The 67,775-nt window shown below is 43.5% G+C and overlaps 1 protein-coding gene across 6 annotated transcripts; it reads left to right on the top strand.

The window, feature by feature from the left end:
- Positions 1-13,547: 13,547 nt before the first annotated feature.
- On the top strand, positions 13,548-66,247 carry LOC120061264 (rho guanine nucleotide exchange factor 25-like). Of its 6 annotated transcripts, XM_039010955.1 has the most exons (16): positions 13,548-13,952; positions 41,703-42,022; positions 42,292-42,396; positions 51,916-52,043; positions 52,435-52,501; positions 52,765-52,868; positions 53,945-54,014; positions 57,227-57,316; positions 57,537-57,629; positions 58,207-58,257; positions 58,496-58,573; positions 58,962-59,153; positions 59,362-59,542; positions 61,444-61,649; positions 62,784-62,891; positions 64,919-66,247. In XM_039010955.1, exons 1-16 carry the CDS (start codon positions 13,859-13,861, stop codon positions 65,033-65,035), a joined length of 2,004 nt encoding a protein of 667 aa, XP_038866883.1. In that variant the 5' UTR covers positions 13,548-13,858; the 3' UTR covers positions 65,036-66,247. The 6 variants fall into 6 exon arrangements, with proteins under 6 accessions (XP_038866883.1, XP_038866892.1, XP_038866899.1 ...); XM_039010964.1 differs by lacking the exon at positions 58,496-58,573; XM_039010971.1 differs by lacking the exon at positions 62,784-62,891.
- Positions 66,248-67,775: the final 1,528 nt, after the last annotated feature.

The following is a 67,775-nucleotide window of genomic DNA, read 5'->3' as shown; positions in this document are numbered from 1 at the left end:
ACTCAATGACAGCAAACAGTCAACAACTTCTTGTGGTCTGTTCAATTATCGTTAACTAGAGAATGTACATTTCTAGGAGGCCATATCATTATAAATAACACATCATCTACAAATTAGGCATTCAAAACTGTCTCTAGTAGAAACTGTTTCTACTCGAAAATCTTTAAAAACCCATCCCTGAGGAATTCACTTACCTACAAAATCTAACAGGTTTCTTCACACTCTGCTTCTTTTGAGAAGATAATGTTCAAAACGCTCAAAACATTTATTCTCTGTAGTTTCTGTCTTAAGGTATCCAGGTGTATATATATGGTACGCCACCAAACAACTGTGTGAAGTTACAGCAGCCACTTCCTCGTCCACCTCTTCTCCTGTGTCCTTACAGTGAGTGACAGGTGCATCCAGGTTTCCCACACATGCCCGTCTACGCCGGTGGATTTCCCTTGACCATCCCACAGTTTGCCTGATGACATGAGGATCAGAGGAGGAGTCTTAACATAGACATCATGTGTCTCGAGTCAGCCACATGCTCTCTCACCTCATCCTAATTACTGAGGATTTCAGGAGGGGATTATTGACTCTGGCCATTTCCATCTCTCTACAAACCACAAATGCATTGAGACCTATGTGTTAAAACTAACTGACTGTCCCTTTTATATTGTCCTCTCTGAGCTACTGTAACACAGTGTTAGCAAATTATGTAGTGTACTCACAAGTGTCATGTAAGGTTTTCCCCAATTGTTTACATTCAGTTAATCCGTTCCCTTATTGGACATCATTTTTGAAGGAGTCAGGTATGACTGTGGTGCCAAAGTTCCCCTCAAACCAACACACTTCCCCCGTGTGTTGTTCTCCTGACCATTGAGAAATATTTATCTTACAGTCATACTTACCTCACCATCCCATGGCTCCCTAGTTTGGACACTGTTCTGATGTATCATTCATAGTTTGTGAAGCTTAAAAACGACACAAATGTGTTTACAAAGGAGTGTGTAAAAGTTGCAGTCAGAACAGACTGACCAGTCCAGTGGAGTTGAAGACAGAACTGTAAGCGAAGCCAGGAAGGAGAAGGTAAATATGAATATCAAAGTCTGATCAACAGCCTTTCCCACGATGCCTCAGTCATAATATTTTTTGGTCTGTTCTTTATTTTCTCTGACGTCCCACATGTCTGGCAGATTGACTCGCTCCACCTTCTCGTTCCATCCAACTACACATGGTCCTGTCTGGTCAGAGTTTACTGTGGGACACAGCCTTGTTACCAAACACACTGCAGTTTGTCAAACCCCACCAATGGGATGGTCTTGACTGGGATAAGGCTTGACTAAAGTACTAGAATAGGGACACATGGCATGGATACAAAATGTGAAGTAGCCCAATTTTAGTATTTTTATTTTAATCAACCAAATACAGTTGGCCTGTATATTTTTTGTAATTCTTATCTCTTACTTTTTGTTGTTGTTGGTATTATCTTAAAACTGCATTGTTGGTTAAGGGCTTGTAAGTAAGAATTTCACTGTAAGGTCTACACCTGTTGTATTCGGGGCATGTGACAAATATATATAATTTGATTTGATTTGATATATTACATGTGTAAAATATTTCAATTTATGGCACTCTATGGCACATCCACCTAACACTTTTCCCATGATCGTTCATTTCCACCAGGATCTTCAGGTCTGTCGGTTTGATTTTGCAGACAAGTGGAACAGCTTAGAGTTACCACAGAGTGGCGCTACTGCTGAGCTAAAAACAATACAGCACTCTGGTTCCTTTACAGCAGAGTTTCCCAAACAGTTAGAAACAGCAGCTAATTCTCTCTCTGTCTAGTTGTGTACTGTAAAGCAGGGTTTCCCAAACTCGGTCCTGGTGCCCCCACTGGGTGCACATTTTGGTTTTTGCCATAGCGTTTGAATCAGCACTACACAGCTGATTCAAATAATCAAAGCTTGATGATGAGTTGGTTATTTGAATCAGCTGTGTCTGTGGTACTCAGTGACGTGTTGTGTTGGATTTGCCCCTATTGATACACCCTCCAAAGCTTAATTAATAACTTCGCCATGCTCAAAGGGATATTCAGTGTCAGTTTTTTTATTTTTACACATCTACCAATCGGTGCACTTCTTTGCGAGGCATTGAAAAACCTCTGTGCTCCTTGTTGTTGAATCTGTGCTTGAAATTCACTAGTCGATTTAGGGACCTTACAGATAATTATATGTGTGGGGTATAGATATGGGGTAGTCAATCAAAAATCATGTTAACCACTATTATTGAACACGGAATGCAACTTAGTCCAACTTATGTGATTTGTTAAACACATTTTTTACTACTGAACTTATTTAGGCTTTCCATAACAAAGGGGTTTTATTGTTATTTACTCAAGACATTTCAGCTTTAAATGTTTTATTATTTTCTAAAATGTTCTACAAACAAAATTCCACTTTGACATTATGGGGTATTTTGTAAGGATCGGTGACACAACATCTCAATCAAATACATTTTTACTTCAAGCTGTAACACAACAAAATGTGCAAAAAGTAAAGGATAGTGAATACTTTCTGAAGGCACTGTATGTTCTGTCAGAGGTAAACTGGCTCAGGCAGACAAAACAGCCAAATACTCCATGTAAACATCAATCACTTCTCAATTGCGATACGGTTCTAGAAACATAAAGCCCTTTACTTTCATATCACATATAAATAATTTCACGAATGCAAAATACACACTTACTGTACACCAGTGGCGGTCGGTGTCATTTAAGATGAGGGAGGATGATTATTTTTTTATGAGTGTGGTCTTATTTCTATTGCAGCCTATTGGATGACTGTCATTCATATTCCATTCACCCAGCTCAATGTAACATCGATAGGTTTGGGCTACTACGTGATACTAACATTTCCCCTGTACCCATCATGAGGTTGCTACAACCTACCCTATGAATGAAAGTTGACAATGTGGAGAATTTTAAGGAGTCAAGGTGACAGACAGTGACACACACATTCAATATCTCCTTGCACACTCTTGCCTGCATCTAGCTGATCTAGGGAGTAATCATTAGTCCAACAGTTGCAAAAGTGAATTTCTATTCCCCCTTTCGTTCCGTTTGCTTCCGTTTATGAAACTTTTTTCAACAGAATCGGCAGAATTGGTCATTTTTGATTTATTTCACCATTTTTTAACCAGGTAATATGCCAATATGAAGGATAAAGGTCCTTCTGCTTCCAAAACCATACCTCAAGCAATGCATGTTAATGTTCAGATTGAGCGTCGGGGCTCTTAACAAGACTCCCCCGTACAGAAGACGCCTTCGTCCAATGACTCTTGTGTGTAATGTAATGGAACTGAGAGTCATGATCAAGGGCTCCTGGCAGACGTGATAGGCTACATTGATTGATGGACAATGTCAAATTGGCTAGCTAGCTAATAACAGATCACGTCAATACAGATAACAAGCTAACTTTCAGGGGATAAACTAGATGGCTGTATTTGTTTGCCATCTATAGTTGTGATGACAGTAGTCCGACTAACAACTTTACCAGGACGAGGACTTGCCGATGTCAAGCTCTTTCCAAAAGCATAATCTCTAATGAAGCAAGCTAAATGACACGTTGTTTGCTTAGCTACATGCCAAATGAATGAGGTACCCTCACGTATCTGAAAATACATGATCAATTGCTGCTTACTGATCATGAAAAGCATGCAGTTACTTGCTGATAATAGAGCTAAATGTGGAGTAATCTGAAATGTCTGTGTAGTTCTGACTATGGTCTTCAAGAGGTGATGATATTAAAAACAAATAGTTATAACATTTATTTAACGATCCATTGAAAACTGCACGTAGTTGTCAATGATTTTAGCAGAGCTGAGGGTCTCCTTCAACCCCAGCAGACAAATCGAACGCTCTGCACCGTATTGTGAAGTTTTCTTGATAATGACCTATTTATACAGGCAGGCCTTTTTAATCCAGGTCCTTCTACCAGACAGAGCTGAGTAGTTGAGCATGACAAACAACTCTCACAAACAACAACCAGTATGCGTCATTGAAATGTGAGTAGGGGTGCCCGGAGAAGACACGTTTTCCATGGAGGGAGGAAGAGTCACAAGATGGTGGGTACGGTGAAGAACGCTGAGTTTGAGCCTCGTCCCGATGGTTATAAAGATTTTTTTTTTGCCCAGTGGGAGTGAGATTTTAGGAGAGAATGGATCCTTGCCTTCTGGCTGATCCATATGTGGTGTCAGGTTGGGTGGAGAAGAGGTTGGGTAATGTTGGGTCGGTGAAAGTGACTCGAAGAGGAATCGTGTTGATTTTGAGCATTTCTGCCATACAGAGGAGGGTGTGCTCCGCACCACGTGACTGGGGCCAAGAACTGTGATTTGCTTTCCTCTCCGGATCAGGGCGCCATTGAAAGGAGTGATAGCTGGAGTGGCGTTAAGTGTTAAGGAGGGTCAACTGAAGTTGAAGATTCACAGTGTCTGTGACGCCTGCCGTTTGATAAGACGCTGACCTGGTGGAGAGCGTTGTAAAACAGAGAAGACACTGTCTGTACCTCTGAGTGTTGATGTAGAGTTTTTACCAGATAAAGTCAAGTTAGGATGTGTCAGTTATCCCGTGAGAGCTTTTGTCCCCAATCCATTATGGTATTTTAGGTGTCAAGCAGCAGTGTGTAGAAGGGTGATTCCTAGATGTGAGAAGTGTGCAGGAGGACATGAGACAAAGGAATGTGTAGTATCTTTAGAAAAAGATGTGTGTGTAAACTGTAGAGGTAACCATGGTGCTGGAGATCAGAGGTGGGTGAGATAAAGGCAGGTTGTGGTTGCCAGGATCAGAGTAGTGTAAAAGGTGTCGTATGCTAGGCAGTGAAGAGAGTAGTAAAGGAGGATGGGTCCAGGGAGTGGGATCCTAAGAGGATCCCTGTGAGTAGGCCGAGGCCAATAGAGAGTGATAGGAATAACATCTGCTTCAGTAAGGTTGTTTTTTTTGGCCATCATGGCCATGGTTGTCAACTGTACCGCAGGAATGGAATGTAAATCACAGAGGATAGATGTAGTGGTGGCAGTTGTAGAGAAGTACTTGGGTGTTCGAGATTTACTGCAGAAGAGTTACAAGGTGTTTTAAACGATAGTGTCCCGTCCTCCCAGGCTGCTGGCCTGGTGGAGGATGCGATAGGGCCAAAGTAGTGGAAGAGTGTTGAGGTTTTAATGGGAGTAGGGTTATTTGGTTGGGCAATTTTTTCACAATGTGTAATGAATTCATACTACAGAATAGGCTGATACACAGCCAGTACAGTAGGTGGCGGCATGCACCTTCTAAGTCAAAGTATACATATTTTAAAATTCCTTATATTAAGCAAACCAGACAGCACAATTGACTTGTTTTTATTTATTTACAGATAGCCAGGGGCACACTCCAACACTCAGACATACTTTACAAATGAAGCATTTGTGTTTAGTGAGTCTACCAGGTCAGAAGCAGTAGGAATGACCAGGGATGTTGTCACGTTCTGACCCTAGTTATTGTGTTAATCCTTTGTTTTGTTGGTCAGGACGTGAGCTGGGTGGGCATTCTATGTTATGTGTTTCTATGTTTAGGTTCATTGTCTATTAGCCTGATATGGTTCTCAATCAGGGACAGGTGTTTTACGTTTCCTCTGATTGAGAACCATATTAAGGTAGGTTGTTCACACTGTTTGTTTGTGGGTGATTGTCTTCCGTGTCTGTGTATGTCACACCACACGGGACTGTTTCGTTTTCGTTCGTGTATGTAGTCTGTTCCTGTTCGTGCGTTCTTCGTGTTTATGTAAGTTCACATGTTCAGGTCTGTCTACGTTGTTTTGTAATTTTCCAAGTGTTTTTTCGTGTTCGTCTTCGTCTGTAAATAAATCAGTATGTCTTCACAACCCGCTGCATTTTGGTCTGATCCCTACTCCTCCTCTTCAGACGAAGAGGAGGAGAGAAGCCGTTACAGATGTTCTCTTGATAAGGGTGTGATTTGGACCATTTTCCTGTCCTGCTAAGCATTCAAAATGTAACGAGTACTTTTGGGTGTCAGGGAAAATGTATGTAGTAAAAATTACATTATTTTCTTTAGGAATGTATTGAAGTAAAAGTAAAAGTAGTCAAAAATACAAATTCTGAAGTAAAGTACAGATACTCCAAAAAACTACTTAATAGTACTTTCAAGTATTTTTACCTAAGTACTTTTCACCACTGGCCTTTGATATGCTTACTATGTCTGCTTTATGGCTATGCTTGCCCCTTTTGTTAGCTTTATTTTGTTTGCTTGCCACGCTATAGACGGGTTAGCTGAAAACATCACGAAAACGATGCATGTGCTTCAATGGGCCGAAGGCCATGCGTTGTGATTCTGGATGGACAGATAGCTAAAGAACAATGACAAGAAACTGCCATGTGGGAATTGTAAGTGGCTTGTTTCAGCTAGTTTTATCTTGTTTTTGTTACCATGTCTTGCTTTGAGGTGTTTTGACTGATGTATGCTAATATGGCTAAAATTCTCTAGTTAGCGAACCAACAACCGGAACAATGTATTTGAGACAACAAGTGCTCATTGTGCAACTATAGCTTCAGCCTACCTGCCGCATGCTGTTGCACCCCCTTTCTGGCCATTCATTGTTAACTGCTGCTATATGCATTCTTTACCAATTGATATGCTTATGGCATTTGCATATTGTCAGCCCATTAATTATGTACAGTGCCTTCAGAAAGTATTCATAGCCCTTGACTTATTCCACATTGTTTACAGCCTGCATTCAAAATGATTTTTCTCACCCATCTACACACAATACCCCATAAAGACAAAGTGAAAACTTGTTTTTTATTTTTTATTTTTGCTAATGTATTGAAAATGAAACACAGAAATATCTAATTTACATAAGTATTCACACCCATGAGTCAATACTTTATAAACTGAACAAAAATATAAACACAACATGTAAAGTGTTGGTCCCATGTTTCATGAGCTGAAATAAAAGATCCTAGAAATGTTCCATACGCACAAAAAGCTTATTTCTCTCAAATGTTTTGCACAAATTTGTTTACATCCATGTTAGTGAGCATTTTTCCTTTGGCAAGATAATCCATCCACCTGACAAGAGTGGCATATCAAGAAGCTGATTAAACAGTATGATCATTACACAGGTGCACCTTATGCTGGGGACAATAAAAGGCCACTCTAAAATGTGTAGTTTTTACACACAAGACAATGCCACAGATGTTTCAAGTTTTGAGGGAGCGTGCGAATTGCATGCTCACGGCAGGAATGTCCACCAGAGCTGTTGCCAGAAAATGTAATGTTCATTTTCGACCATAAGCCACCTCCAACGCCGCTTTAGAGAATTTGGCAGTACGTCCTACCGGCCTCACAGTTGCAGACCACATATATGGCATCGTGTGGGTGAGTGGTTTGCTGATGTCAACGTTGTGAACAGTGCTCCATGGTATTGGTGGGGTTATGGTATGGGCATACATAAGCTACGGACAACGAACACAATTGCATTTTATCGATGGCAATTTGAATGCACAGAGATACCGTGATGAGATCCTGAGGCCCATTGTTGTGCCATTTATCCGCCACCATCACCTCGTTTCAGTATGATAAAGCACGGCCCCATGTCGCAAGGGAAATTGCTGGAAGCTGAAAATGTCCCCAGTTCTTCCATGGCCTGCATACTTCCATGGCCATGTCACCCACTGAGCATGTTTGGGATGCTCTGGATCAATGTGTACGACAGCGTGTTGCAGTTCCCGCCTATATCCAGCAACTTCGCACGGTCATTGAAGAGGAGTGGGACAACATTCCACATTCCACAATCAATAGCCTGATCAACTCTATGCGAAGGAGATGTGTTGCGCTGCCTGAGGAAAATGGTGGTCACACCAGATACTGACTGGATTTCTGATCCACACCTTACTTTTTTTAAAGGTATCTGTGACCAACAGATATATCTGTATTTCCAGTCATGTGAAATCTATAGATTACGGCCTAATTAATTTATCATTGACTGATTTCCTTATAAATCAAATCAAACTTTATTTTCCACATGTGCTGAATGTAGACTTTACCGTGAAATACTTACTTACAAGCCCTTAACCAACAGTGCAGTTCAAGAAGAAGAAAATATTTACCAAGTAGACTAAAATAAAAAGTAATAATAAAAAGTAACAAAATAATAATAACGATGCTATATACAGGAGGCACCGGTACCGAGTCAGTGTGCAGGGGTACAGGCTAGTTGAGGTAATCTGTACATGTAGGTGGGGGCGAAGTGACTATGCATAGGTAACAAACAAACAGCGAGTAGCAGCAGTGTACAAGGGGGGGGGGGTCAATGTAAATTGTCCGGTGGCGATTTTTAAGAATTGTTCAGCAGTCTAATGGATTGGGGGTAGAAGCTGTTGAGGTGCCTTTTGGTCCTAGACTTGGCGCTCCGGTACCACTTGCCGTGCGGTAGCAGGGAAAACAGTCTATAGCTTGGGTGACTGGAGCGTCTGACAATTTTATGGGCTTTCCTCTGACACCGTCTATTATATAGGTCCTGGATGGCAGGAAGCTTGGCCCCAGTGATGTACTGGGCCGTTCGCACCACCCTCTGTAGAGCCTTATGGTCAGATGCCGAGCAGTTGCCATACTAGGAAGTGATGCAACCGGTCAGGATGCTCTCGATGGTGCAGCTGTAGAATATTTTGAGGATCTGGGGGCCCATGCCAAATCTTTTCAGTCTTCTGAGGAGGAAAAGGTTTTGCCGTGCCCTGTTCACGACTGTCTTGGTATGTTTGGACCATGATAGTTTGTTGGTGATGTGGACACCAAGGAACGTGAAACTCTCGACCCGCACCACTACAGCCCCGTCTATGTTCATGGGGGCCTGTTCGGTCCTCCTTTTCCTGTAGTCCACGATCAGCTCCTTTGTCTTGCTCACGTTGATGGAGAGGTTGTTGTCCTGGCATCACACTGCCAGTTCTCTGACCTCCTCCCTATTGGCCGTCTCATCGTTGTCGGTGATCAGGCCTACCACTGTTGTGTCGTCAGCAAACTCAATGATGGTGTTGGAGTCGTGTTTGGCCACGCAGTCATGGGTGAACAGGGAATACAGGAGGGGACTAAGTACACACCCCTGTGGGGCCCCAGTGTTAAGGATCAGCGTGGCAGATGTGTTGTGGCCTACTCTTACCACCTGGGGGCGGCCTATCAGGAAGTCCAGGATCCAGTTGCAGAGGGAGGTGTTTAGTCCCAGAGTCCGTAGCTTAGTGATGAGCTTCGTGTGCACTATGGTGTTGAACGCTGAGCTGTAGTTGATGAACAGCATTCTCACATAGGTGTTCCTTTTGTCCAGGTGAGAAAGGGCAGTGTGGAGTGCGATTGAGATTGCGTCATGTGTAGATCTGTTTGGGCGGTATGCAAATTGGAGTGGATCTAGGGTGTCCGGGAGGATGCTGTTGATGTGAGCCATGACCTGCCTTTTAAAGCACTTCATGGCTACCGACGTGAGTGCCACGGGGCGGTAGTCATTTAGGAAGGTTACCTTCGCTTCCTTGGGCACAGGGACTATGGTGGTCTGCTATATGAACTGTAACTCAGTAAAATATTTTTAATTGTTGCATGTTGCGTTCATATTTCTGTTCAGTATAAATCGTTTTCATACTCATCAAAACATTCAGTGACAACCCGTACCCTGTGGATGGGGTCATTGTCATCCTATGGTAGGCAAAATAACGGCCTGCCCACCCTTTTTATACATGACCCTAAGCATGTTGGGCCCATTGTTTAATTAACTCAGGAACCACACCTGTGAGGAAGCACTTGCTTTCAAAGTGTTTCCATTATTTTGGCAGGTAGTTGTATCTTCTTCCATGGAAGCTTCAGTACGGTAGCATTACTGTAGGCTTAAGAGCCGTATCATAGCACTGCAAGGCAATAGGTAAACATCTATGCAGAATTACTGGTCAAAGTAGAAATATAGAGCGCTACATGCAACTTTTCAGGACTGGATGGCTCCATATACTTAACAAAAGATCCAGCCCCTGGCTGACATGCCCTCTGAGATAAACAGGTTAACATTACATAGTTCCAGACAACATTGTGCTGCTGCCCTGACAGTGTATTTTCACAAAGACATTCCACAGATGAGATGAGACCACTTATTCTAGGGCTGAGATATAAACTGGCTTGTGGCTTAAACGATTCTAAAAGCTTCCTTGGTTAAATGTAATCTTTCCAGGCACAATTAACACAAATCACCAGATCCAGCTTGAGTCTGATTTAATTTTGTCTAATTTAATTTTGTTGCGTGCATTATCCAGTCTGTTGGCTTAATGCATTCAGTAGGCTTGACTCTGTCCTGAATCTCTCTTGGATTGAAGACTTCTGAGACCAATGAGGACTGACTACTGCCAGGTGAGGAGAAGTGGAGAGCAGAGAGGGGATTCAGATGGACACAGAGACCTAGTGAGATCCTGAGACTGGGAGGCCGGGTAAATAAGGAAGTGGGGATTGAGGATGGTAAGGGGGTGTGCTGTCAAATCTAGTAGCCCTCTATCAAGGGTCAGTTTGATCTGTCAATCAGAATCAAATCAACCATCAACTCTAGTGGGTCACACAAAAGTATTTCAGGTGGACTGCATGGATCCAAATGGATTATATGGTGCAGTGATTTGCTTCACCACTAAGTGGCAGCATCAGACCCAGTCTCTGTGCCATGGGTTGAGTCCCTCGGCTCCTTGCTGCAGACAGGGCAGGTAAACACATAGAGGGGTGCCTGCCTGTCTGCAGCTGGAGGGCTCCAGGCCAGAGGTCCCTCTGTGGAAAGGGTTCTACCTGGAACCAAAAGGGTTATACCTGAACTTAAAGGGGTCATTCAAAGGGTTCTCTTATGGGGATAGCCAAATAATAATTGTTGGTTCTAGAAAGCACCTTTTTCTCTAAGAGTGTAGGGAGAGAAATCAAGACACTTTTCCTTTGCCAGGAGTTGGATGTGGTTTCAGGAGAGTGCAGGAAATAAGAAGTGGGACAGGGGCTGGGGTTGGGTCAGGGGGCAGACGTTTATACCGTTTCAAATGGGAAGAAAAGGCTAATATGGCAGTGTTTAGATTTCAGAAGCATGGTTATTGGAAAAAGGTCAAAGCTTTTCAGGTCACTTGGTTTGTCATTTAGGCAGGGCTTTTAAAGGGGCTTAAGTAGATTGCCACGGGACCAAGCGCATTGCGATATTTTTATAGCCGTAATCTCCTGGGGGGGATTGTGATTGTCCACCCATGAACGAGACAGTCAAAAGAGAGAGGAAGTGAGATAGAAAGAGGATGGATATATACTGAGCAAAAATATAAAAACAAAATGTAATGTGTTGGTCTCATGTTGGGGCGGCAGGTAACCTAGTGGTTAGAGTGTTGGACTAGTAACTGAAAGTTTGCAAGATCAAATCCCTGAGCTGACAAGGTAAAAATCTGTCGTTCTCCCCCTGAACATGGCAGTTATCCCACTGTTCCTAGGCCATCATTGAAAATAAGAATTTGATCTTAACTGACTTGCCTAGTTAAATAAAGGTAAAATAAAAAAATAAAAATGTTTCATGAGCTGAAATAAAAGATCCCAAAAATGTCCCACATGCACAAAAATATTATTTCCCTCACATTTTTTGCACAAATTTATTAACATTCCTGTTAGGGAGCATTTCTCCTTTGCCAAGATAATCCATTCACCTGACAGGTGTGGCATATCAAGAAGCTGATTAAACAGCATGATTATTACACAGGTGCACCTTGTGCTGGGGACAATAAAAGGCCACTCTAAAATATGCAGTTTTGTCACACAACACAATGCCACAGATGTCTCATGTTTTGAGGGAGCATGCAATTGGCATGCTGGCTGCATGAATGTCCACCAGAGCTGTTGCCAGAGAAGCTTGCCTCAAAACTGCAGACCACATGTAACCATACCAGCCCAGGACCTCCACATCCGGCTTCTTCACCTGCGGGATCGTCTGAGACCAGCCACCCAGACAGCTGATGAAACGGTGGGTTTGCACAACCAATTAATTTCTGCACAAATTGTCAAAAACCGTCTCAGTGAAGCTCCGCTGCGTGCTTGTCATCCTCACCAGGGACTTGAACTGACACATAATTGCTCTGTAAATACAAAACATGTATCTAAAAGGCATGATAGAATAGTGGAAAATGAGTGAGAGAACTAGATACAAAATGGACTGAAAAGAAATGAGAGTAGAAAATGGATTGCAAGAGATGAGAGATGTGAAAGAGATGAGAGAGAGTGATGTGAGTGGTACAGTGTGAGTGAATGGGCTGGTTGGTATGTAGTGCAGTCAGTTATGGTTGTTGGTGGTAATCAGGCTGAGCATCCCAAATGGCACCCTATTCCATCCGTATAGAACATTTCATTTGACCAGTGCTCTATGGGCCCTGGTTAAACATAGTGTTCTATAAAGGGAGTAGGGTGCATTTGGGACAAGCCCAGACTGAGCGTTGGCAAGGTTGGCACAGGCTGGGCAATCAGCATTATTTCTGCTCCACTTTAATGTAACCATGTTACCCCATACATTGCGATCTTCTGTCCTCTCTCTTTCACTTTTTCCCTCCCTATCTTCTCTTATTTTATCTGTTAAACTGTTTCATGGGTTCTATGTTGAGGACTTCTTTGAGGCCTGACTTGGTCTGATCCTATGTTGCTGTTCTCAGATTTAGTCAGTACCATGTTTCCCACTTGTCATTGTCCTTTCTTAGGACCTCAGAAAAAAAGCGCAATTTTTTTTTCACTGAAAGCCCAAGTCGTTCCCATCATTTTTTTAGTTGCCCTCCCACTCAAGTCAAGTATGTGTCTGTGTTAGTGTGTCTGTGAGTGTGTGAACTATGTGGTTATCTTTGTTTGTGTGTATTAGGTTTGTGCATGCCTGTGTTAAACTTGTGTGTGTGTGTGCGCCTGTGTGTGTGTGCTGCTGAATGCTGTTGATATGCACACGTGTTTACATTCAAGCGTCTGTAAATAAATGAGCCTCCTCAAAGATGTCGCCCTGGACTAGACATTTTATATACACCCAGTTATAAATATTGAACTGTATCATTCCTTATACTCTAATCAAACATTTAGGCAAAGATATATGCACTTACTTGGAAACCTTAACAACACTACCAGGAATAAACGAGAACAGAAAGTATACAGTAAACAGGTATACCATGAGGCCAATTAACAATGAGTATTATAAACAACATACACTTTCCACAAATGGAGGACATAGGAAGAGAAAGAGTGAGGCAGGGCTGCCAAGGTAATGTCTGGGTGAGAGAAGCAGACACTGGGTAAATGAGAATTAAACTTGTATGGTATGGTGAGGGAGAATGGGAAGGATAAAAAAGAGAGGAAAAAACAAGGGGAGGAGGGAACTACATGCTGGAATAGCCAGCGAGCAGAGCTGTAGACTCCACCTTCTTTTCCTCTCTCCATCCCATCTCCTCTTCCTGCCTCCCTCTCTCCTTATATTTGTCTCTTTCTCTCTCTCTCTCTCTCTCTTTCACTCTCTCTCTCACACATACAGAATGTTAGCCCACTATCAAACCACAGAGAGAGCTCAGTGAGTCGTGGAAAGCATATTGTTTCTCTACGTCTCTCTCCCTCCCTCTTTCACTTTTCCACATCTTGTCTTTGGATATCCTCCTCCTGCTTTGGGACTTAACAGAGAGTGGAGCAAGCTTTCTTTCCTATTGTCAGATTTTTTTTATACTGATCTCTTCTGGGGATTACCACAGGAATGCATTTGTGTATTTGTGGGTGAGTGTGTGTGTCCTGTGCCATGCCCGCCCCTGGACTTTTCGGGACAAGCGGTAGTGAATCAGCATGAAGGGGGGTCACCATCAGCGGGGGTGCGGATGTCAACACCTCTTCCGAAAAGTGCTGGCCATGTGTGGCTGCTGCTTTGCCCGTGTCCGAGGTTGGTACATCTCTACGTTATGTCCATCATTTTAACCTAGCTACTTCTCTTCACTTTACTGGTCTCAGATGAGATGGGAGTTTAGTTTGCTTTCCCAGTTATACGTCAGGTGGTCTATGCAGTCGTGAAGTCTGTGTTTTTCCCTCCGAGATGGATGGCAGGAGATAAAAGTGATAAAAGTAGAGTGTTCTTCAGCTGGTCTGAGATCAGATGATGCAAGAGAATCAGCAGAGCTCAATCATTTGTTGGTTGATATTCAATCTGTTTTCAGGACAGGTAACACTAGTAAAGGGGCACCATTAAGTGTCGCTTACTCTTCTCCACTGTCCCATGCTGTTGTTCTGTGATCAGATATTGAGACAGAGATGGTGTGTGTCACTTTTACTAATGCACTGCTACTGATTTCGGACCTCTTATAGCCTCAACTTTACTAACCAACTCTGAGCATAACCTCCCTCCTGAACCTAATGGAATCTGAATACCGCTCTTCTTGACTTCACTTTCTTTTTGAGGGCAGTTCTCTCAAATATCAGTCTGTCTGTCCTTACTCTTAGCTCGTCATTCCTTTGTACTCTTCTCTCCTGCTCTCTCTACGGGAAGAGACAGTAGAGGAGAATTGATAGTGATGTTTTGCTTTTTGCTCAGACTCCAACTCCTCCAAAGGAAATTAAATTAAACACATTTGGGTCCTGGTTGTGTTTGCTCTACTCTGGTGTTTGCAGTGCTAGTCGCATGCTGTGAGCTGTGCAGTGTGTGAAAATATATCATTTTAGACATAGTGTTAGAGAGAATATCAGTTAGGTTATATATAAAGTTAGCTATTGGGTTTAAGTTTATTGGCTTCAAGTTCCTTGGTGTCCACATCACCCACAAACTATCATGGTCCAAACACACCAAGACAGTCGTGAAGGGTGCACAACAACGCCTATTCCCCCTCAGGAGACTGAAAAGTTTTGGCATGGGTCCCCAGATCCTCAAAAAGTTCTACAGCTGCACCATCGAGAGCATCCTGACTGGTTGCATCCCCGCCTGGTATGGCAACTGCTCGGCATCCGACCGCAAGGCGCTACAGAGGGTAGTGCGTATGGCCCAGTACTTTACTGGGGCCAAGCTTCCTGCCAACCAGGACCTCTATACCAGGCGGTGTTAGAGGAAGGCCCTAAAAATGGTCAAAGACTCCAGCCACCCTAGTCATAGACTGTTCTTTCTGCTACCGCACGGCAAGCGATACCGGAGCGCCAAGTCTAGGTCCAAAAGGCTCCTTAACAGCTTCTACCCCCAAGCCATAAGACTGCTGAATAGTTCATCAAATGTCTACCCTGACTATTTGCATTGACCCCCCCATTGACCCCCCCCCCCCTTTTTGTAGGGTTTACATATACACTGTGGGTTCTATTTTAACAAACCTAACACAATAGTAAATCTTAGCACTAGCGATAGAGCTATAGGATCCGAGGGTGTGTCAGAAATATTTTAGTTATTTTCACAGTGGGGATTATTGGTGTGGTGGTGTGAAAGGTCTGGGCTTTGTTTAATAAACAAGTTGTAAGTAGAGAACGACCAATAATCGGCCGAGATAATATACCGGGCCGATTTTGGCCATTTCGAGTCTATCAGCCATTCTCTATAGATTTTGCCTATAGTCCATCTACATAGCAAGGCTGCTGTTATGCCAGCCACCACTCATCGCCTGAGCCACAAACACTGCAGAATGCCGAGGAATGTCTAGCTGGGAGAATAAGCAGCAGCAAGCGATCTCATTCTCCAACAGAAAAGTGCAGTATTCAGAAATTGAACTCCTTTTACAAATATTAGTTTAGTTAATTCACTAATAATAAGGCTTGTGTACGTGCCCGGACATGCATGCAATAAGCAAACTAGCTAAGCAGATAGCTATGTGACCTGTTAGGAAAGAGTAGGATAACTAATCCTTTCATCTGTGGTGTTAGCTATCTAGCTACTATGCTAGTTAGCTGGCTAGATAAACATGGTGCTAATTTATCAGATAGGAGCTACTAGCCAACGTTAGCTGGCTATCATTTTGAACATGCACCATTTTCGGCAACGAGCCATTTCTGACTTAGGGTGTAACGTTAGCTATTTACTGGTGTGCTGATCTGACCAGACGCAATTGTATCTGTAAATTGACAGTTGAATTAGATGATTGTTATAATAGGGAAAGGGTTTTAAAATGCCTAAATAAAGGTTGCCAATATGTTTCGCCACGTAGGAATCTTCCTACATGTTTATGGACCAAGAAAGCTGTAGATCAGCGCGCCTGTGTGCGTTTTCACTTCTCAAACTATGGGCAGATATGAGTCATTCATACAGAACGTGCATCGTTGTTTCATTTTTTCCCCCTACCCTCTCTCTCCTTGTTAGATATTATGCACATTCGTGGCTTGGAAGCAAATGCAATCGCCATTGAGCTAGTTCTCATAGTAGCAGTAAACGGCACCAAATGATATGAGCGATGGAGCGAGATGTGAGAGCGGAGTTACAACCTTGCTCTATACAATCGTAGCAGTAGGATCAAGTTACAATCTGCCTATTTTTTGACAGATAGCTGAACTAGCCAATTGAGTTGTTTCAAATGTTGTCCTGGCAGCTGAGTTGTTTAGAGATGCTATGTGCGTTAGTGCGTTGTAGCCTACAGTAGTTTGTTAAATAGCCGACAGAAACTAAATGTAGGCCTATCCCATATATTTTTTAAATATGTTTACTGTCCACGTTTTTCTAAGTAATTTCTTGGCTTCAATATGGAAATATATTGTTAAACATAGCATTCACACTGATATAGGCCTACTGCAAAATGCATTACGTCTGAGCCATGGACAAGCCAAACGTTGTCAATAAGCAAGACGGTGAACAATTCTAATCAAATTCTTATAAAACGAAACAACTTGTTTTAAATAGGCTATGTTTAAATACAGTTACAGGCAACATAATTGCTCCCCGTGATCATATAATATTAAGACAAGGTATATGGAGGGTTTTAGCCACATCCAAACTTTTCACAGGAGCTGGAAAAAGATCCAATATAAAGAGAAAGGGGGGATGTTCACTCACTGCTCAAAAATATCGCTATAGTCTACAATTGCCGTTGATATGGCTAGCAGTGACTTTGCCACGTGAAAAGTAAACAAAGTAAAGTCAAATGGCCTACAAGTGGATTCAGCACCGTTGACAAATTCCCGCGATTTAACAGTTAGGTCCAACAGAGGAAAGTGAAAGATGCATTTAAAAAAAACAAAATTATAAATAAAATCAATAAGCAGTCTTTTAAGTAAATAACTAGATGTAACTAAACAGACTACCTACAGTCACTGACACCATTCCAACCGTGGTGCAAGGGTTGGAAAATGTACAAGTCGAAATTGCAAATCGTTTGACACTAGCGCTGCCTTAAAACCAGTCGAAAATAGAGCCCTGTGACTCTGATCAGGGATGGAGCGTTTACATAGATGCTGTGACTCTGCCTGGTGTTGTAGGGTCTAAACAGACACACAGAGTCAGCGATACGTCGCATCTGGAACTCTGCAGTGTCTCGGAATGTGCTGCTCTCGGATCATTGGATCATGGAAACGCTTGAGTCACAGAGTCACTCTGCCTACATTCCTTCACCCCAAAAAAAGTACCCCCCCCCCCCCCCCACACACACACACACACACACACATACACACACACTCTGAGCAGCTATACTTTCCTTCTTAAAAAAAAAAAAAATTATGTCCTGTTTCCAAGAATAGAAACAGGATTTATGGGGCGCTGTGGTGAAGAAATGTTATGTTCATTATTTTCTGACTGTCCACAGAAGCCCAGAGCTGATGACTGGTGGATAGAAAAATGCTTATGTGCTCTAACTTTGGGGCTACAGGTTCTGTGGTGTGGCAACCGTCCAGTTCTGAGGCACACATTAGTATGCTGTGGACTTTACTAGAGTTTAAATAGAACATAGACCTTTGACCGGTGTGATACTCTCCTCTTTTTGACTAGCGGTCCTCTCATTTCATCAAAGCTCTGCCTTTGGCACCATATAGCAGTGCTGTGATCCTGCCCTGGCAAAGGAGCCGTACAGGAGAGCTCTCCTCTCCATGAGTTAAAGATGTCACAGAGCTCCCTCCCTGCCAAAGCAGACACATTCATTTCTAATACAGTAACCAGGCAAATGTTATTACTCTTGTAACCAAGGCTGTGTGTGTGTGTGTGTACATGTTTAAGTGTGTTTATTCAGTGTAGAGATAATCTCTCTCTCTCTGCCAGCGCTGTTTTGATTCATTTCCTAATTTACCACTGGCTAAATATAAAGGTACTCAGGCTCGAGGCAGATCTGCTGCCTGGCTGACTGAGGATTACATCCGTCTAGTCCTCGATCCTTCCTGCACACATCCTCAAATAAAAACCAACACACATACACACACATGCATACATGCATGCACACAGATTGCCGCTCTAACAACCTATTAGGGGAGCGCATGTTAACCTTTTAACATGTCAGTATAGAGATGACCTGCAGTGCATTCGGAAAGTATTCAGACACCTTCACCTTTTCCACATTTTGTTACATTACAGCGTTATTATCCCCCCTTTCCCTTTCCCTTTTTCTAAAATGGATTAAATACACATTTTACTCATCAATTTACACACAATACCCCATAATGACAATGTAAAAACAGTTTTTTTTAGAAACATTTAGAAATGTTTGCAAATGTATAAAATAAATATATATATTTACATAAGAATTCAAACCCTTTCCTATGAGATTTGAAATTGAGCTCAGGTGCATCCTGTTTCCATTGGACATCCTTGAAATGTTTCGACAACTTGATTGGAGTCCACCTGTGGTAAATTCAATTGATTGGACGTGATTTGGAAAGGCACACACCTGTCTATATAAGGTCCCACAGTTGACAGTGCATGTCAGAGAAAAAAACAAGCTAAGGAATTGTCCATAGAGTTCCGAGACAGGAATATGTCAAGGCACAGATCTGAGGAAGGGTCCCAAAAAATGTTGGCAGCATTGAAGGTCCCCAAGAACACAGTAGCCTCCATCATTTTTAAATGGAAGAAGTTTGGAACCACCAAGACCCTTCCTAGAGCTGGCCGCCCGGCCAAACTGAGCAACCGGGGGAAAAGGGCCTTGGTCAAGGAGGTGACCAAGAACCTGATGGTCACTTTGACAGAGCTCCAGAGTTCCTGTGTGGAGATGGTAGAACCTTCCGGAAGGACAACCATCTCTGCAGCACCCCACCAATCAGGCCTTTATGGTAGAGTGGCCAGACGGAAGCCACTCCTCAGTAAAAGGCACATGACAGCCCGCTTGGAGTTTGCGAAAAGGCACCTCAAGACTCTCAGACCATGAGAAACAAGATTCTCTGGTCTGATGAAACCAAGATTGAACTCTTTGGCCTGAATGCCAAGTGTCACATCTGGAGGAAACCTGGCACCATCCCTACGGTGAAGCATGGTGGTGGCAGCGTCATGCTGTGGGATGTTTTTCAGCGGCAGGGACTGTGAGACTAGTCAGTATTGAGGGAAAGATGAACGGAGCGAAGTACAGAGAGATCCTTGATGAAAACCTGCGCCAGAGGGCTCAGGACCTCAGACTGGGGCGAAGTTCACCTTTCAACAGGACAACAACACTAAGCACACAGCCAAGACAACGCAGGAGTGGTTTCGGGACAAGTCTCTGAATGTCCTTGAGTGACCTAGCTAGAGCCCGGACTTGAACCCGGTCGAACATCTCTGGAGAGACCTGAAAATACCTGTGCAGCAATGCTCCCATCCAAGCTACAGTAACAGAGTTTGAGAGAATCTGCAGAGAAGAGTGGGAGAAACACCTAAAATACAGGTGTGCCAAGCTTGTAGCGTCATACCCAAGAAGGCTTGAGGGTGTAATCGCTGCCAAAGGTGCTTCAACAAAGTACTGAGTAAAGGGGCTGAATACCTACGTAAATGTGATGTTTCAGTGTTATTTTTTTTAATACATTTGCAAAAGTGTCTAAAAACCTGTTTTTGCTTTGTCTTTATGGGGTATAGCGTGTAGAGTGATGAGGGGGAAAAAACTATTTTATCTATTTTAGAATAAGGCTGTAACGTAACAAAATGTGGATAAAGTCAAGGGGTCTGAATACTTTCCGAATTAACTGTATATGTATACTTTATCAACAGCCACATTTTTTTTTTTACACGTAATCATTGTAGTGTGTGTGACCAATTATATTTCTAGGGAGTCAGTAAGACCTTTAAACATGTTAACATTCACAAGGCTGCGGGGCCAGACAGATTACAAGGACGTGTGCTCCGGGCATGTGCTGACCAACTGGCAGGTGTCTTCACTGACATTTTCAACATGTCCTTGATTGAGTCTGTAATACCAACATGTTTCAAGCAGACCACCATAGTCCCTGTGCCCAAGAACACAAAGGCAACCTGCCTAAATGACTACAGACCTGTAGGACTCACGTCCGTATCCATGAAGTGCTTTGAAAGGTTGGTAATGGCTCACATCAACACCATTATTCCAGAAACCCTAGACCCACTCCAATTAGCATAACGCCTAAACAGATCCACAGATGATGCAATCTCTATTGTACTCCACACTGCCCTTTCCCACCTGGACAAAAGGAACACTTATGTGAGAATGCTATTCATTGACTATAGCTCAGCGTTCAACACCATAGTACCCTCAAAGCTCATCACTAAGCTAAGGATCCTGGGACTAAACACCTCCCTCTGCAACTGGATCCTGGACTTCCTGAAGGGCCGCCCCCAGGTGGTGAGGGTAGGTAGCAACACATCTGCCATGCTGATTCTCAACACTGGAGCTCCCCAGCGGTGCGTTCTCTGTCCCGTCCTGTACTCCCTGTTCACCCACGACTTCATGGCCAGGCACGACTCCAACACCATCATTAAGTTTGCAGACGACACAACAGTGGTAGGCCTGATCCCCGACAACGACGAGACAGCCTATAGGGAGGAGGTCAGAGACCTGGCCGGGTGGTGCCAGAATAACAACCTATCCCTCAACGTAACCAAGACTAAGGAGATGATTGTGGACTACAGGAAAAGGACGACCGAGCACGCCCCCATTCTCATCGATGGGGCTGTAGTGGAGCAGGTTGAGAGCATCAAGTTCCTTGGTGTCCACATCAACAACAAGCTAGAAGGGTCCAAACACACCAAGACAGTCGTGAAGAGGGCACGACAAAGCCTATTCCCCCTCAGGAAACTAAAAAGATTTGGCATGGGTCCTGAGATCCTCAAAAGGTTCTACAGCTGCAACATCGAGAGCATCCTGACTGGTTGCATCACTGTCTGGTACGGCAATTGCTCGGCCTCCGACCGCAAGGCACTACAGAGGGGAGTGCGTATGGCCCAGTACATCACTGGGTCCACATCGACGGGACAGTAGTGGAGAGGGTGGAAAGTTTTAAGTTCCTCGGCGTACACATCACGGACAAACTGAATTGGTCCACCCACACAGACAGCGTGGTGAAGGCGGCGCAGCAGTGCCTTTTCAACCTCAGGAGGCTGAAGATATTCTGCTTGTCACCAAAAACACTCACAAACTTTTACAGATGCACAATCGACCGCATCCTGTCAGGCTGTATCACTGCCTGGTACGGCAACTGCTCCGCCCATAACCGTAAGGCTCTCCAGAGGGTAGTGAGGTCTGCACAACGCATCACAAACTACCTGCCCTCCAGGACACCTACACCACCCGATGTCACAGGAAGGCCAAAAAGATCATCAAGGACAACAACCACCCGAGCCACTGCCTGTTCACCCCGCTATCATCCAGAAGGCGAGGTCAGTACAGGTGCATCAAAGCGGGGACCAAGAGACTGAAAAACAGCTTCTATCTCAAGGCCATCAGACTGTTAAACAGCCATCACTAACATTGAGTGGCTGCTGCCAACATACTGACTCAACTCCAGCCACTTTAATAATGGAAAAATTGATGTAATAATAATAATGCCACTTTATATAATGTTTACATACCCTACATTACTCATCTCATATGTATATACTGTACTCTATACCATCTGCATCTTGCCTATGACGTTCGGCCATCACCCATTCATATATTTTTATGTACATATTCTTATTCATTCCTTTACACTTCTGTGTATAAGGTAGTTGTTGTGAAATTGTTAGATTACTTGTTAGATATTACTGCATGGTCGGAACTAGAATCACAAGCATTTCGCTACACTCGCATTAACATCTGCTAACCATGTGTATGTGACAAATAAACGTTTATTTTATTTGGGTCTAAGCTGCCTGCCATCCAGGACCTCTACACCAGGCGGTGTCAGTGGAAGGCCCTAAAAATTGTCAAAGACTGTTCTCTACTACCGCATGGCAAGTGGTACCGGAGTGCCACGTCTAGGACAAAAAGGCTTCTGAACAGTTTTTACCCAAAAGCCATAAGATGCCTGAACAGGTAATCAAATGGCTACCCGGACTATTTGCATTGTGTGCCCCCCCCAACCCCTCTTTTTACGCTGCTGCTACTCTCTGTTTATCATATATGCATAGTCACTTTAACTATACATTCATGTACATACTACCTCAATTGGGCCGACCAACCAGTGCTCCCGCACATTGGCTAACCGGGCTATCTGCATTGTGTCCCACCCACCACCCGCCAACCCCTATTTTACGCTACTGCTACTCTCTGTTCATCATATATGCATAGTCACTTTAACCATATCTATATGTACATACTACCTCAATCAGCCTGACTAACCGGTGTCTGTATGTAGCCTCGCTACTTTCATAGCCTCGCTACTGTATATAGCCTGTCTTTTTACTGTTGTTTTATTTCTTTACTTACCTATTGTTCACCTAATACCTTTTTTTGCACTATTGGTTAGAGCCTGTAAGTAAGCATTTCACTGTATGGTCTACACCTGTTGTATTCGGCGCACATGACAAGTAAACTTTGATTCGATTTTTCCGAGCCACCGTGAGTCTGCACCTGCATTGCTTGCTGTTTGGGGTTTTAGGCTGGGTTTCTACACCTGCATTGCTTGCTGTTTGGGGTTTTAGGCTGAGTTTCTACACCTGCATTGCTTGCTGTTTGGGGTTTTAGGCTGGGTTTCTACACCTGCATTGCTTGCTGTTTGGTGTTTTAGGCTGGGTTTCTACACCTGCATTGCTTGCTGTTTGGGGTTTTAGGCTGGGTTTCTACACCTGCATTGCTTGCTGTTTGGGGTTTTAGGCTGAGTTTCTACACCTGCATTGCTTGCTGTTTGGGGTTTTAGGCTGGGTTTCTACACCTGCATTGCTTGCTGTTTGGGGTTTTAGGCTGGGTTTCTACACCTGCATTGCTTGCTGTTTGGGGTTTTAGGCTGGGTTTCTACACCTGCATTGCTTGCTGTTTGGGGTTTTAGGCAGGGTTTCTACACCTGCATTGCTTGCTGTTTGGGGTTTTAGGCTGGGTTTCTACACCTGCATTGCTTGCTGTTTGGGGTTTTAGGCTGGGTTTCTACACCTGCATTGCTTGCTGTTTGGGGTTTTAGGCTGGGTTTCTACACCTGCATTGCTTGCTGTTTGGGGTTTTAGGCAGGGTTTCTACACCTGCATTGCTTGCTGTTTGGTGTTTTAGGCTGGGTTTCTACACCTGCATTGCTTGCTGTTTGGGGTTTTAGGCTGGGTTTCTGCACCTGCATTGCTTGCTGTTTGGGGTTTTAGGCTGGGTTTCTGCACCTGCATTGCTTGCTGTTTGGGGTTTTAGGCTGAGTTTCTGTACAGCACTTTGTGATCTCAGCTGATGTAAGAAGGGCTTTATAAATGAATTTGATTTGATATTAAATTATTCTCACACTGGGCCAAATGAGTAGGCATACAATAGTACATTTGGTCCAGTGTCAGTTAGCGTCAATGTAGAGGGCGATATGTCTTTGCTCTCATCATAAGGCCGTCTCTCTTGTTTTATGAGCCATCAAAAGCATTAGGCTAGCCATGTGGAGAGATAGATCCAGAGTAATGGAAGCCACATGATGAGAACACAGACTGACGGCAGACAGACAGTGAATAATCTCTTTCACAGTACAGGCTAGATTGTGGTGGTGATAGGTCATAAAATAAGTGGGATGCGTCCCAAATGGCACCCTATCCCCTATATAGTGCATTACTTTTGACCAGGGCCCATAGGAATAGGGTGCCTTTAGGGACACGGACACAGTTGTATTCATCAAAGTGCAGGGAGGTGCCATATGAACAAGTGCTCTGTGCCGTAGTGCAGTAAAGAACATCAGGCTGTTATAATCTGACTTCTGACTGGGACGATCCACTTCTGCACCACCAAGATAACACTGATCTATTAGAGAGCTTAATGCCCAGTGTGTGTGTGGGGGGGACGGGAGCGGGGGAGACGGGACGATTAAAGAGCAGCTCTGTCCATGCTGCAGAGACAGAGACACTGCAAATAGAAGGTGTGTGTAAATACACACACAGACAGACATTTGGACAGGGAAGGGACGTCTAGTGCCTTCGGAAAGTATTCAGACGCCTTGACTTTAAACAAAAAATATATATGTTACAGCCTTAATATAAAATGGATTAAATAAATAAAATCCTCAGCAATCAACACACAATAACCCATAATGACAAAGCGAAACAGGTTTTTAGAAATTTTAGCAAATGCATAAAAAAAAAAAAAACTGGAATACCTTATTTACAAGGTGCAGCAACACACCCCATCCAACCTGACAGAGCTTAAGAGGATCTGAAGAGAAGAATGGGAGAAACTCCCCAAATACAGGTGTGCCAAGCTTGTAGCGTCATACCCAAGAAGACTCGAGGCTGTAATCGCTTTCCAAGGTGCTTCAACAAAGTACTGAGTAAAGGGTCTGAATACTTTTGTAAATATATATTTTAGGTATTTATATTTGATACATTTGGTAAAATGTCTAAAAACCTGTTTTTACTTTGACATTATGGGGTGTTGTGTGTAGATTGATGAGGGGAAAAACCTATTTAATACATTTTAGAATAAGGCTGTAAGGTAGCAAAATGTGGAAAAAGTCAAGGGATCTGAATACTTCCCGAAGGCACTGTAAACTTATGTGCACACTATAGAGGGATAACTCTAGCAAGCATTGTGTCGTGAGGGAGTCGTAATATACTAATTGAATAGTTAATGTAGGAGGACAGCATAGTCTCTAGGCCATGATGGAGATCCCAGTGTATTCAACCACCATTCCTCTTGGTGAGCTCCTATTTCTCTCTACTGTAATTATCATAAAGCCTGTCAGACAGTGAGAAAATGCTTGTGTTAATGTGACAGTGATAATTAACGCTGCCTGCCTGGCGTTTTAAAATAACCCTGTCTGAGTGAGGTCACCATCACCACGGTATTAAAGTGTGTATACTCAGAGAGAGAGAGAGAGAGAGGGAGAGGGGATGGGTCTCCTTATCCGCCACCCTCCTAGCTCTCTCTCTGTCCCGTGGTAAGCCTGGTTCTGATTTGATGTGTGTGTTATTGAAATGGCTGAGTGTTAGGGTCCGATTTGTCTCTTCTTGGAGCTTTCTGTCCCTCTTTCCACCCTTTCCACTCTCTCTCTCCTCTGTCTTTCCATCCTCCACTCTTAGGACACTCTCCTCGTACTTGTAGTTTTCTATTCCTCTGTGTCTTCCTGTTGATCCTTGACCTCTATTCCCTTCCCAACCCCCTGGTGTTTGTTAGTCATCTCAAGACTCTCTCCCCCCTCCCCACTCTCTCTCTCGCTCTCTCTCGCTTCCTTCTCTCTGTCTCTCCCTCACTCTCTCATCCTCTCTCTCTTTATCCCCCCACCCTTCTCCCAGTTCATCTAAGGAAATGTAATGTGACTGTCTGTGTGTTGATGTGAACATTGTTCAGCAGCTGTTGTCTGTCAGTGACCTCAGTGTCAGAGATGCAATCATTTGTGTGCATAAATAGGGGGGGAATGCCCAGTGATGTCACTGCATTTTCTCTCTTTGTCATCAGCTTATAAGGCAAAATCAAGTCCCCTCCTTTCATCATGGAAAAATCTGTAGGGGAGACCAGTGTTGCTTGTCACACGTCTTACTGTCATGTGTAGTTCTCAGCACCAGTATATCTTACAAGACTCTTTTCAACGTTAATAGAAAGAAAGGTATTGGGTTGAAATGGGGACCGTTTTTATTCTCATATAGTATTCCAACATGGAGTTATAAGCCATCAAACACACTCTGTCCACTGTTGACAACCAGCCCCATTGCGGGGTTGGTTGTCGCAAAGTACGGGGTTGGTTGTCACAATGTTTGCTAGTAGCTTATTCCTTTTATAACAGGAAATGAAACAATATAATATACAGAGTCTTAGAAAGCCTTTTGATGGAACGATATTCCTAACAAAATTCAGCATTTAATGCCTTGAGAAAGACATATGGCAGTTTGAATAAATGTGTGTGTATGCGTGTGGGTGTGAGACAGAACAAATGAGAGAGAGGCAACAAACCCAGATGGCACAGATTTCTCTGCCCAACGGATGTATACATGATGCATCGGGAAGATGCAGTTTAGACATTGTTTGCTAATTGTCAAGACGTCTCACAGATGTATTTTGAATATCTACATTCTATATTCTACATCGTTTATACGTCGGCCAGGTATCAACATCAACCAGACGTCTCTTCACAATTCCAAAGTCCAGAACAGACTTTGGGAGACGCACATTACTACATAGAGCCATGGCTACATGGAACTCTATTCCACATCAGGTAACTGATGCAAGCAGTAGAATCAGATTTATAAAACGGATAAAAATACAGCGAGGACTGTGAAGAGACACACACACAGGCACAGACACATGCTCGCACATACACATGATAAGACATGCACTCTACATACACATGGATTTTGAATTGTAGATATGTGGTAGTAGAGTAGTGGCCTGAAGGCACATACAGTTGAAGTCGGAAGTTTACATACACCTTAGCCAAATACATTTAAACTCAGTTTTTCACAATTCCTGACATTTAATCCTAGTAAAACTCCCGGTCTTAGGTCAGTTAGGATCACCACTTTATTTTAAGAATGTGAAATGTCAGCATAATAGTAGAGAGAATGATTTATTTGAGCTTTTATTTCGTTCATCACATTCCCAGTGTGTCAGAAGTTTACATATACTCAATTAGTATTTAGTAACATTGCCTTTAAATGGTTTAACTTGGGTCAAACGTTTCAGGTAGCCTTCCACAAGCTTCCCACAATAAGTTGGGTGAATTTTGGCCCATTCCTCCTGACAGAGCTGGTGTAACTGAGTCAGGTTTGTAGGCCTCCTTGCTCGCACACGCTTTTTCAGTTCTGCCCACAAATTTTCTATAGGATTGAGGTCAGGGCTTTGTGGTGGCCACTCCAATACCTTGACTTTGTTGTCCTTAAGCCATTTTGCCACAACTTTGGAAGCATGCTTGGGGTCATTGTCCATTTGGAAGACCCATTTGCGACCAAGCTTTAACTTCCTGACTGATGTCTTGAGATGTTGCTTCAATATATCCACATAATTTTCCTACCTCATGATGCCATCTATTTTGTGAAGTGCACCAGTCCCTCCTGCTGCAAAGCACCCCCACAACATGATGCTGTCACCCCCGTGCTTCACGATTGGGATGGTGTTCTTCGGCTTGCAAGCACCCCCTTTTTCCTCCAAACATAACGATGGTCATTATGGCCAAACAGTTCTATTTTTGTTTCATCAGACCAGAGGACATTTCTCAAAAAAGTACGAGCTTTAAAATGGCGGTTTTGGAGCAGTGGCTTCTTCCTTGCAGAGCATCCTTTCAGGTTATGTCGAAATATGACTCATTTTACTGTGGATATAGATTATTTTGTGCCTGTTTCCTCCAGCATCTTCACAAGGTCCTTTGCTGTTGTTCTGGGATTGATTTGCACTTTTCGCACCAAAGTCGTTCATCTTTAGGAGACAGAACGCGTCTCCTTCCTGAGCGGTATGACGGCTGCGTGGTACCATGGTGTTTATATTTGCATACTACTGTTTCTACAGATGAACGAGGTACCTTCAGGCATTTGAAAATTGCTCCCAAGGATGAACCAGACCTGTGGAGGTTTACCATTTACCAGGTCTTGGCTGATTTCTTTTGATTTTCCCATGATGTCAAGCAAAGAGGCACTGAGTTTGAAGGTACAGTAGGCCTTGAAATACATCCACAGGTACACCTCCAATTGACTCAAATTATGTCAATTAGCCTATCAGAAGCTTCTAAAGCTATGACATAATTTTCTGGAATTTTCCAAGCTGTTTAAAGGCACAGTCAACTTAGTGTATGTAAACTTCTGACCCACTGGAATTGTGATACAGTGGATTATAAGGGAAATAATCTGTCTGTAAACAATTGTTGGAAAAATAATTTGTGTCATGCACAAAGTAGATGTCCTAACCGACTTGCCAAAACAATAGTTTGTAAAAAAGAAATTTGTGAAGTGGTTGAAAAGCGAGTTTTAATGATTCCAACCTAAGTGTATGTAAACTTCCGACTTCAACTGTATATCCTGTTTCCACTGATCATCCTTGAGATGTTTCTACAACTTGAGTGGAGTCCACCTGTGGTAAATTCAATTGATTGGACATGATTTGTAAAGGCACACCCCTGTCTATATGAGGTCCCACAGTTGACAGTGCATGTCAGAGCAAAAACCAAGCCATAAGGTCGAAGGAATTGTCCGTAGAGCTCCGAGACAGGATTGTGTGAAGGTACAAATCTGGAGAAGGTTACCCAAAAATCTCTGCAGCATTGAAGGTCCCCAAGAACAGAGTGGCCTCCATCATTGAAAGTGGAAAACGTTTGGAACCACTAAGACTCTTCCTAGAGCTGGTCAGGGACATGAGCAAGAACCCAATGGTCGCTCTGACAGAGCTCTAGAGTTCCTCTGTGGAGATGGGGGAACCTTCCAGAAAGACAACCATCTCTGTAGCACTCCACCAATCAGGCCTTTATGGTAGAGTAGCCGGACGGAAGCCACTCCTAGGTAAAAGGCACATGACAGCCTGCTTGGAGTGTGCCAAAAGGCACCTAAAGACTCTCAGACAATGAGAAACAAGATTCTCTGGTCTGATGAAACCAAGATTGAGCTCTTTGGCCTGAATGCCAAGCGTCACATATGGAGGAGACCTGGCACCATACCTACGGTAAAGCATGGTGGTGGCAGAATCATGCTATGGGGATTTCTTTCAGCGGCAGAGACTGGTAGACTAGTCAGGATCGGGGGAAAGATGAACGGAGCAAAGTACAATAGAGATCCTTGATGAAAACCTGCGCCAGAGTGCTCAGGACCTCAGACTGGGGCGAAGTTCACCTTTCAACAGGACAACAACCCTAAGCACACAGCCAAGACAATGCAGGAGTGGCTTCGCGACAAGTCTCTGAATGTTCCTGAGTGGCACAGCCAGAGCTCGGACTTAAACCTGAGCTAACATTTCTGGAGAGATCTGAAAATAGCTATGCAGCAACGCTCCCCATCCAACCTGACAGAGCTTGAGAGTATCTGCAGAGAAGAGTGGGAGAAACTGCCCAAATACAGGTGTGCCGAGCTATTAGCGTCATACCCAAGAAGACTCGAGGCTGTAATCGCTGCCAAAGGTGCTTCAACAAAGTACTGAGTAAAGGGTCTGAATACTTATGTAAATATAATATTTACGTTTTTCAAAATGTCTAAAAACCTGTTTTTGCTTTGTCATTATGGGCTATTGTGTGTAGATTGATGAGGGAAAATAAACAATTTAATCAATTTCAGAATAAGGCTGTAGCATAACAACATTTTGAAAAAGTCAAGGGGTCTGAATACTTTCCGAAGGCACTGTGTATGTTTTTACTATCTCATGAAAAACACAAATTCCACTCATGTCTGTCACGACTTCCTCCGAAGTCGGCTCCTCTCCTTTTCGGGCGGCGTTCGGCGATCGACGTCACCGGCTTTCTAGCCATTGCCGCTCCATTTTTCATATATCCATTTGTCTCTCATTTTTGGAACTATAATAAAAGTAAAAGTAAAATAATAAAAGTGTGCCTGTTTATTATACTCTGCTCTCCTGCACCTGACTTCGCCTCCAATACACCTATTGACAATGCCATTATTTTGTCATGCTGACAGGAACTGAGCAGGTGGATGAGTTCCTTCAAATAATTCACACATTTTAATCTTAAATTTATTAAACATAACCCTCTAGATTGGGAGTAATAAGCACTTTGAAAAACAACCCATTTGACAACCAACCCCAGTCTCTCCTATTAACAGTTTAATAGGTCACAATTGAAAGAAATTCTTGGCAATTCAACTGAATGCTGGTGATATTTTTATGCAGTACTTGTACTTATCCAGGCCACTGACTTTTACTCTAACTTGCTCAAGCAACCCAATTTCTCACTCATTTTGTTAATCACACACACAATATTTTATTTCTCTCCTCTCCTCCCCATTCTCTCATCCCTCTTTTCACTTGGCTCAATAATTAGTGATCTGTTTATAAACACAAAGTGAGAAAGACTGAATATGTTATTGAAATGTTTTGCAAAACATGCTTGGAAACACACAGAGCCCTCCCAGTGAATTTAGTATTCCTCCGACTCCTAAACTACTGCAGCACATAAACTCAGACTTATTACCCATTACGTGTGTGTGTGTGTGTGCGTGTGTGTGTGCGTGTATGAGCTCATCACTTCCGGTAAATGTACAAATAAACCTGATACAGAGTAATTAAAAAGGAAATGATGGTGATAAAGTGTGGTTGTGCTGGCACTCCCTCACTGTTCTCATCAGTGTGAAAGCCTCTGCTGTGAGTTAGATGGAACCAGGGGACTTCTCCTGGTTCAGCTGCTCTTGATGAATTGTCAAGATGAAGCAATACTCAGTATGTTGTGTTCACTGCTTTACCACATTCTGACACACTTTCCTAACACACACCAAATAATGCCCTCTGTTTATGATCAGGGCCTGGACTTTTTCATTTTCTTTATATCACGATAGGATATAAAGGATATGACCCAGATACAGGCACATGAGGGCTTCTTGGGTATGACGCTACTAGCTCGGCACACCTGTATTTGGGGAGTTTCTCCCATTCTTCTCTGCAGATCCTCTCAAGCTCTGTCAGGTTGGATGGGGAGCGTTGCTGCACAGCTTTTTTCAGGTTTCTCCATAGATGTTCGATCAGGTTCGGGCTCTGGCTGGGCCACTCTTGGACATTCAGAGACTTGTCCTGAAGCCACTCCTGCGTTGTCTTGGCTGTGTGCTTAGGGTCATTGTCCTGAGCGCTCTGGAGCAGGTTTTCATCAAGGATCTCTGTACTTTCTCAGTTCATCTTCCCTCGATCCTGACTAGTCTCCCGGTCCCTGCCGCTGAAAAACATCCCCACAGAATGATGCTGCCACAACCATGCTTCACTGTAGATATGGTGCCAGGTGACGCTTGACATTCAGGCCAAAGGGTTCAATCTTGGTTTCATCAGACCAGAGAATCTTGTTTCTCATGGTCTGAGAGTCTTTAGGTGCCTTTTGGAAAACTCCAAGCAGGCTGTCATGTGCCTTTTAATGAGGAGTTCTTGGTCACCTTAGCTTGGCCTGGCGGCCAGCTCCATGAAGAGTCTTGGTGGTTGCAAACTTCTTCCATTTAAAAATGATGGAGGCCACTGTGTTCTTGGGAACCTTCAATGCTACATAATTGTTTTGGTACCCTTCCCCAGATCTGTGCCTTGACACAATGCTGTCTCAGAGCTCTACGGACAATTATTTTGACCTCATGTCTTGGTTTTTGCTCTGACATGCACTGTCAACTGTGGGATCTTATGTAGACAGGTGTGTGCCTTTACAAATCATGTCCAATCAATTGAATTTACCACAGGTGGACTCCAATCAAGTTGTAGAAACATCTCAAGGATGATCAATGGAAACAAGATGCACCTGAGCTCAATTTCGAATCGCATAGCAAAGGGTCTGAATACTTATGTAAATAAGGCATTTCTGTTTAAAATGTTTAATACATTTGCAAACATTTCTAAAAACCTGTTTTTGCTTTGTTGTTATGGGGTATTATGTGTAGATTGCTGAGGATAAAAATATACTTTTTTGGGGGAAAAAGGCTGTAACGTTTCAAAATGTGGAAAAAGTCAAGGGGTCTGAAAACTTCCTGAAGGCACTGTATAATACTAAAGAGCAATATTTTGATGCGTTGCACTAGAGTTGGCAGTGGCACTTCATGTGTAAGATGAACGTATTGGATAGGTGTGCCAAGGGGAATTTAAGACTCCTCTGTCTACACCTGGAGTATTGTACTAAACATTCTGACACACACAAACACACACACCCTCCACTGACCGGAAACATCATTTTCATGACATTCCGGTTGTGATCCGGATGGCGTCCCAGCTGTTGCTCTGTTTGAAAAAGGCTGATTACGTAAAGTAAGCATTTCAAACAAACACCATGAACCCGGTCACTCGCTTCACTCAGGCTTCGCACGTCACCACCAGCTCTAAGCACCGCTAAAGGTCACCGCTTCTGAGAAAGCCGCTTCTCAAATGAGACACTTACCAGAGCGTACCTAGCGTATTGTAATACTGTAATATTAATAAGATGGTGCCGTACTGGATGGCCGCTGTTTTGCGAGCTCCGACCCAACTTATCTAATTTGGTGTTTCCTTTACTTTACTTTCACAAAATGTTTCCCCTATCATTTCTTGTAACCGATTATAACTTTTTAACATCAGATCGGCAGTTACTTACCCCAATTCCGACTTCAACTTCGACTTCGACTCATCTGCCCTGGGCTCTTTCTGTAATTACAACCCAAATTTCTGGGTATCAAGAGGAAACGCCTGCGTTAGAGGCAAGAGAGGGGGAGTCCTGGCGAGATTAAGGCAAAGGGAAAACCGACCACCTCTTCCTTCTAGTCTATTGGCCAATGTACAGTCACTTGATCATAATATGGATGACCTCTGAACTCAGATTTGCTACCAATGGGACTCGATTAACTGCAATATTCTCTGCTTTTATGAAACATGTCTTTCGGACAAGATACTCCCCATGGCTATCCAACTCAATGGATTCTCTATTCGCCGAGCGGACAGGACAGTAGAGTAAGGGAAATCGAGAAGGGGAGGGGTTTGCCTCCTCATCAACAACTAATGGTGTGCTGAATCGAGCGCAGTGGTAGTCTCGACTCATTGTTCACCTGTCTTGGAATATCTGATGGTCAAAAGCCGAAACCTTCTACCTCCCGAGGGAGTTTTCAGTTGTTATCGTGTCTGTTGTATACATTCCACCTCAGGACAAGATATATAACAAGCTGGCACTTAACAAACTGTACGAGGCTATAAACAAGCAGGAAAACTTACAACCGGAGGCTGCCTTTCTTGTCACCGGCAATTTGAATTCTGCATCATTAAGACATGTGATGCCCAACTTCCATCAGCACGTCTCTTTCACCACTATTGGCAATAAAGTCCTAGACCACTGTTGCTCTACCCACAAGCAAGCATACAAGATCCTCCCTCATCCGCCATTCAGCAAATAAGATCATGAGTCCATACTCCTGCTTCCTGTTAACAAGCAGAAGCAGTACCCGTGACTCACTCTGTTGATAAATGGTCATCATAATCAGAGATTATGCTACAGGACTGCTTTGCTAGGGGAGATTATGTTCTGAGACTCCACCGATAACATAGACGAGCTAACCACCTCCGTCACCGGCTTCATAAGGAAATGCATCGCTGATATTGTCCCCACAGTGAAGGTTCTCTGCTTCCCCAATCAAAAGCCCTGCATTAACACAAAAATTGGCACTAAACTAAAGGACAGGGCTACCACACACAAGACTATCTCAGACAACCCTGAAGCTACGGCCGAGGACAGGAACAAGTACAAGTAGTACACAGCAGAGTAATAAAATGAGCAAAATAACAATATAGGAATAAGGTAGAATCACACACCACACGCTCTGATGCCCGCTGCATGTGGCAAGGGCTACAGTCTATTACGGATTGCAGAGGAAGACACATTCATGATCTGCCCAACGATGTCTCTATTCCAGACGAACTCAATGCATTTTATACATGCTTTGACAATAACAACACGTACCGTGCTTGCGGGCCACACCAACCCAGAGGACTGGGCGATCTCTCTCTCCGAGGCCGACGTGAGTAAGGTCTTTAATCAGGTCAACATTCGCAAGGCCTCGGGCCAGACGATATTCCAGGGAGCGTTCTCAGAGCATGCACAGATCAGCTGGCAGGCATATTCACAGAAATGTTCAACCTCTCTTTGTCCCAGTCTGACTACCATCATTCCTGTTCCTAAGAACTCTAAAGCTTCATGCCACAATGACTAACACTCACATCTGTAATCAGCTTTAAAAGGAAGGTTATGGTACACATCACCATCATCATCCGGGACACCCTAGACCAAGTCCAATTTGCATACCGCCCCAACAGATCCGTAGATGATGCAATCTCAATTGCACTCCACACTGACCTCACCCACCTAGATAAGAGGAATACCTATGTGAAAATGCTGTTCACTGACTACAGCTCAGCGTTCAACACTATTGTCCCCTCCAAGATCAGCACCAAGCTTAGGACCCTGTGACTGGACCCCTCCCTCTGCAACTGGATCCTGGACTTACTGTCGGGCCGTCCCCAGATGGTGATGGTAGGCAACATCACCTCCGCTACGCTGACCCTCAACACGGCGGCTCCACAGGGGTGTGTGCTTAGTCCCTTCCTGTACTCCCTGTTTACCCACGACTGCATGGCCACGCACAACTCCAACACCATCGTCAAGTTTGTTGATGACACAACGGTGTAGGCCTGATCACCGGTGACGATGAGACAACCTACAGGGAGGAGGTCAGTGACCTGGCAGTGTGGTGCCTGGACAACAACATCTCTCTCAACGTCAGTAAGACCAAGGAGCTGATTGTGGACTACAGGAAATGGAGGGGCTAGCACGCCCCCATCCACATTGATGGGGCTGCAGTGGAGCGGGTCGAGAGCTTCAAGGTCTTCAGTGTCTCTATGGACACTCCCAGGACTCTACACACTCACACACACTGACACTCCAACACACTCATAACATGCACACACAATTATACTGACTCTCCACATATGCACAAACAATCATCATTTCCGCTGCTGCTTCAGTACTGTTGAACATATATCCTGATGCGTAGTCACCTTACACGTGTACAGTTGAAGTCGGAAGTTTACATACACTTAGGTTGGAATCATTAAAACTCGCTTTTCAACCACTCCACAAATTTCTTGTTAACAAACTGTAGTTTTGGCAAGTCGGTTAGGACATCTACTTTGTGCATGACACAAATTATTTTTCCAACAATTGTTTACAGACAGATTATTTCACTTATAATTCCCTGTATCACAATTCCAGTGGGTCAGAAGTTAACATACACTAAATTGACTGGGCCTTTAAACAGCTTGGAAAATTCCAGAAAAAGATGTCATAGCTTTAGAAGCTTTTGATATGCTAATTGACATAATTTGAGTCAATTGGAGGTGTACCTGTGGATGTATTTTAAGGCCTACCTTCAAACTCAGTGCCTCTTTGCTTGACATCATGGGAAAATCAAAATAAATCAGCCAAGACTTCAGAAAAAAAATTGTAGACCTCTACAAGTCTGGTTCATCCTTGGGAGCAATTTCCAAACGTCTGAAGGTACCACGTACCACGTAGAGATGAACGTACTTTGGTGCGAAAAGTGCAAATCAATCCCAGAACAACAGCAAAGGACCTTGTGAAGATGCTGGAGGAAACAGGTACAAAAGTATCTATATCCACAGTAAAACGAGTCCTATATCGACATAACCCGAAAGGCCGCTCAGCAAGGAAGAAGCCACTGCCCCCAAACCGCCATATTAAAGCCAGACTACGGTTTGCAACTGCACATGTGGACAAAGATCGTACTTTTTGGAGAAATATCCTCTGGTCCGATGAAACAAAAATAGAACTGTTTGGCCATAATGACCATCATTATGTTTGGAGGAAAAAGGGGGGGCTTGCAAGCCGAAGAACACCATGACAGCCGTATATATTCTTTAAGACACCACATATATAATATTAAAGAGCAATCATTTGATGCATTGCGCTGGAGTTGGCAGTGGCATTCTTCATATGAATGTATAGATGAACTTATTGGATAGGTGTGTCAAGGTGGATTTAAGAACCCTCTGTTGTCACCTGGAGTAGGGTACTAAAACATTCTGCCATTCAAAACACACACACACACACACACACACACACACACACACACACACACACACACACACACACACACACACACACACACACACACACACACACACAAACACCCTCTCCACTGAAAGGAAAAAGGCTGATTACGTAAAGTAAGCATCTCAAACAAACACCATGATCCCAGTTGCTCGCTTCACTCAGGATTCGCACGTCACCACCAGCTCTAACCACCGCTAAAAGCCACCGCTTCTGAGAAAGCCGCTTCTCAAATGAGACACTTACCAGAGTGTACCTAGCGTACTGTACCTACAGTATCTAACATTACTGTAAAGACGTTCCTGCTCTTAGTGGACTCATGTGACCAAATGGGAAATGGAATAAACAGCATCATATCTCAATTCCATTATGACCTTAGGAGGCCAGATGGCTGTTTGTTCAGAGTGCTGGGGAGACGTGCCCCTTGCTCAGGGTGGTGTGTGTGTTCATGCGCTTAACGTACAGTGTGTCATGGAGTCACCTGGAGAGGTGGGGAGTGGAAGGGAGGGAGGATGATTTCCAGTTTGCTTAGCTCTCTGGTAGCTGGGGTGTGTGTTGTTTTTCTTAACCAGTGGGTCTGTTTTCCTCTCTTTCTCTCTTTCTCTTTCTCTTTCTCTTTCTCTTTCTCTTTCTCTTTCTCTCTCTCTTTCTCTCTCTCTTTCTCTTTCTCTCTCTCTCTCTCTTTCTCTCTCTCTTTCTCTCTCTCTTTCTCTTTCTCTCTCTCTTTCTCTCTCTCTTTCTCTCTTTCTCTTTCTCTTTCTCTTTCTCTTTCTCTTTCTCTCGGTGGTTCTGTGATTCAGGGGGGACCGGACAGGTTTCAGTGGTTCAGAGTGTTCCATCCACTGGCACTTCTCTGCTCCTGTCACAGCTTTCCCTCTCACTCGCCTCTCTCCACTGAGCCTCCCATGTGGATATGACATATGGGCCACATTCTTGCATTTACCACCAATTTTCCTATTCACTGACACTCTGTGTCATCACTGGTCTCGCATACTATTTGGCGACTCAAAGGTTCAGTGTGGGGCTAGGACAGATCAAACTGAATTAATATAATTTCCCACTCCTCCCCTCTTTAATCCCTCCTCCCATCCATCAGCCCATTATAGAAATTAGTTTGTGTTGTCCACAGCAGCACGGCAGGAAGTGCTAGATGATACATTACTATAATTACAATGGCCCATCTGAGTTCTGGGTTTAAAATGAATGGCTGCACTTTCCTGGGAAATGTGTCGTTATTTAACGGATTGATCTTCGGTCCATCTTACTTGACCTGTAAAAGCATGACGTGTAAAGCAGCAACTGTTTAATATAAAGAGGGGGAAAGTTGATGTAGGTGCAACCAATTTTAACAGACATACATTTATGTAGATAAATAAACTCAAAACCCACATTCAGCAGAACAGTACGGCCATTTTCCACCAAAGAGAACAGGGCCCAAAAAATTGCCACGTTATTAATGGTGTTACCGGCAGCATGGTCTCCTAAAAAAGGGCTGCGTCAGACATTTAGTGTAGAGCTCTGAGTCTCAGCTTTTCTCTGGGCCCCTGAGGCCCTGTTATTATGATTACAGCTTACATCAATATGCTGACAGGACATAGTTAGATTCTGGGAGGTAGCCAAAGTGACAGCAAAGAGCCACAAAGAGCTTAAGCCTTCGCTAAGATCAGCAGAACAGAATCAAACGTTATTGTTGGGACTGCCTAACCAGAGCAGTGTGTGTGAGATCATACTGTTTTCCCTAGTCTAGAGGCTTAGTGAGATGAATTCATTCTGTGGCGTGAGTGTGTGACAACACTTCTATTAGCCCACTAATGCTAGGCTAGGAGGACAGGATATTATGGGTAGGACCGAGTGTGTGATTATGGCTGGCTTTGGCTGTCGTGATTTACGGTACATCAGCTTCTTTTTCATCACTACAGAACAGACAGACAGTGTCTCGGTCAGACTGCTCTTACTGACTGTGTGTTTTCTCAAGGCCTCATTCGTCTTCCAAGAGAACCAGACTCTTTCATCTTGTCTTCTTCTGTCCTCTCAAACTATTTTACGGTGTGCTCATCGCGCCATCTCCTGCCTCTGAATTCCTCTCACTCTTTCTCTTTTTCCCCCGACATCATACCCCTTCCTTTCCTCATTTTCACTGTCATTGCAATGTCTCACTGGAATCCAAATATACATTGGGGTCAGCCAGTATACAACATTCAGTAAACATCAACTCCTCACCCCACTGAGAGAGAGGACGAGGTGGGCTGGGCTCATTGCAGCATGGTAACCATACTCTCTTTGAGGACATATACAGTATGTCTTAACATAAACCATCTCCAGTATGTTTACCCCTTTCTCCCTGTGGACTCATTCCACAATAGGGTTGAATATTTTCCCAGTATTTTGCAAATGTTCCATCCCGAGAATAAATCACTTTTCTCCCGGGTAACCCAGTATTTCCCGCCAAAACCAGAAGTGTCATTCAAAAGCATTATAAAGCATAGAAATAGGCCTGTCTGGATTTAATTTAAGATTTGTTCGAAAATTCTAACCTAATGCTACCTGAGCCTGAGGAGCCATACATGAAATACATTTTATGAGCCCTACATTAAAGACATGTAATGATCCCAAGCCCAAAAAAGCCCAAATGACTGTGCCGTTATCCAATACATATATGATATAGGCTACTGCACATTAAACACAACATAAAAGCCCATAGATGTAGCGAGCTATATGCTCTTTTGGGGAAATAAATGAAACTAGCTGCAGAAGGCTAAGATTTTTGAGTGTGGACTGTGGTACTGTATTGTATTACACTGCATTATATGGACTGGAATTATGCACATCATTCAACCCATGATAAAGCAGGGAGAGAACATGTGATTCTGGTGCAGCACATGTGGCCTGCAAAGTTACAAGTATAGGCTAGCGAATTTGATTTACATTTTGAAATATAATAGGGTGTATTTGTATAATTAGTAGGCTGACGTACTGTATATATATATACCTTTCATAATATTTCCTCTAATGTTATTAACTTACCTTCTCTTTCTCTCTCTCTATTGTTGCTTCATTCCTTCCTCGCTTTCAACAGTTAAATTAAATATGTTTCATTGTCCTTATCTTCATCATTCCAATGACATTGTCACGACTTCCGCCGAAGTCGGCCCTTCTCCTTGTTCGGGTGGTGTTCGGCGGTCGACGTCACCGGCTTTCTAGTCACCACCTGATCCATTTTTCAGTTTCGTTTTGTTTTGTCTGTATTACACACACCTGGTTTCAATTCCCCTATCATGTTCCCTATTGTAACCCTCTGGCATTCATTTCTGTTCTGTCCGTGATTGTTTGTTTCGTTAGTGGTTGTTGTTAGTACTTGTGTGTTTGTTATATTCCCTTTGAGGAATTTTTGCTTATTTTTTGAGTAAACGATGTGGTTTCGCTCAACACCTGTGTCCTGCGCTTGACTCCGCTACTTCTCTGCACACAACCCTGACAGACATCCTTGAATAATATAGAACTATAATTAGATGCAGCATGCTTTCACTTCTCTTCATGAAGATCGAATGGTTATGGGTCTGAATAAATAACTGCTATAGCCTACCGCCATCGTGTATTCACTCTTCTTTCAAACTACCTGTGAGTTCTATTGGCTGCTGTATTTAACATTCAGCAAACAAGAGCTTGCGTACCTCTTTGAATAGTCTATTGGTATAAGAAATGCAAAATAATAAAAATAAATGTCCAGCAAGTTATTCTAGTCTAGCTTTTCCTGCATGGGACTCCAAGAGCTAAGGAGTGTTTTTTAAGGAGAGAGGCCAGCGGAGCAAAGGAGCGTGCATATTGCGCAAGAGACAGAGGCTGTAAGTTAGAAGCTTATTATGCATAACCCATCATGAATTAGCTAAATATAAGGCCAATACTACATTTAATTTATTACCTGAATGAGGTAGGCTAGGACATCTATATATAGGGCTATATATCAATCTAGAACAGGATTATCTATTTGGATGCAATTTGAATTGAGTTGATGGAAAGAGAGAGAAAGACAGAGTGCTCGCGCGTGCACTGATTTAAAGCAACGATATTCGAGTGATAGGTTGTTTTAAAACTCTGCAGCTGCAAAAAAAGATTAAATTCTTTACAATTAAAAAATAAGGTGACCCCCTAAAGCCAGATGGAGCTGGGTAAATTAGACGTGCATTCGGTCTTTATATTACTGTAGCATAGACTATGCTCCAGCAAATGCAGGCCTACCTGTCACGAGAAAAAAAGTGACCATGATGAGATGATAGGTCTACATGTGTTGTGAACTGCGCTCCGTACTGAGACGCGCTGTCTGTCCCCACCCTGAGTGTTGATGATTCATCATGCAGAGGCCGTAGAAAAGACAGATTTAGATTGCATATCATTTAACAGTTACATTCCAAGCCATGCTGTTCACATAAATTATGTATTATAATTTACGGTTTCTCGCAGTTATTTATGTTATTTTGGGGCAATAAATCCTGGTAAATCTCCTGTTCCTCCTCTTCCTGTCTCTCTCTCAGTGATAAAAAATAAATAATAAGAAATATGCACATCCAACTTATCGGGTGCAGCTCAAAAGAACGTATCAAATGTATCCGCAACTCTGGTATGCTCCCAAGGTGATGTAATCAGACACACAAAAAAGACAACGTTTCCATCTGAGTTGGATCATGATGACCTAACGAAGATCCAACTCGGATCGAAATGTTGTATTTTGTGTGTCTGATTAAATCACCAACGGAGCATACCAGAGTTGCAGACATTCCTTTTCACTCTAAGTGATGACATCACATCGGCAGGCTGACTCGATGGCTGTCATGTATGAACTAATTTTGGATGTCTAATCAACAGTTCTCTCCATAGCTTAATTTAGAACGCCTCCTACTCCCCACGGCCCACGGCCCACCCCTCTTGTTGACTATTATCTAAGCCCGCCTCAAAGCAGTACCCTTCTCCTCATCCACTGCCTTCCAATGTGCTGTAGGAAGTACACAGCAAACAAACAGATAGCGCTGCTGTCCAAATACATCTCTGAAGTATCTTGTTCTTTTAGTTTGTTTCCTTACTCTGTGGAGTGAGTTTTCACCTGTCACTTCCACACAGTCAGAGAATGTGGTTTATTTCGTCCCAGCATGTGACTCTCTGTGCTGCATTGGTAGAAATACTTTATCGGCTTAAAACAGGAAATTGAAGCACGTTTTTTGTGAGGTGGAAAGGCAATATCCACCTGAGAGCTCTGTGTGGGTTAGAAAGCATTTGTTAAAGGGCCTGGTTGCTGAAGTTAGTATTACAAGGGGAAAGAGTAATGTTATTACATTAGTCTATAATTCCAAGGTATTCAAAGGAAATAACCAACAGGAAAACCTGCACTTACATCAAGTACAAGTGGGAGTCATCCATCATTTTTGTCGGACTCAATAACTTCAATGACTGAATAACCAAAATATCTCTCTCTCTCTCTCGTCTGTAGAGTCATACTCGGCGGCGGGCAGTGAGGGCAGCATTACCCCCTCCGTTGGCTCCATAGCCCCCCAGGCCTCGGGCAGCTCCAGACCCTGCCCTCCCTCCTCCCCAGGGGGATCGCGGCACTCTGTCAGTGCCCTGAAGAAATGGCTTACCATGCCCGTCTGCAAGCTGAGTGTGGGAGGAGGGGGAGGGAAGGGGGTCAGGCAGGTCCACAGGCTGGATGGGAAGCAACCCTCTACCCATCTACCTCTCAGCCAGGCCCTAGGAAGGCCTCTGGAGCAGGGAGAGAACTACACTATCCTCCCCTGCACTGATGGAGACCTGGTGAGGCTTCACTCTCTACTATAGCATAATTGCCTTAATTTTGCTGGACCCCAGGAAGAGTAAATGGGGATCCATAATAAATACAAATACAAAATATAGCCTGGGAATCCACACAGGGGTTTCTATAATACTGCAGTGTATGGTTTTAGTTACATCACCTGTTCAGGACAAACTCCTGGCTCTACCAATGACAATATGCATGCCGAAGTAACCAGAATATGTTAAGTGTGTTTGTGTGTGTTATATTGTGTATGTTGTGTGATGTGCAGGGGTGGAATGATGGTCTGGTGAGTCCAGCAGCGTACTCTCCAGCACACACCCTCTGCCACAGCTACCTATCTGACCTGCTGCAGAACAGGGACACACACAGTTTGGTAAGGATTACACACACACACACACACACACACACACACACACACACACACACACACACACACACACACACACACACACACACACACACACACACACACACACACACACACACACACACACACACACACACACACACACACACGCACTTTGAGCAGACAGTGGACACTGCAGTCCTTTGTTAGAGCTCTGTACTCGAAGACTGATTCTGTGTTGGTTGAGAGAACAGAGAGAGACTACAGCTGTCAGACCACTCATGTCCCTGTTAGTCAAGCACGGGCACTGAGGCTGAAAGAACTCCCTTTGAAACCCCCATTCATATTTAATAAGGAGGGAGGGAGAGAGAGAAAGAGGGAGGGAGAGAGAGAGCGAGAGAGAGAGAATCCTGACCAACAGAGGAAGCGAAGGAGAATGAACCATAAATAGATGTAAAGTCAGAAACAACAAGTCTCTCCTCATGTAACCTGGGCAACCGCTTATTGATTAACGCAACAAAAAAATAGGATATTAGAGCATGAACATTCAAACAGATCACATAAGCAATGCTAGAGTCATCAACCAAACCAGAGGAGAATTTTAATGTTTATCAAACAAAACAATTTCTCCCACAAATACAATCTGGGAATGCTGTACAGTATATTCAGTGTATTTGTCTCAACTTCACCCAAACCTTAACTTCCAAGATCAAATTTTCCTTGTCAATCATTGTACACATGCACACAAATACACACTCTCTCCCTCTATCTCTAAACAGGAGAAACCTGTCGACCACCTTCCCAGTAAGCAAAATGACATTTTAGGTGTTGAATGAAAGGTGGAAAGACATCCTTTCCGGACGTCGAAAATACGTATTCTCCAGATGTCGAAAATACAGTACCAGTCAAAAGTTTGGACACACCTGCTCATTCAAGTGTTTTTCTTTATTTGTACTATTTTCTACATTGTAGAATAATAGTGAAGACATCAACACTATGAAATAACACATATGGAATCAGTAGGAGTGTACAAAACTGTCATCATGGCAAAGGGTGGCTACTTTGAAAAATCTCAAATACAAAATATATTTAGATTTGTTTAACACTTTTTTGGTTACTACATTATTCTATGTGTTATTTCATGATTTTGGTGTCTACACTATTATTCTACAATGTAGAACATAGTAAAAATAAAGAAAAACCCTTGAATGAGTAGGTGTGTCCAAACTTTTGACTGGTACTGTATGTATTTTACAGATGTTGAACTCAGGTGAATTATAGGTGTTGGATGAAAGTTGAAAATACTTATTTTTCGATCATTTATTCTATCGCCAAATTAAAAATACATTCTCAATTAAGTAAAAATGATATCATAATAATTTTTCAAGCCTCTTAATACAGGTAAGAGGAGCCAACTAAAGATCGCAACAGAATATTTATTATTGTTCCCGTTTGTCCCATGCACTTAAGTTAGTTTTTTCAAAAGTTTTAAAACTGACAGCGATGATGTTCAAAATAGTCAAGCCCACAGACTAAATCAACAGACCACTTTAACTACAATAACATTCTCTGTAACGGTTACAGATTTATTTTCATGCTATGACTGTAATACATTAGTTGAATGCACTGACTGTACTGTAAGTTGCTCAGGATGAGAGCGTCCTACTGAATGACCAAAATGTAATTGTAGAAACAAACCATTACAAAGCATGCTGGGTATTATTGTAATGAGCCCCACCCCCAAACAAGTACAAATTTTCGTTGGCGTGGACCAGATCAAGTCTGAACAAATCATAGACTTCTAGGCTATGTTTCACAAGTTTGAACATCACAGTACTGTACTGCACTGTTTAGTACAGTGGAGAACAGTAGAGAACAGTACAGTACGGTATGGTATGGTACGGTACAGAACAGTAATTTAATTCGGTACAGTAGAGTACAGTGCAGTATTGTTTAATTGAGTAGAGTACAGTACAGTAGAGTTTAATTCAGTAGAGTAGAGTACAATACAGTTTAGTTCAGTAGAGTACATTAAGGTAAAGTAGGGTACAATACAGTACACCATACTTTATTTTTCTTTACTATATTGTACTGTACTGTACTATACTCAACTTTTCTTTACAGTACTGTACTGTAATGTACTGTATTCTGTATGTTTGGACCGAATATAGGCCGGTCCGGACCGGACTTCTATGGATATTGAAAGCAATGCCGGTCCAGACCAGACCAAACCTGAACCAATTATATATGTCTATGTTTGGGCCAAATATAGGCCAGTCTGGACTGGACGTTTGTTGACGTTGAAATCAAGCCCGGTCCAGACTGCACCAAAAAAAGACAACCAAAAGACGTTGCCATCTGTAAATGCTTGGTGGGTTAAAACTAACCCAGCTATCACATAATGTTCTGAGAACCATATGTTTCTTAGAGCTTGGTGAGAGAGTGGTTGTCCTATGGTTATTTTGCATACAACCTTCCCACAACATTCTGGAAGGGGTGGATGATAGTTGCTTGGCTTTGGAACATTCTCAACCATTCTCAGAACGTTAATAAAACCTCCCAGGAAAACTTTCAGGGAACCATAGTATAAAATTCTCTGAACCACCATATAACTAAAAATGTACCTTCCCAGAACAGGCAAAATGTTCACTTCGGTTCTAAGAACGTTTAAAAAACATAATCTTTTTACCGGGCAGGAAACGTATATCTTCGTCTCCACAACCAATGGGAACCCAAAAACGTACATTCCCACAACTTCCAAGAAACCAAATGTGATAGCTGGGAAACAACCTTTAGAAAGCCATTGCCCAGTGGGATCAATAGTGTAGGCTATTCCAGGCCGCATTTGGAAGTGATCAAGTAGCGAGGCAGCAGTCAGCCCCGGACAGCCTGATGCCTCCACAGATTCACTGGAGAGCTGAAAACAGGGTCAGGGCTGGGGGTGAAGGGCTGGAGGGGTGGGTGGAGTGGGGTTAGTAGAGTAGAGGTCCGTGGAAGACTATGGTGTGGGGGTTAGAGTAAGGGCCTACAGGGATGTTGGGTAGAACAGGGGTAGGGAGCAGACCTAGGGGCAGAGAGAGGTGGAGGGAGGAGAAGTGGGTAATTGTGGATAGAACAGAAACCAGGGAAGGCTGGGAGGCTGTCAAGGGAAGGGAAGAGGGAGGTAAAGAAGGACTGGAGCTCAGAATAGGGTGTTTTGGATTAGTCTAGATCAGGCTTGGAGAGACTGGAGAATTCAGAGCAAGGAAGTAGAAGAAATAGAGGACGGCTTTAGGAAGTGATAGGGGGACTAGGCCAGGGCTAGAAATGTCTACTCACTCATTCCTTCCTCTTAACTCCTCCCAGAACTCCACAGTTTACACAACAGCACATTCTGACCACTGAAACTCTCCATGACTCAGGAGGGTCAATAAATATGTAAATCTTTTGGGCTCTCATCACTGCCCTACCTTTACCTCCCCTTCACGGTCAGCAGAGACGTCCCCGGGCTGAGCTGCCATGAATAGGCTGCTTCACTAGGTCCATCAGGAGCTCTGCCATCCCTTTAACACAGATTAGGTACTGGTGAATAGACCTACTGTCTGTGGGCTGCCTGTCAGTGGTACCATTAGGATATGAGGAAGCATGAGCCAAATGCACTACGGACATTATGGACATCAGCGCCTATTTGTTTGTCTGTGTGTGTGTGTGTGTGTGTGTGTGTGTGTGTGTGTGTGTGTGTGTGTGTGTGTGTGTGTGTGTGTGTGTGTGTGTGTGTGTGTGTGTGTGTGTGTGTGTGTGTGTGTGTGTGTGTGTGTGTGTGTGTGTGTGTGTGTGTGTGGCAGTTTGGGATGTTTATCATGATTGGTCACTGAGAAGGTGGAAGTGATGGAAGGAGGACTTTACCCAGCATTGAAGAACTGAGAGAAAGAAAAGGAGAACATAGAGATGCCAGTTCATTGAGATAGAGTGAGAGGGCATGTGAGCTAACGTATGGGGAGCGTGAGGGAGGACGAAGGGGGACAGCACAAGGCCAGGAGAGAGAGAGTGCTTGTCCATAAACTGACTGAATGGGAGGATTAGTGTAGTGTGGTGGAGAGAGGGATTGAGTGGTGGTGCAAATAAATACTGAGGCGGTTTAGAAACATAAGATTATATTCTTATTCCTATTCTGAGATGACCCTGTGTATGAGATGAAGACTCTCACTATTTCAACCTGATATCACCTAGGCCAGTGTTCCCTAACTTGTAGCCCTGGACAAGTACACTTGTCAACTAATCATTAAGTCCTCAATGAGTTGAATCATGTGACTTTGTCTGGGTCTACAACAAAAATGTACAGTGCATTCGGAGTGTATTCAGACCCCTTCCCTTTTTCCACACTTTGTTACGTTACAGCCTTATTCTAAAATGGATTAAATAAATAAAACATCTCAGCAATCTACACACAATACCCCATCATGACAAAGTGAAAACAGGTTTTAAGAAATGTTTGCAAATGTAGGAAAAAAAAGAAAAAAAAGAAACCTGCACATTGCTCTTGATAGTATTACTGCTCTTTAATAAGCTTTACGTATCGGTACAGCGTTGTACCCAATGATTTATGAAAACTTTCTTGATGGGTTGATGTCCTCATTGTGGTTTTACAGACGTATTAAATACGTTTTATGTACACACTTTAGAATATTTATGAAATGCACATTGTTATATTTGGTAACCCTTACTTATTTTCCCTCGACTCCAACACCATTCGATGCATTGAACAGATGTCGGTGGAGCTATGGCTACATAAGGGTGCTAATGAAAAAAACTCACAAAAGCTCTGACGAAGGCCTTTAGGCTGATACGGAAAGCTTATTAACGAGCAGTTACACTATCAAGAGCAGTGTGCATGTTTCTTATTCTTTCTCATCTTATACATCTGTTTCCATGCACCTGCAAAAAAGCTCAGATGTGCGAGTGCCTTTTGAATTTTGAATTACAAAACAAAACATAAATACCTTATTTATATAAGTATTCAGATCCTTTGCTATGAGACTCGAAATTGAGCTCCATTGATCATCCTTGAGAAGTTTCTACAACTTGATTGGAGTCAACCTGTAGTAAATTCAATTGAGTGGACATGATTTGGAAAGGCACACACCTGTCTATATAAGGTCCCACAGTTAACAGAGCAAAAACCAAGCCATAAGGTAGAAGGAATTGTCCGTAGAGCTCCGAGACAAGATTGTGTCGAGGCACAGATCTTGGGAAGGGTACCAAAAAATTTCTGCAACATTGAAGGTCCCCAAGAACACAGGGGCCACAGTGGCCATTCTTAAATGGAAGAAGTTTGGAACCACCAAGACTCTTCCTGGAGCTGACCGCCCGGCCAAACTGAGCAATCGGGGGAGAAGGGCCCGATGTCACTCAAATCAAAACAAATAAAAATGATAATATATATTTTTTAATAAAAATAAAAATAAAAAATATCTAATTTTATTGGTCACATACACATGGTTAGCAGATGTTAATGCCAGTGTAGCGAAATGCTTGTGCTACAAGTTCCGACAATGTAGTAATATCCAACGAGTAATCTAACAATTTCACAACAACTAACTTATACACACAAGTGTAAAGGAATGAATAAAAATATATACATATAAATATATGGATGAGCGATGGCCGAACGGCATAGGCAAGATGCAGTAGATGGTATAGAGTACAGTATATACATATGAGATGAGTAATGTAGGGTATGTAAACATTATATAAAGTGGCATTGTTTAAAGTGACTAGTGATACATTTATTACATCCAATTTTTTATTATTAAAGTGGCTAGAGATTTGAGTCAGTATGTTGGCAGCAGCCACTCAATGTTAGTGATGGCTGTTTAACAGTCTGATGGCCTTGAGATAGAAGCTGTTTTTCAGTCTCTCGCTTCCAGCTTTGATGCACCTGTACTGACCTCGCCTTCTGAATGATAGCGGGGTGAACAGGCAGTGGCTCGGGTGGTTGTTGTCCTTGATGATCTTTTTCGCCTTCCTGTGACATCGGGTGGTGTCGGTGTCCTGGAGGGCAGGTAGTTTGCCCCCGGTGATGTGTTGTGCAGACCTCACTACCCTCTGGAGAGCCTTGCGGTTGTGGGCGGAGCAGTTGCCGTACCAGGCGGTGATACAGCCCGACAGGATGCTCTCAATTGTGCATCTGTAAAAGTTTGTGAGTGTTTTTGGTGATAAGCCGAATTTCTTCAGCCTCCTGAGGTTCATCTCCTTTGTTTTGTTGACGTTGAGTGTGAGGTTATTTTCCTGACACCACACTCCGAGGGCCCTCACCTCCTCTGTAGGCCGTCTCGTCGTTGTTGGTAATCAAGCCTACCACTGTAGTGTCGTCTGCAAACTTGATGATTGAGTTGGAGGCGTGCATGGCCACGCAGTCATGGGTGAACAGGGAGTACAGGAGAGGGCTGAGAACGCATCCTTGTGGGGCCCCAGTGTTGAGGATCAGCGGGGTGGAGATGTTGTTTCCCACCCTCACCAACTGGGGGCGGCCTGTTTGAAAGTCCAGGACCCAGTTGCACAGGGCGGGGTCGAGACCTAGGGTCTCGGGCTTAATGACGAGTTTGGAGGGTACTATGGTGTTAAATGCTGAGCTGTAGTCGATGAACAGCATTCTTACATAGGTATTCCTATTATCCAGATGGGTTTGGACAGTGTGCAGTGTGATTGCGATTGCGTCGTCTGTGGACCTATTGGGGCGGTAAGCAAATTGGAGTGGGTCTAGGGTATCAGGTAGGGTGGAGGTGATATGATCCTTGACTAGTCTCTCAAAGCACTTCATGATGACGGAAGTGAGTGCTATGGGGCGATAGTCGTTTAGCTCAGTTACCTTAGCTTTCTTGGGGACAGGAACAATGGTGGCCCTCTTGAAGCATGTGGGAAAAGCAGACGGAGATAGGGATTGATTGAATATGTCCGTAAACACACCAGCCAGCTGGTCTGCGCATGCTCTGAGGACGCAGCCTTGCGAGGGTTAACATGTTTAAATGTTTTACTCACGTTGGCTGCGGTGAAGGAGAGGCCGCAGGTTTTGGTAGCGTGCCGTGTCGGTGGCACTGTATTGTCCTCGAAGCGAGCAAAGAAGTTGTTTAGTTTGTGTGGGAGCAAGACATCGGGGTCCGCGACGGGGCTGGTTTTCTTTTTGTAGTCCGTGATTGACTGTAGACCCTGCCACATACCTCTCGTGTCTGAGCTGTTGAATTGCGACTCTATACTGACGCTTATCTTGTTTGATTGCCTTGCGGAGGGAATAGCTACACTGTTTGTATTCGGTCATGTTTCCGGTCGCCTTGCCCTGATTAAAAGCAGTGGTTTGCGCTTTCAGTTTTGCGCGAATGCTGCCATCAATCCACGGTTTCTGGTTGGGGAAGTTTTTAATTGTCGCCGTGGGTACAACATCACCGATGCACTTGCTAATAAACTCTCTCCCCGAATCAGCGTATACATCAATGTTGTTGTTTGATGCTATCCGGAACATATCCCAGTCCACGTGATCGAAGCAATCTTGCAGCGTGGAATCAGATTGCTTGGACCAGCGTTGAACAGACCTGAGCACAGGCGTTTCCTGTTTTAGTTTCTGTCTATAGGCTGGGAGCAACAAAATGGAGTCGTGGTCAGATTTGCAGAATGGAGGGCGAGGGAGGGCTTTGTATGCGTCGCGGAAGTTAGAGTAACAATGATCCAGAATTTTTCCAGCCCGGGTCGCGCATTCGATATGCTGATAAATTCTAGGGAGCCTTGTTTTCAGATTTGCCTTGTTAAAATCCCCAGCTACAATAAATGCAGCCTCAGGATATGTGGTTTCCAGTTTACATAGAGTGCAATGAAGTTCTTTCAGGGCCGTCGAGGTGTCTGCTTAGGGGGGGATGTACACGACTGTGATTATAATCGAAGATAATTCTCTTGGTAGATAATGCGGTCGTCATTTGATTGTAAGGAATTCTAGGTCAGGTGAAGAAAAGGACTTGAGTTCCTGTATGTTGTTATGATGACATCACAACTCGTTAATCATAAGGCATACACCCCCGCCCTTCTTCTTACCAGAAAGATGTTTGTTTCTGTCGGCGCGATGCGTGAAGAAATCAGGTGGCTGTACTGACTCTGATAACATATCCCGAGTGAGCCATGTTTCCGTGAAACAGAGAATGTTACAATCTCTGATGTCTCTCTGGAAGGTAACCCTTGCGGTGGGCGGTGTGCCCATCTACGGAGCCTGACCAGAAGACCTGTCCGTCTGCCTCTTCTGCGGCACCGTTGTTTTGGGTCGCCGGCTGGTATCTGATCCATTGTCCTGGGTGGTGGAACAAACAGAGGATCCGCTTCGGGAAAGTCGTATTCCTGGTCGTAATGTTGGTACGTTGACGTTGCTCTTATATCCAATAGTTCCTCCCAGCTGTATGTAATAATACTTACGATTTCCTGGGGTAACAGTGTAAGAAATAATACATAAAAAAACTAAATATTGCATAGTTTCCTAAGAACACAAAGCGAGGCAGCCATCTCTGTCGGCGCCGGATGTAGAGTGACACTCTGACAAAGGTCCTTCCAGTGGCCAGACGAAAGCCACTCCTCAGTAAAAGGCACATGGAATTTGCCAAAAGGCCCCTAAAGGACTCTCAGACCATGAGAAACAAAATTCTCTTTCCGTTTAAAATGTTTAATACATTTGCAAAACATTCTAAAAACCTGTTTTTGCTTTGTCATTATGGGGTATTGTGTGTAGATTGATGAGGGATTTATATTTTATTTGATCAATGTAATGTAAGAAAATTTGGAAAAAGTCAAGGTGTCTGAATAATTTCCAGATGCACTGTATGCTGTTGGGTGTACTCAAGGACTGGAGTTTGGAAACAATGACATAGGGAACCCCTTTCTGGCACACAAAATGTACCCCTCGTTCTCCCTCTGCGTATCTGACTATTTGACTCTATTCATTATTTCTCTTTCACCACCTCCATCACTCTCTCCAGTACATGTAAAACTCTAAAATAACCTCAGCAGTTTCAATAAAAAGGAGAGAGGGAGAGAGAAAAATTAATAGAGGGAGAGAGATGGAAAAACGCTTATTGCTATCGGATTACTGGGGATTTGGAGTGGCACAGCAGGCAGTATTTTTCCGAGAGGATAAGTAGTGAGGAGTCTCCCTCCTGGAACAGCCCACAGGTTGCTGGCCTTTTCCTAAGGAGTCTCCCTCCTGGAACAGCCAACAGAATGCTGTCCTTTTCCTGAGGAGTCTCTCTCCTGGAACAACCCACAGGGTGCTGGCCTTGTCCTGCACTCTCCCTATTTCCTCGCTCACATTCCCATGGACGGCTGCTTCCTGGATTAGGAACCAGCCGCCAGCCGCAGATGAGGTCCAGTTAATGAAGGGTCTGATTTTCGTTCGGTCTGTTGGTCTGTCTGTCTGTCTGTCGGTCGGTCGGTCTGTCTGGCCTGGGCTCTATGCTCTCTTTGTACAGCAGACATATGCATATAGTCAATGGACCTGGAGTGAATACATGAGCTCACCTCTCCACCCTCTGCTTTCAGAACCATCAATCTTCCACCATTCTCTCGGAAGAAGAAGATGGCTCCTCCCTGATTGGTGACTCAACCAGCCAATGGTCAGCCACAATGGACAGTGAAGAGGACAGGAGGAGTGCCTTAGAGAAGAGCATGTAGGTGGTGGTGACCTCCACGTCAACCCACACTGTGTCCAGTCTTCATAGCCCCTATCCCATTAATGGACTGGACTGTCAGTTTTCCACCACAGTATAATGCAGCATCTGAGTGCTCCTGGTGCTTCATCCATTAAGTGTCTGGTTACGCCCCAACTGGAACTCTATTCCCTACACAGTGCACCCCTTGTTAAAAGTAGCACACTATAGGGAATAGGGCGCAATTTGGGGCGCAATTCCTATGATGATGAGAGCTAACGGTGTGATGGAAGTGCAGGTTCCACTCTGGGAGAACCCCATCCCTCACTGTTATGAGAGAAGTCACACTGTTTAATGGCTGCCCTCTATTACTGCAGCCAACTCTCTCTCTCTATCTCCCCCCTTTCCCCAGATATGTGCTGACAGAGCTGATAGAGACAGAGAAGATGTATGTTGACGATCTGGGATTCATAGTGGAGGTGTGTGACAAATCTATCATCTACCATGTTTGATGCGGACACCTTTATTAGTTATTTGTATGATATAAAGTACACTTCAAGTCTCCTTTTTGTGTTATTTCATAGCAGTTGCCCTATTTTCTCTACCATATACACAAAGATGACTATAGCCAGATGCTCTTCTGTGAAGTAGCAGTATTTTCCTTCCTGCAGTGGTGTGTGTGTGACCCCTCAGCACTGATCTATGCATGTATGTGTGTATGTGTCTCCTCTGCTCTGCCCAGGGCTACATGGCCAGCATGGCCAGTCAGGGGATCCCAGAGGACATGAAGGGCAAAGACAAGATAGTGTTCGGGAACATTCACCAGATCTATGACTGGCATAAAGAGTAGGTCTCGTGTGTGTGTGTGTGTGTGTGTGTGTGTGTGTGTGTGTGTGTGTGTGTGTGTGTGTGTGTGTGTGTGTGTGTGTGTGTGTGTGTGTGTTTGTGTGTGTGTGTGTGTGTGTGTGTGTGTGTGTGTGTGTGTGTGTGTGTGTGTGTGTGTGTGTGTGTGTGTGTGTGTGTGTGTGTGTGTGTGTGTGTACGTGTACGTGCTGTACCTGTATACGTGTATACTAAACAACCTTGATGTGAAGTGTTTCCTGTTTTGGAGTGCACACTGAGACTGGAGCATGTTTATCAGCACTATCACAGTCTTATTCTGTCACACTGAATCCACCTGGCTGTGTCAGACATTTCCTGTGTTCTGTGCGGGCGTGTGTGTGTTCATATAGCTGTGTGTGTGCATCTATTTCTTTCTCTCCTGTGTTTGTGTCTCCGTGTGTACATCTGAATGTAAAAAACATTATGGACACCTGCTCATGACATAGACTGACCAGGTGAATCCAGGTGAAAGCTATGATCCCTTATGAATGTCACATGTTACATTCTCATCAATCAGTGTAGCTGAAGGGGAGGAGACAGGTTAAAGAAGGATGTTTAAGCCTTGAGACAGTTAAGACATGGATTGTGTATGTGTGCCATTCAGAGGGTGAATGGGCAAGACAAAAGATTTAAGTGCCTATGAACGGGGTATGGTAGTAGATGCCAGGTGCACGGATATGTGCGTGTCAAGAACTGCGACATTGCTGGGCTTTTCCACTGTCAACAGTTTCCCATGTTTATTAAGAATGATCCACCACTCAAAGGACATCAAGCCAACTTGACACAACTGTGGGAGGAATTGGCGTCAACATGGGCCAGCATCCCTGTCGAACGCTTTCGACACCTTGTATACTCCATGCCCTGACGAAGTGAGGCTGTTCTGAGGGCAAAAGGGATGCAACTCAATATTAGGAAGGTGTTCTTAATAGTTTGTACTCTCGGTGTAGTTGTGTGTGTGTCTATGTCTCTTCCCCTCTGCCTGTGTGTGTAGAAGAGTGTGTACTGGTTTTTGACCCCCTTCTCTGCTCTGTGTGTCATAGCTATCTTCTGGGCGAGCTGGAGAAGTGTGTGGCTGAGCCCAACAGACTGGCCCAACTCTTCATCAAGCATGTGAGTCTGTGTGTCTTGTGTGTGTGTGTCTAGTGTGTGTGTGTGCACGCGTGTGCGTGGACGTATGTGTTTGCGCATGTGTGTGTGCGTTTGTGCAAATGAGTGTGTGTGAGTTTGCACAAGTGTGACTCTTTATTTGCAGACACACCATGAAAACCTAGCTCCTTACATTGCCTTTGATTCTGTTTGCTTGTATTTGGAATGAAGTTCCAGGGTTTATCTCTGTGTTTTTCTGTGTGTTTGGTAAGAAGTACTGGTCTCTTCAGAGAACTGACTGTGTTTAGAGTCTCTGTCTCTGGCCTACTGCCGCCAGATATGTCTTAGTTGTTCAGGCTACCTGGAGGAGAGGACAGGGGAAAGCCAGTAGAATAATAATAAGTGCAGGCATAATTATCAACAGAGCTTTTTACTATGCTGCGGTCACAGCTCACAGATCCAATTACAAAGAGCCAGTGTTAAAACGCCAGACTGTTGATGAAACTGTGGAACCAAATAAGCCAGAATAGCTCAATAAATGACATTGAAAGCAAATAAACAGCTGTGTTGGTACTTAGTGCACACTCACACACAAACACACTCGCACTCACACACACACACACAAACACACTCGCACTCACACACACAAACACACTCACACACACACACAAACAGCTGTGCTTTGTGTGCTGAGATCAGGATCTCAAAGCAAAAATTGGTCCAAGTGAGAGGAAGAGCAGGACCGTGGCAGGAAACAGTCCGTGTACATGCAGGGGCACCCCCCTCCCCATTCGGAAATTGCATTTTTGTCCCCCCAGTTTTATTCTTGGAACGCGATACAAAACGAGCCAACAGTGTGCTTTAGGACCATGTAGACGCCTCCCAGCAGTCGGGTAGGCTGTTTGGAGTGTTAAAACTTCTTATGGCTGCAATCCCGGTAACGGGATCGATATGACAACAGGCAGTGAAAGTGCAGGGCGCCAAATTCAAGCAAAAGAAATTTCATAATTAAAATTCCTCAAACATACATGTGTCTTATACCATTTTAAAGGTCATCTTGTTGTTAATCCCACCAAAGTGTCCGATTTCAAATAGGCTTTTCAGCGAAAGCACCACAAACGATTATGTTAGGTCACCACCAACTCAAAGAAAAATTCAGGCATTTTTCCAGCCAAAGAGAGGAGTCACAAATAGCACAAATAGAGATAAAATGAATCACTAACCTTTGATGATCTTCATCAGATGACACTCATAGGACTTCATATTACACAATACATATATGTCTTGTTCGATTAAGTTCATATTTATATCCAAAAACCTCAGTTTACATTGGCGCCATGTTCAGAAATGCTTCCAAAATATCCGGAGAAATTGCTCCACAAACGGAAACTCATACAAAGCGCTCCCTCCATCCATTTGGCAAATCTGACCATAACTTTATCCTCCTGATTCCTGCTTACAAACAAAAACTCAAACCGGAAGTACCAGTGATGCGCTCAATAGGGAAGTGGTCCGATGAAGTGGATGCTAAGCTACAGGACTGTTTCGTTAGCACAGACTGGAATATATTCCAGGATTAATCCGATGGCATTGAGGAGTTTACCATATCAGTCACCGGCTTCATTAATAAGCGCATTGACGATGTCGTCCCCACAGTGACCGTACGTACATATCCCAACCAGAAGCCATGGATTACAGGCAACATCCGCACTGAGCTAAAGGCTAGTTCTGCCACTTCAAGGAGCAGAACACTAATCCGGACGCTTATAGGAAATCCCCCTACGACCTCCGACGAGCCATCAAACAGGCAAAGCGTCAATACAGGACTAAGATTTAATCCTACTATGCCAGCTCTGATGTTCGTCGGATGTGGCAGGGCTTGCAAACTATCACGAATTACAAAGGGAAACCCAGTCGGGAGCTGCCCAGTGACGCAAGCCTACCAGACGAGTTAAATTACTTCTATGCTTGCTTCCAGGCATCAACACTGAACCATTCATGACAGCACCAGCTGTTCCGGATGACTGTTTGATCACGCTCTCTGTAGCCGATGTGAGTAAGACCTTTAAACAGGTTAACTTTCACAAGGCCGCGGGGCCAGACGGATTACCAGGACACGTACTCAGAGCATGCGCTGACCAGCTGGCAACTGTCTTCACTGACATTTTCAAATTACACCTGAAATGTCTGTAATACCTACATGTTTCAAGGAGACCACCATAGTCCCTGTGCCCAAGAGCGCCAACGATGAGACAACCTATAGGGAGGAGGTCAGAAACTTAGCAGTGTGGTGCAAGAACAACAACCTCTCTTTCAACTCTTCCCCCTCAGGAGGCTGAAAAGATTTGGCATGGACCCTCAGATCCTCAAAAAGTTCTATAGATGCACCATTGAGAGCATCTTGACTTGCTGCATCATCACTTGGCATGGCAACTGCTGGGCATCCAACCACAAGGCGCTACAGAGGGTAGTGCGTACAGCCAAGTACATCACTGGGGTTGAGCTCCCTGCCATCTAGAACCTCTATACCAGGCGGTGTCTGAGGAAGGCCCTAAAAATACTCTGCTGCCTAGTCACTTTATTCCTAGTTATATGTACATACAGTATTGACCTCAATTACCTCGTACCACTGCACATCGAATGCAATTTAATTTTATTTGATACACACACCAGCCCTCTTCCACACAACAGCAGCAGGGGAGAGAGAAAAGGAGAGTAATAAACAGAGGGGGCACTTCAATTGATTTTGTGTAGTTTCACAGCGCCTTGCTGTCCTCTGTCTTCCTCTCTATTTACTGTATCTATCTCCCCCTTCAGTCTCTCTCTCTCTCTCTCTCTCTCTCTCTCTCTCTCTCTCTCTCTCTCTCTCTCTCTCTCTCTCTCTCTCTCTCTCTCTCTCTCTCTGTCATCCCAGTTCATTCATTACTCAGCCATGTTTAATTAAGCAAGGGCGAATTAAACGATTTCCACCAAGCCGCCGGAACCATTTAATAAGGCAAAGTTCCTGCTCTTATTCAAAAGAGCCTGGAGGGGAAGGAGAATGGAGTCAAACTTAGGGGGATAAGAGGTTAAGAGCAGCCATGCTGGGGGAGGAACTTAACCTACACACCAACACACACACACACACAGACCTGCTCACACTAACTCTCTCTCACACACACTCACACACTCGGACCACATGCGCTACCATCTGGTATCTATCTCTCATCATCTCTAATATGTTTTTGGACCTCTAGGAGCGGCGTCTCCACATGTACGTAGTGTACTGTCAGAACAAGCCCAAGTCAGAGCACATTGTCTCAGAGTATATCGAGACCTATTTTGAGGTGAGTGACTCTTCACAGTACAACTACATGGGCAGTTTAAGAGCAGTTTAACCCCACTTAGGCATTGTTCTAGCCCAATTCCTCTTATTTATCTAACTCTGGTTCTGACTGCGTGTATCTTCAGTGCTCATTCTTTGTCTTGGTTTATGTCTGACTGACCCAAACCTGCCCTTAGTTCTGTGTATGTTGCTATGAGGAGCTAACCTATCTGGTTCTGTAGGAGCTGAGGCAGCAGCTGGGCCACAGACTACAACTCAACGACCTGCTTATCAAACCAGTACAGAGGATCATGAAATACCAACTACTGCTCAAGGTGTGTGTGTGTGTGTGTGTGTGTGTGTGTGTGTGTGTGTGTGTGTGTGTGTGTGTGTGTGTGTGTGTGTGTGTGTGTGTGTGTGTGTGTGTGTGTGTGTGTGTGTGTGTGTGTGTGTGTGTGTGTGTGTGTGCATATGTGTGTGTGTGTGTGTGTGTGCATATGTGTGCATATGTGTGTACGTGTGTGTTTAGAATACAATTAGCATGATGTCATCTAGCCCTAGATGATTTGAGTCTTCACGTAATAGAGATGTATTGAGTGACCTGTCACTGCAAGAGATGGTGAGAAAGAAAGGCAGAAAGGCAGAAAGGCAGAAATAGATTGGGAGTCACTGGAGAATAAGCAGGCCATCCAGCAGCATTGTGGAAGCTTTTGCTGTGATTTAGAGATTAATGTTGAAAGCTTTTGTCACAAGAGTCACAGGTCCTCTCATCAGCTCCCTAATCTCACAGTGGATAATATGTAACTCTTACGTGATGAAACACAAGATATAGCTCAGTCCTATTTTGTAGACTAATCCTTTTAGAGTCCCTCCAAAACATTCAATAAACTGTCCTCTAATTGGATCCCTCAGGACTTCCTGAAGTACTACACCAAAGCAGGAAGGGATACCTCAGAGCTGGAGGTGAGAGTTCTCCCAAAACTATGGCACAAACCGTCATGGTCAAAACATTTCCAATACTCACTTGTGATATTACTATAAACTGCACACACAGTTTAATCTCCCTGCTCTATTGAAGAAAGCGAAAAAATTACTATTTTCAGTTACAAACCATAATTGTCTTTGCAATCCCACACCATCTCTCTCTCTATTTCATGTCCCTCATTCCCTATCTCCACCCCTCCTCCTCTTCTACCCACAGAGAGCGGTGGAGGTGATGTGTTTTGTGCCCAAGCGATGTAATGATATGATGAACGTGGGCAGACTGCAGGGCTTTGAGGTGAGATACCTAACACCAGACTCTGTTCTCCACATGATGTTGTGTTTTCTTATGTGTCTCTGTCTCTCTCTCTCTGTCTCTCTCTCTCTCTCTCTCTCTCTCTCTCTCTCTCTCTCTCTCTCTCTCTCGCTCTCTCTGTCTCTCTCTCTCTCTCTCTCTCTCTCTCTCTCTCTCTCTCTCTCTCTCTCTCTCTCTGTCTCTCTCTCTCTCTCTGTCTCTCTCTCTCTGTCTCTGTCTCTCTCTCTCTGTCTCTCTCTGTCTCTCTCTCTCTCTGTCTGTCTGTCTCTCTCTCTCTCTCTCTCTCTCTCTCTCTCTCTCTCTCTCTCTCTCTCTCTCTCTCTCTCTCTCTCTCTCTCTCTCTCTCTCTGTCTCTCTCTCTGTCTCTCAGGGGAAGATCACAGCCCAGGGGAAACTGCTGCAGCAGGACACCTTTACAGTTAGTGAGCAGGACAGCAGCTTCCTCTCCCGTGCCAAAGAGAGGCGGGTCTTCCTGTTTGAACAGCTGGTCATTATCAGTGAACCAATCGATAGGAAGAAGGGCTTCTCTCTGCCAGGGTACACCTTTAAAAACAGCATCAAGGTGAGAATGACGTGTGTGTACATGAATTTGCTGATAACTACAACATTGAGGAAGAGCGTACTTACTACTGTATGCCTGTGATATGTTGTTGTCCCATCTAACTATCTTAAGATTAATGCACAAACTAACTGTAAGTCGCTGTGGATAAGAGCGTCTGCTAAATGACTAAAATGTAAATGTGTGTGACCCCTGTCTCTCTGTGCTGCAGCTCAGTTGTCTGGGTGTGGAGGACCACTGTGAGGAGGACCCATGTCGTCTGGTCCTGACGTCCCGCGGGGCTGATGGGAGCGTGGCACGCTTCGTCCTGCAGGCCTCGTCCCAGGAGACTCGGAGGGCCTGGGTCAACGACGTTGTCCAGATCCTGGAGACCCAGAGGAACTTCCTCAACGGTACTGCTGCTGACCACCACGGGCCACATACATACAGTGCATTCGGAAAGTATTCATACCCCTTGACCTTTTCCACATTTTGATAAAACGGATTAAATAGTTTTTTCCCCTCATCATCTACACACAATACCCCATAATGACAAAGCAAAAAAAATTGGCAAAAAAAAACAAGCTTGGCACACCTATATTTGGGGAGTTTCTCCCATTCTTCTCTGCAGATCCACATAAAGCTCTGTCAGGTTGTATAGGGAGCGTTGCTGCACAGCTATTTTCAGGTCTCTCCAGAGATGTTTGATCAGATTCAAGTCTGAGCTCTGCCTGGGCCACTCAAAGACATTTAGAAACTTGTCTTGTCTCGAAGCCACTTCTGCGTTGTCTTGGCTGTGTGCTTAGGGTTGTTGTCCTGTTGGAAGGTGAACCTTCGACCCAGTCTGAGGTCTTGAGCTCTTTGGAGAAGATTTTCATCAATGATCTCTCTGTACTTTGCTCTGTTCATATTTCCCTCGATTCTGACTAGTCTCCGAGTCCCTGCCGCTGAAAAACATCCCCACAGCATGATGCTGCCACCACCATGCTTCACCGTAGGGATGGTGCCAGGATTCCTCCAGATGTGATGCTTGGAATTCAGGCCAAAGAGTTCAATCTTGGTTTCATCAGACCAGAGAATCTTGTTTCTGTCTGAGAGTCTTGAGGTGCCTTTTCGCAAACTCCAAGCGGGCTGTCATGTGCCTTTTACTGAGGAGTGGCTTCCATCTGGCCACTCTACCATAAAGGCCTGATTGGTGGAGTGCTGCAGAGATGGTTGTCCTTCTAGAAGGTTCTCCCATCTCCACAGAGGAACTCTGGAGATCTGTCAGAGTGACCATCGGGTTCTTGGTCACCTCCCTGACCAAGGCCCTTCTCCACAATTGCTCAGTTTGGCTGGGCGGCCAGCTCTAGGAAGAGTTTTGGTGCTTCGTAACGTCTTCCTTTTAGGAATGATGGAGGCCACTGTGTTCTTGGGAACCTTCAATGCTGCAGCAATTTTTCGGTACCTTTCCCCAGATCTGTGCCTCAACATAATCCTGTCTCGGAGCTCTACGTACAATTCCTTCGACCTCATGGCATGGTTTTTGATCTGACATGCACTATCAACTCTGGGGTATTATATATACAGGTGTGTGCCTTTCCAAATCATGTCCAATAAATTGAATATATGGCAGGTGGACTCCAATCAAGTCGTAAAAACATCTCAAGGATGATCAATGGTAACAGGACGCACCTGAACTCAATTTCGAGTCTCATAGCAAAGAGTATGAATAGTTATTTAAATTAGGTATTTTTGTTTTATTTTTTATAAATTAGTAAACAATTCAAAAAACCTGTTTTCGCTTTGTAATTATGGGGTAGTGTGTGTAGATTGATGAGGAAAACATTTTATTTAATCAATTTGAGAAAAAGGCTGTAATGTAACAAAATGTGGAAAAAGTCAAGGGGTCTGAATACTTTCCGAATGCACTCTGTGTCCCAAATGGAATCCTGTTCCCTATTTAGTGCACTACTTTTGAACAGGGCCCGTAGGACTCTAGTCAAAAGTAGTGTTCTATATAGGGAGTAGGGTCTCATTTGGCACACATTTGTTTCTCTAGTTTTTTCACACACAAGTACATGTCCTTGGGAAATATGATAAAACTTTTCAGGATATTTTTAAGCTGTGTTTTATAGAATGTATTAATTGATTGATTAATTTTATTAAATGATAAACTGCATTACTTGATTGATTCTGCCTTATGGATACATTTTATAGATGCTCAATAAATAAATTAGTGGTGCCATTTGTTAAGTGTCAACTTTATGGTTGTGTCTCAATTCTTATCCCTCCAACTATCCTCCTGTCATCTCCTATCTCCTGTTGTCCGTAGCTCTCCAGTCTCCTATAGAGTACCAGCGCAGGGAGAGTAAGTCCAACAGCCTGAGAGGAGCCATGAATGCTCCCGTTGCACCGACCTCTGGCCTGCGACCCCACTCCTCTGCCTCCATTGACCGCCACCGGCTACCCAACCTGCGCTCTTACAATACCTCCTTGCCCTCCCTCCACCTGCCCAGCCAGCCCCCTGCAGACACACAGGTACTACTACCACACTGACTGCGACAATAAATTCACTAGGCTGATCTGATAGTCATAGCAAGTGAAGATAAAACAGTGTCAGCAACTACTGGATATAATATATTTAATTGAAATCCCACATTCTCTCTCTCTCTCTCTCTCTCTCTCTCTCTCTCTCTCTCTCTCTCTCTCTCTCTCTCTCTCTCTCTCTCTCTCTCTCTCTCTCTCTCTCTCTTTCTCTCTCTCTCTCTCAATTAAATGTAATGAAATTAAATTCAAAGGGCTTTATTGGCATGGGAAACATATTTTTGAAGTGAAATGGAATAACAAAAGTGAAATAAACAATAAAAAGTGAACAGTAAATATTACACTCACACAAGTTCCAAAATAATAAATACATTTCAAATGTTATGTTATGTCTATATACAGTCTTGTAACAATGTACAAATAGTTAAAGTAAAAAAGGGAAAATAAATTAACATAAATATCGGTTGTATTTACAATGGTGTTTTTTTTCTTCACTGGTTGCCCTTTTCTTGTGGCAACAGGTCACAAATCCTGATGCTGTGATTCCGCACTGTGTTATTTCATCCAATGGATATGGGAGATTATCAAAATTGGATTTGTTTTTGAATTTTGCGGGTCTGTGTAATCTGAGGGAAATGTGTGTCTCTAATATGGTCATACATTTGTCAGGAGGTTAGGAAGTGCATCTCCATTTCCACCTCATTTTGTGGGCAGTGTGCACATAGCCTGTCTTCCCCTGAGAGCCAGGTCTGCCTACGGCGACCTTTCTCAATAGCAAGGCTATGCTCACTGAGTCTATACATAGTCAAAGCTTTCCTTAATTTGGGTCAGTCATAGTGGTCAGGTATTCTGCCACTGTGTACTCTCTGTTTAGGGCCAAATAGCATTCTAGTTTGCTCTGGTTTTTTGTTAATTCTTTTCAATGTGTCAAGTAATTATCTTTTTGTTTTCTCATGATTTGGTTGGGTCGAATTTTGTTGCTATCCTGGGGCTCTGTGGGGTCTGTTTGTGTTTGTGAACAGAGCCCCAGGACCAGCTTGCTTAGGGAACTCTTCTCCAGGTTCATCTCTCTCTCCCTCTCTCTCTCTCTTTGTTATTCAATCCTCTTTTATCTTTTATCTCCTTCAGTCCCCACTGTATCTTAGCTCTGTGACACCCCGTCCCTCCCATCTCCCTCTGACCAGCCCTCAGCAGCTCAGCAATGGCCTGCACCCCCCTGCCCAGCACAGCTTGCAGGTACTCAACCACACTGCAGGGAAATACTACTATCCCCAAGTCCTATTTTGAGATTGACCACAAATTTCTACAGAAACATCATTGATTTACAGTACAGGAAAGTGTGAGTTATTTAACTTAGGACTCACCACCATGAGTAGGATCTCTGTCATTAACCTCCCAAGGCTCCCATAAACTCTTTCATCACTTCAGATCACAAACAGATCAGCAAATAGTTTAGTTTATAAATAGCTCTTTACTGTTTTATCATATAATCCCCCTGGACATTGGCCTGGGGTTGTCGTGGTTGTCAGTGCTAAAGGGAAATGACTGGGGCAGCCCTCTCCTCTTTCCTAATGGAAGATATCCTGTTGTTGTTCCCAGCCAGGGTTACAATACTAACAGCACCCTGGCAGGCTGTCACACTGATATGTGGTCAGTTCCTATAAAAACACCATAGAAGCCATAAAGCAGGGGTAGGCAACTAGATTCAGCCGCAGACCAATTTTTTGTCGGAGCAGATGGTCAGGGTGCCGGAACATAGTTATAATAATTTGTACACTGCAAATTGATCACAACTAAGGCGGCAGGTAGCCTAGTGGTTAAGACCGTTGTGCCATTAACGCTAAGGTCACTGGTTTGAATCCACAACTGCCAAATCTGCTGTTCTGCCGTTGAGCGTTAACCTCCAACAACAACTGCTCCATGGGTGCCGATGACGTCGATTAACCCCCGCACCTCTCTGACTCAGAGGGGTTGGGTTAATGAAGAGACATTTTGGCTGAATGCTTTCAGTTGTACAACTGACTAGGTATCCCCCTTTCCCTTCCTTCAAGCCAAAAATAGATTATATTGGAAAATAACAATATGATCACATATCTCTTTTTTTATTTATTTATGGGAATAGTTGAGAACAGATGTTTCAGTTCCTGGGGATAACTAGCCCAGTGCCCTGGCTGGTAGTTTATTTTATTTAGCCAGACTCCCCAGGCTGTATCACAACCGGCCGTGATTGGGAGTCCTACAGGGCGGCGCACAATTGGCCCAGCGTCGCCCGGGTTAGGCTTTGGCAGGGGTAGGCCGTCATTGTAAATAAGAATTTGTTCTTAACTGACTTGCCTAGTTAAATAAATGTAAAAAAAAAATAAATGGGGAGGAAATGGGTTTGATTACAGGACTCCTATCAGAGAGGCTTATCACGCCTGTTTCCACACTTCATTTTAGTTCCTCCTCTGTCTCTCTTGTAGATAGACAAATAGAGAACCCTTCGGGCCTTTGAAAAAAAGTTTAATGTTGCCCTATCAGTGGGTAGATGGGGGGTATTTGAAACTCTTCTGGTGTATTTGGAAACCTACAATTGATATAGAGGTGAGAGGACTGATATCATTCCATATCATACTCGTATTTCCTGCAATAGGTTGATTTAGGGCAGAAGGCTAAGTGAGTTCAGACTGCAACCTTGTACTGCTAGAGGGCAGTAAGGTCACTCTTCCTGTCTCCACCCAGGGTTGATGCAAGGACAGGATCTTGCTTTTGAACCACTCAACATACCACCACCTTTGTCTTTCCTCTTTCCTCTCTGCAAGGCTAGGCAGGGTCTTAATAACATGTTACTGCAGTGGGCTAAATCACACAGTGTTTCTTGGTAGTCTTAAAACTACTTTGAAACAAAAGTATAAACACATGGTTATGGGCTTAAAAACAAGAATACACCTGTACCATGACAGATATAGAGTTGAAATGTATTCAATTTTGAGTTTGCATCCCAATATTACACTTTATATACATCAAAGAAGAGGCAAATATAACAAAACTGTTTGACATAGAAATTAGAAGCATTTTTTTTTTTTTATGTTTATTAATTATGAAATCATGAAAATGATTAATAACATTCCACCCATGAGGCCATTAGGTCATTTGACTGCAGGAAAGGGTTTTAAAGGCTTTGATATAAATGTAATTGACATATTAAGCCTCTTGGCCCTAGTATGACTTCACTGTGTGCATGTAACTGAACACGCTGCCTCTGTCTTATCCTGTCTTCTCAGGGTGGTACTGACAGATACCATGGACCCATGCCGGGGGAGGGAGGAGATTATGCACCAAATCACTCTGGCAACCATGATCAGCTGACAGATCTCTCTCTGCATGAGCATGAGTGCTGATGATGTGTGATGACCTTTGGCCTCACATACTGAAAGCTGCCCCTAGATGCTGATATTAGTTCAGTTTTGCGTTATCCCCAGTAATGGCTAAGGTTCGGTTTGGGCGATGGGGAAGCTGATCCTAGATCTGTGCCTAGAGGAGACTTCACCCTGGAGTTAATGAGTGGCAGGCTGAGAGACCCCTGGCTGGGGGCCTGGGGCAGGGTCACTCCTTGTGATTACCCTAATATTGCTATATTACTATTACTATGGTATCTCTAGCTTGTAATAAGGATTATTTTGTGGGTATTTCTGTCATTATATTATATTTTCTACTATTTTGAAACCTCTACTTACTATTGTGATGTGAGAAGTGAAGCAGAATTGCAGCCCTCTATGGTGTTTCTGTGAGAGAATTGGAAAAGTAACCAATGGTCTCTGATGTTGACAGTGTGTGTGTGTGTGTGTGTGCGCATGTTGGTATGTATATGTGACTGGTACATTGCATCTGTGATGCGATGGTAGCTGTTCACACTGCAAATACAGTACAGTACCCCTAAGTTTGTCAAGAGTTTATACATGATTGAACTTCATATGGTGACATTTTTAACACAATTTGGTTTCATAAAGAAATTATAGACATTTGGGACCGCTTCTTAAGTCGCCAACTATTTACTGTTGCTTTATCTTAAACAGGCGAACCATATTACCATTATGCCACTGCTACGTGTGACAGCTTCTATCACTTTGTACAAGAAGGGAAGCAAAGACTAGTGGGCGATAATGGCATGTCTATTCTCTGTCTCTCTTTTTATATAGCTTACCAGTATGCTCCTATCCTGAATTCATCCTCGTCACTATTTCATAAAGCAGCCTTTGGGTCAAGAGTGTTGACATACAGTAATGACGTTGTAGTCCTGATACAGTTTTGAAATTGATTGTGGGACGGAATCTGTCCAGGAGTTGAGCAGCTGCAGTCATGATTGTCTACTCTATACATACCGAGCAGCGCAGTAATAATTGATACGTTTTCCTTCATTTTAGCGGCTATTTTAACACTGCCATTGTTCCAACGTTATCTGAAGAAAACACACGGAAACTCAAAGCCCACTCATAGCTGAAGGAGAGAGAGGAAAGGGAACAAAGATCAAGGGGTTGTTCATCTGTCAATGTCATTATGAATGTAAATAATATTCTGTGGGACTATATCAATAAATAAAACATGCAACACTGCGCTGCTGTTTGTCCCCCTATCATTATTCTGATCTTGGTCATGGTCATGTTATAAGACTGTCAAAAAGGAACTGATAGTGAGAGTTCTTATCCTGAAAAACTCGGAACGTCCTTGCCCATTTCCTTCATTTAGCCTACACACTAACTGTTGCCTTTGTGAAATGAATACTACCACTCTCAACAATCCCACAAAAACAATACAAAAGTGAACAATAGCACCAATTAGCAAGAGTAATTTGATGTATTTCGCATCAAATGGAACAACGTTTCACACATCCGTAGGTGTTTGCTTGCGGTTCATTTTGCCTACATGACAGTCCTTGGGGGAGTGTACTGGAAAAATACTGTAGGTATTTAGCGCCATCAAATGGTGAGTTGAGAGACAACTTTATATGCTCAATATAGGGCTCCTGGTGGTAGATTGCATATGGCTACCTGAGGATAAAAGATGCTCACACACATGTTCAAATATAGCTTTTCAGGTGGAATGCTGAGGTTTCTGGCAATGTATGTCAGATTTGGCAAGAATTGAAAAAATGCGAACGGGGGAAGGGTGGGATCATAAATTGTCACCACGGCTAAATCAAAGGACACTGGTATCAGCTGGGGGCCAATAAACAAGGGAGTTTCCTTCCTTGTTAGAGCTCTCTGTTGCTATACCTCGACCCATAGAGAGATTATTAACTGGCTAAATAGTAACTGCCAACATTGCAAAACAATCATTTAATCTATCATTATTGAAAAGTGTTATCTTTTTTTGTTTTATTTGAATGAAATCAAGCTGTTTTTTACTCTAACTTAGTTTTGCTTATTTGAGATTTTATGCTCATGTAATGTAGATCAATGTCTATCGAATCACACTACTTTTAAAACTTTCTGGGTACCAAATTCCAATTAATTTGCAATGTCATTTATCCTATGCATATCAAATTCATTCATAAGACGTTTTATAATTACAATACAAATGTAAAAAAATACACACTTAAAAATAAGCCAATAAGCCAATAATTTTAATTTATCAAAAATAGAAGGCTTAATTAATAGCACAATAAATTCTAGTGTTTTTTTGTTTGTTTGTTTTATTTGACAATTTAAGATACATGAAAAATGTTATACCCGGCAACAGATACTCATACCACAAACTGTCTAAAATATAAACACCATAAAGTCAAAAGACCATTGTGGTGTAGTTAGTGTTTATTATTGAAAACCGTAACACTGAAAAAACTCTGCTGGCAGACTGAATGAAAATAACCATAGTAAACAGCATTATTTCCATGAATCTTTGTACTCTGACTTCCTCTCTGATGTCTTTGGTCATTCTCTGAGACCACTTATCTCCATTAGGGGTCCATGAGAAAGGAATATTCAATCACCTCAGCCCTCCTGCTTTTATTGCAAGTCTCCACACAGGCAGGCAGGCATGCTGAACAGAACGGCCTCTGAAGATCACAGGCCTCCTGCTGGTAGCCCGGGGACAATGCTGGCTACAATGACCATGACAAACACATTGTCAAGACAATGGTTT

The sequence above is a fragment of the Salvelinus namaycush genome, chromosome 2 (assembly GCF_016432855.1).
Source record: "Salvelinus namaycush isolate Seneca chromosome 2, SaNama_1.0, whole genome shotgun sequence".
In the NCBI taxonomy this organism is placed as follows: domain Eukaryota; kingdom Metazoa; phylum Chordata; class Actinopteri; order Salmoniformes; family Salmonidae; genus Salvelinus; species Salvelinus namaycush.
The sequence above is the reverse complement of the archived record's forward strand: the minus strand, read 5'-3'. Positions and strand labels throughout refer to the sequence as shown.

What these genes read in the sequence shown, in the direction of transcription:
- LOC120061264 (XM_039010955.1), top strand. Translation starts at nt 13,859, where the DNA reads ATGAAGGGGGGTCACCATCAGCGGGGGTGCGGATGTCAACACCTCTTC. An exon ending in CTGCTTTGCCCGTGTCCGAG is followed by an intron (nt 13,953 to 41,702) that starts GTTGGTACATCT and finishes TCTCGTCTGTAG; the next exon opens with AGTCATACTCGGCGGCGGGC. An exon ending in ATCTGGGATTCATAGTGGAG is followed by an intron (nt 52,502 to 52,764) that starts GTGTGTGACAAA and finishes TGCTCTGCCCAG; the next exon opens with GGCTACATGGCCAGCATGGC.